This window comes from Impatiens glandulifera, chromosome 8, assembly GCF_907164915.1.
Source record: "Impatiens glandulifera chromosome 8, dImpGla2.1, whole genome shotgun sequence".
Taxonomy (NCBI): Eukaryota; Viridiplantae; Streptophyta; class Magnoliopsida; order Ericales; family Balsaminaceae; genus Impatiens; species Impatiens glandulifera.
Genome location: NC_061869.1, coordinates 15982254 through 16054342, shown reverse-complemented (window position 1 = coordinate 16054342; position 72089 = coordinate 15982254). Strand labels below are relative to the sequence as shown.

The following is a 72089-nucleotide window of genomic DNA, read 5'->3' as shown; positions in this document are numbered from 1 at the left end:
GGAGACTGAAAAACTGATGATGGTGGTGTTAGTTCTTTTGTCTCAAGTTCATGTCGTGGTGTGAATGTACCCCGAAACGCTACATATGAAGAATTAGCTGGAATTATCTATAATGTTATTGGTGTGGACAAATTAAGATATGACTTAGTGTTCAAAGTGAAGTATAATATGTTAATGATGAATTCTCCTCCTGCAACAATCATTGGAGATAGCGATGTGGCGTTCTATTTACAAGAACTCTCGTCTTCACTGCCCAATCATCGCGCCCCACTATGCGTCTCTTTAGTAGAGAAGTCAATACCTTCAACTCAACAAAGTGAAAGACAAGAAAATGACATATTTGAGCAGCAAGATATATTCCCAAGGCAGCGAGATGTATGTGAGCAGCGAGATGTATGTGAGAAGCAAGATGTCTTCCGAAGGCAACAAGATATATCTAAGCAGCAAGATGTTTTTGAGCAGCGAGATGTATGTGAACAGCAAGATGTCTTCCGAAGGCAACAAGATATATCTGAGCAGCAAGATGTTTTTGAGCAGCGAGATGTATGTGAGCAGCAAGATGTTTTTGAGCAGCAAGATGTTTTAAAGCAGCGAGATGTTTTTGAGCAGCAAGATGTCTTCCCAAGTCAACCAAGCACTTCCCATGCTAGGAAAACATTCAGCCATACTGAGGGAACCAATCACTACTTCTCATATGAACCACTCGAGATCAAAACACCTGCTCCATTAATTGAAAACGGACTGGAAGTGGGTACGTTTTTTGATAACAAAAAAGAAATACAATTGAGGTTGCATAGACATGCGATGTCTAATCATTTTATCCTTAAAGTGGTGAAGTCAACAAAAAATCTTTGGTTTGTAAAATGTATGGCTGAGAACTGCAAGTGGAAATTGCGTGCTAAGAAAGGAAAATTCTCGGAGATGTTTGAGATCAGAAAATTTGTAAAAGAACACACATGCTCAATTTTGACGAGACAAGACAATATGAGGCAAACACCATCATGGGTAATTGCGGAGTGTATCAAACGTAAATACATAGACCATCACCATGACAACATGCCTAAGAAAATAATGGAAGAAATGCATACAAACTATGGGTTAACTATGACATTTAATAAGGCTTGGAGGTCAAGGGAAAATGCCTTAATGGCGGTGCGAGGAACTGTGGAGGATTCCTATGGTGAATTGCCATCGTACATGTTCATGTTGCAGAAGAAGAACCCAGGTACCATAACTGACATCCAGACGGATGAGGAAGGACACTTCAGGTATATGTTCATGTCCCTAGGGGTTTCATAGGATGTTGTCGTCCTGTATTGTGCGTCGATGCCAACTTCCATAAGCACAAGGTTGGAGGTCAACTACTGGTTGCGATAGAATTGGATGCGAATGAGCAACTATATCCCGTTGCTTTTGGTGTCGTTGATTTGGAGAATAATAACTCTTGGACATATTTCATGCAACAACTAAGGTTGGCAATTGGATTAGTCCCGGATCTCGTCTTCATATCTGATAGACACTCAAGTATTGTCAACGCCTTGTCCGCGGTTTTTCCAGAAGCACATCACGGTGCATGAACATACCACATCAAAATGAATATAATGGCCAAATTTAAAACTGATAACTACCATGTTGAGTTTGATTTGGCTTCTCGCGCATACACCGAGTCCATGTTTCAGAAGCATTTTGACAGGATCAGAACTAAAGACCCTAGGATTGCTGAATATTTGGAACAAATTGGAGTGGAGAGATGAAGTCGTACTTTTTTCCCCAGTTCGCGATACAATCAAATGACAAGCAATTACGCGGAGAGTTTTAATAGTTAGTGCAGGGAAGCTAGGAAATATCCCATAACAACATTAGCTGACTATTTAAGATTCACAATACAAGATTGGTTTGATCATAGAAGAGAAATATCAACCAACCACAACGAACATTTATCTCCATATTATGAAAAGTTATTACGTGAGGAAGACGAAAATGCTAGATTCTACAGCGTTTATCCACTTAATCGATTCCAATTACATGTGCATGACGGTGAATTTGATTTTCAAGTTGACTTCAAGGGCCGAACTTGTACTTGTAGGGTATTTGATGTATCCGGTCTTCCTTGTACGCATGCCCTGGTGGCTGCCCGTTTCCGGAAATCGATTCTATATGAGTTGTGCGCAATGTTAGAGAATTTATGTTTTATATGTTATTTTCAATCTATGTTATGTTCAATTTATGTTGTGTTCAATGTATAATTTTTCAGGTTTTACTCAACTGAATCGTGGTGCATGACATATGCGGAGACATGTTATCTAGTTTTTCATCATAATGAAGCTTGGGACATTCCCGAACATATCAAGAAACGAGTCTGCCTAAAACTCCCTATGAAGATTAAGAAAGGACGACCAATAACAAAGCGTAGATCAACACAAGGTGAGCTTTGTAAGGAACGGAGACGGTGCGGCTCATGTGGCGATCTAGGTCATAACATCTTCAACTCAGCCTCATTCTTTCCTAACTCAGCCTCGTCAACAACAACATCATCATCAGCTAATTTGTTGTTTTCATTCTCAACATTAACAACATCTTTGTTTTCAGCCTCATCAACAACAACATCATCATCAGCTAATTTCTTGTTTTCATTCTCAACAACAACATCATCTTTGTTTTCAGCCTCATCAACAACAACATCATCATCAGTTAATTTGTTGTTTTCATTCTCAACAACAACAGCATCTTTGTTTTCAGCCTCAAAAGCAATATCTTCTTTCTCATTCAGCCCATCAACACCATCAGCATCTTTGTTTTCAGCCTCATAAGCAATATCTTTTTTATTCTCATCAGCTTCTTTGATCATCTCCAATCCAACATCATCATTCAACCCATCATCAACAACAACATTCTCATCCAGCCCATTATCAACATCATCATCAGCTTCTTTGTTCATCAACAACATCATGACCATCTTTGTTCATCTCCAACCCATCATCAACAACGACAACATCTTCTTTCTCATTTAGCCCATCATCAACAACATCATGAGCATCTTTGTTCATCAACAAATCCTTCTCCACTAAATCAACAGCAACATCTTTCTTCTGTTGTTTTATTTCACCCAATAATTTGATTATGTGATTGAACATAACACGTTGATCCTCTTTGATGACCTTCATTTCAGTTTTAAGCTCATTCACATCCCTTGTCAGCTCCTTCATATCCTTTCTCAGCTCATCAAACTTGACATCATGTTGGGCTTGAGTCACCCGATTGTCTTGGCTAGTTGGAGCATTGTCTTCTTTATTTTGAGGACTCGTTGCTGAAGGGACATGGCTAGATTCACGAGTAGTAGACCGAGAGGTGTCTTGGTTAGTATCATCACTAAATGACTTATCGGTCCTCTTGGCTAGTGTGATTTTAATTGGTCTTCTCCTCTTGGGAGCTGGTTTGGGAGTACTGTCATCTTCATTCTTTCTCTTTCTACCATCCACTTCAAATAATTCATCATAAATGTAGCCTCTCATTTCTTCAAAGTCCTCCCCACAGTAGTTCTTCTTCTCCTCCTCAGACTCATCAATAGATTGTTAAACACATTGCATTTCAGGAGGGCAGTGGATACCTCTTGGACAGTGTTGGTGTTGCTTCTGGAGGCTATAAAGAGTAATATCCTTGGGCATATAGGTTATTCCTCGGCCATATCCGCAAATTTGGAGACAAATGTCTTCATAACCAAATATGTCAAAACTTGGAAGGCTATTGCGAACCCACTAATAGTATAAGCGACATCATAGTTCCCCTTGCAGGTTTCCTTCTTCTCCAGATATAGTTGCCGAAGATGTTTCATGTCTTTGTCAATACCCTTCAAGATTGAATTGAATGACACATTTCCCCATGGAAATTGAAGGAACATCTCCATGTCCTCCACCATACTGAAGATTTTCAAACATACCCTCTTCCTATTATCAGATCCAAAAAGACACTAGTAAATAAGGTTGATGAGCCCAAGCTTCCATGCATCCTCCTTCTCAAAGCATCGGAGGAAAACTGTTTGAACCTCTATCACTCTAACAACTGTTTTGCCACCAAAATATTTATGGACTAGGGGTGAACATTCTTCAACGTGCCAGTTTTTTATCAAAGGAAATCTTCCAAAATTTAGGCCTGTCACCAAAACATATTCCTTAATGCCCCAGTACAGCTGCTGACCATTGATTAGGAAAGTTATTCCCTTCGAATTGGAGTTGCTTTTCCTCATCAACATCTGATGAATTATTGTTCCTAAGAAAATTACAGTCGGAGTTTTTAATAGATACTGAAATTGAGTCTTCATAGCCCTTTCCATAAGACCAAAGTGATTAAACTTGTCCTTCGTCTTTAACAAGCAGGTGCAAATGGATTTCCATGAAACACGGCCATGAAAGTTCTCAATAACCGTTTTGGTTTTGCATTTGGTTGGTGCCATCTGCAAAAAAACATTATGTCAGACTAATGAAAGCAAATACCACTTCTTTAAAGCAAATAAGATATTTGTCGCAGGCGAATAGTATTTTTCGCCTGCGACAGATGCATCGTCGCCTGCGACAGATGCATTGTCGCCTTCGACAGCCTACAACAGCCTTCGACGGATGCATTTTAAACCCAAAACGATTTAGTCAGCCAATAAACCTAAACCTAAACCTAAACAATAAACCCTAAATTATTCTTCCATTTCAGCATGCATGGAAGATAAACGATAGAAAACGGGAAAACTCGGATAGAAACCGGGAAAACATGGAAGATAAAACCCTAAACTCACCTTCAATGTTACGGGCTTGGATAGTCGTTCTACTTGGATAGTAGTTCTGCTTCGATCGTCGTCAGGGGCTCGTATATGTCGTCGGGGGCTCGGATAGTTGTTGTGGGTCGGGGGAGAGGTGGGGTTTCGTGGGCTTGGATCGTCGTCGGGGAGAGGTGGGGTTTCGGGGGCTTTTCGTCGTCGGGGAGAGGTGGGGCTTGGATCGGTCGTCTTCGAGGAGAGTTAAAAAGAGGGAGAAGGAGGGAAAATTGAAGGGGAGAAGGAAAGGAGAAAAGAAACTGTTTTTTTTTTAATTTAAGGGCAATAAAATATTTTTGCATAGAGAAAATGTTATATTTGAAAAAATTATTTAGCATATGCTAAATTTGGAAATAAGCCTCCTACGAGGGTTATTTCATCAAATTTCCCTATTAATGAAACTTAATTTAGAAGAAAGAATAAAAAATTTATTAATGAAAGTATGTTTTTTTTATTGAACGTTAAAGGCTTAATTCACTAAAGTGAACTTTTAAAATAAATTAAGAAGAAATAATAAAATGTTTTTTCTTATTTTTTTTTAATGAAGGCAGTTGAAACTGATGCTCATGAACATCTTACTTTCACTTTACATTTAATTAATTACTACTTTTATTCTAAACTTAAAAATATATTTTGCTTTCTCCTATTTTTTTTATGCGTTTAATAAAAAAGTATGATGATGAAAATAATTATTTATATTATTTAATAAAAATAAAATACGCAAAAGTATAAATATAATAAAAATTATTGTATTGTCAACAAAGTTACAATATGTGGACTACATTATATATATATTATATGAGAAATAATTTATACATCACTTACCTGATTTGGCAATAAAAAAAATATATCTTAAAAAAATACAAGAGATAGAAAAATATTTTCTCTTTCTTACTAAATTAAATATGTAATTATTAAATTAAGTATGTAATGTATAAAGGTGATGTATAAATCATTTCTCATATTATATATACATATATTTTAACATAATTATTTATTCATTATAAAAAAAGGAGAATTATTTAACTATAAAGAAACTAAATTTAACAAAAATAAATTAATAAATACAATTAAAATCTACAAAAGATAATGAAGAGAGAAAAATAAAGACTAATTGAAAGATTAAAGAGTAAAAATGTTTTTAAAAATTATAAAGAGCTCTTATACCAGCTTCGCGTACTTTTAGAATGAATATTAGAAAATGTTATCCTAACATATAAAAATACATTGATCATTTGATAAATAGTTCATAAATAAAAATAGTATAGTAACCCAATTATTTAGGCATGATATATCTCTCATCTCAATTCAAACGTTTAAACAGCTGCGGAGAGACTCGAACATCACTTAGTAAATCTTAATCATATTTTTAAAAAGACGACAATTCAACCTTGACACAACCGACAATGAGTAATAATACATCATTTTCATGAATATGTCAGTTCGTCAAAATCCACCATGAATAACACTCAAACCAAAAAACGTAATTATTGAAAAAATCTTAGACTCCCGCAACCTTTCTAATAAAAATAATACAGAGACAACTCGACAAACATTTTATAACAACTCCCAATATCAAAACAATCAATGCATTGGCACCACATAATATCATTCTTAGATGGTGTTACCTCATTAAACTCCACCAAGATCAAAACCCTAATAGAGAAGAGTTATTTTTAGTTTCGGTAACAAAATTGTTAATCCGATAATAAAACATGTCTTTAATCGTACATTTCTACATGTGACAATGTAAACAAGCTCATGAAATGCCACAACTATTTAACCACACACCACCCATCATTCTAGAAACTAATTGATGCCCCACCCCCTGGTGAATTTAAAGTGTTCGGTAAAATATCTTCCATAAAGAACACATTTCTCTCAAAATGCTACATCTCGATGAGATGATTATAATTTTAAAGAATTGTCATCAGCCTACTTACATCTGATCATTGAAACTCAAAGACTATTTGGCTCCGATGTAAATCTATTACACTATTTCAAAAGAATAGTTTTGTTAAAAGAAATAAGATCTCGGATACTCAGACCCTCTAATCCTTGTATCACTTAACATTATCCCAACTAACCAAATGGCCGAACGAAGAATTAGACGATCCAAAAAATAATTTACACAATATTCTTATAAACACTCATTTTTTACATCCTAATTTTATATCTTTTAAAAATTCTAAGTCTGTAAAAATACTTTCCAAAATTAATATACAAACTTATTGCATATGATAAAAATAAATAATTAGTTCGAGAAATGATGTTGTATCAATCAAATCCCGAATTAATTAAATACAGACAATTGAAATAAAACCAAAACAAATAAATAACTATAATAAATGTTATTAAAAATATAGTACTCATTTTGTGTTTATGTATTTTTCCAGGAAGAAAAAAAGGGAGCCAATTCACATAGTCAACCAGGTTAAAAGCTGCATAATCATGAAAAAAATCAAATAAGACGTTATAGTGAAGTCAAACAATGCTGACTAAAAATCCATGAGACAAGATGAGTGAAGGAGGTAATAAGGTTCGGGATCGAATCTCATGCCAAGCAATATATTTTTTTCAACAAAAGGAAGAGGAACATAGCCTTTCATGGAAAAAGCACCCCCAAATCAATGAAGGTTAATGGATCTCCTGACGACCTTTTAGGGACCGAAGCGACCTCTAACGCGAGGCTCGTCCTTCATTAGGGGTGAGAAAATGGGTAAACCCAACCCATATTCAACCCAAACTAAATTTACTCAACCCATAATTCAACCCATATTATTTACTAATATGGGTTGGGTATGGATTGTGTAACCCAAATTATTTTATTTTTATTTTTTCATTTAACATGTATTTGACTCTTTTAACACATTTTTATTCGTTTAACACATTTTTGACATATTTAACATGTTTTCCACAATTTTCATGTTTTTAACACGTTTTGACATGTTTAACACATTTTTCACATTTTTGATATCTTTAATACGTTTTTGACACGTTTAATACATTTTTGGCACGTTTAACATATTTTTGACACGTTAAACACGTTTTTCATGTTTTTGGCATGTTTAACATGTTTTTAACACGTTTTTCACGATTATGACACATTTGACACATTTTGACATGTTTTTCACGTTTTTGGCACGTTTTGACACGTTTAACATGTTTTTCACATTTTTGACACGTTTTTGGCACGTTTTGACATGTTTTCCACGTTTTTGACACGTTTAACACATTTTCACGTTTACGACATGTTTAATACATTTTTCACACGTTTAAAACGTTTTTGACACGTTTTCATGTTTTCGACATGTTTCATACGTTTTTCACACGTTTAACACGTTTTTGGCACGTTTAACACATTTTGACACGTTGGACATTGTTTTCATGTTTTGACATGTTTAACACATTTAACACGTTTTTCACGATTATGACACATTTAACACATTTTGACACGTTTTTCACATTTTTGGCATGTTTAAGACGCTTTGACACGTTTTGACATGTTTAACATATTTTTCACGTTTTTCATATTCTTGACACGTTGAACATGTTTTTAATATGTTTAACACATTTTCACATATTTTTCACATTTTGGCATGTTTTGACACGTTTTCCACGTTTTTGGTATATTTTAACACGTTTTGACACGTTTAACATGTTTCTTACATTTTTGTCACGTTCACACGTTTGATGTGCCCAAACGTGGAAAACGTGTTAAACGTTCCAAAACGTGAAAACGTGTTAAACATGCCAAAAACGTGTTAAACGTAACAAAAACGTGTTGAAATTTATCAAAACACGTTAACGTGCAAAAAACATGGTAAACATGTAAAATATGTTAAATATGCAAAAACATGTTAAAATATCAAAAACATGTTAAACGTGCCAAAAACGTGAAAACGTGCTAAAAACGTGAAAACGTAACAAAACGTGTTAAATGTACTAATGTGTTAAATGAGCCAAAAATGTGTTAAACGTGTTCAATATTTCAAAAATGTGTTAAACGTGCCAAAAATGTGAAAATTGTGTTAACGTGTGAAAAACGTGTCAAATATGTCAAAAACGTGTTAAACATGCTAAAAATGTGAAAAACATGTTAAACGTGTGAAATACATGTTAAACATGTAAAAACCGTGTTAAACATATAAAAAACGTGTTAAACATGTTAAAATGTCAAAAACGTGTTAAACGTGCCAAAAACATGAAAACCGTGTTAAACTTATCAAAAACGTATTAACGTGTTAAATATTTTTTAAATGTGTTAAACGTGCCAAAAACGTGTTAAACTTGTCAAAAACACATTAAATGTATTAAACATGTCAAAAACATGTTAAACATGACAAAATATGAAAAACGTGTTTTTAGTGTGAAAACGTGTTAAACGTGCCAAAAATATGAAAACGTGTTAGACATGTGAAAAACGTGTTATAAGTGTGAAAACGCGTTAAAAATATTAAAAACTTGTTAGATGTGTGAAAAACGTGTTAAACGTGTGAAAAACGTGTGAAAACGTGTGAAAAACGTGTGAAAACGTGTTAAACATGTTAAAAACGTGTTCGACTTAAAGTTGGAAGATGATTAGTTTATATTGGATTAATAATAGAGAATTAAATTAAATTTATATAATTTGGGTAACCCTAACCCAATCCAAATTAAACCCAACTCATACTCAACCCAACATATATTAACCAACCCAAATTAATATTTTGGGTTTGGGTTTGGGTAAACCTAAATTATGCTCACCCCTACCCTTCATCCCGTGAACCGGCAAGCTGAAGAATAACCGAGAAACCTTCAAAATAAAAATTCCAACTTCTTATACACAAGAGCATTTCCCAATTGGGAATTTGCTACGTGTTTTTTAAGAGATGAGAATTATTGCACAATTCACTAGAACCTTCAAGAAAGATCTATGAGCGTCAATTTTGAAAAAGAAGAAACGGGAAGAAATTTTTAAAAAAAATTTGAAAGATAGAGTATAAATTGGGTTGAATGGTTGTCGGGTATAATGTTAGAGACTCAAATTGAAAAGAATTAGAGAGCAAGATAGACTACAGAGAATTCTACCATTAGGAAGCTTTTTTTTATTTTTATTTTTTCTTCGAGTGGTCGTCTATTTACGAATTCTGTTTAAATTTTAAAATAACTCTATTAATTAAATAAAAATGAGAATTTAGGTAAATAAATTAAATATAATTTAATTCAAATAAATATAAATTCACACCAAATTCAAATATGAATTTGTTATATGTTTTTTCAAATGAATAAAATCAAATACCAATGGATGAATGCAAAAAAGTCTAGAAATGACAACCGTTGGATAAATTATTAGTCGTTGAATTGATAAATGAATTTATTGTGATGGTTTAATTTCTAGCTATATATACCCCTGTGTTGGAACTAATTCTCATATCATTTCTTCAATTATCTTATTAACTCTCTAAGATTCGAAGAGACTTTTCTTTATTTGTTGTGAGTGTTCTTCGAGATCTTCGCTCAACTTAGTGTTCTTCGAGATCTTCGCTTAACTAAGTGTTTTTTGAGATCTTTTCTTAACTAAGTGTTCTTCGAGATCTTTGCTCAATTGAGTGTTTTTTCGAGTTCTTCACTTAATTGAGTGTTCTTCGAGTTTTTTACTCGAAATATTTTTGTTGAAACTCGGTGATTGATTTAGGTACTTTGTCAAGTTCATTGCGTAGTAATTCTAGTGCTGAATCATTATTAGATTTGATGTATCATATGAGACAATCATCTGCGATAAACTCCAACACAAAGGGAGACGATATAATTGTTTTAAGGGAAATGTGTTTGACACGTGACTTTGATCAACTTCTCAAATTGGTGATTTTGTATATTTATATTTTATATTTTCTTTGATTTATTTGTAACATCGTTCTCTTTTATATATATATATATTTTTTTAATTTAAAGACAAAAATACTAATAATCTTGAGAGATAGTTAAATAATGAAATAAGATATATATAAGATTGAGTTCTAACATAGGAAATATATATTTTTATATTTTTTTTAGTTTAAAGACAAAAATACAAACAATCTTGAGAGATAATTAAATAATGAAATAAGATATATATAAGATTGAGTTCCAACATAGGAAATATATAACTAGAAATTAAACTATCATAATAAATGTATTTATTAATCTAACTACTGATAATTCATTCAGGCTGTGTATTTATTAATCTAACTACTGATAATTCATTCAGGCCAACTACTGTCATTTCTAGACTCTTAATATTTTTAGACTTTTAGCATTCAATCTTATCCATTAATATTTGATTTTATCCATTGGAAAAAATATTAAGTAAATTCATATTTAAATTTTGTGTGAATTTATATTTATTTAATTTAATTATATTTAATTTATTGATCCAAATTCTCATTTTCATTTAATTAATATAATTAATTTAAAATTTTAACAAATTCCAATATAGCCATAGTTACTATAAATCATTAGGATCATTCTTAAAATCGGTTTCAATTCATTGTATAAATACAAGCTCTCCTCTACAATGTTCTGCTAGTTCACATTTTTGTTAATTATGTGTAATTCTTGATATAATTGTGTAGACATACTCCAAATACTCCAAATGGGATTCTCTAACTATTTGCAAAACTAGATTTTGATAATTCATAAAATTTTAGTTAGCCCAATTTAAAATAAAAATCCAATAAAACAGGAATTGTTGCTGAAAGTAACGATCCCAAAATGATCTATACATGAATTATGATTGATCTAGATTAACTTAATCGACCTATAATCGAGTTTGTATGATTTTCCAAAGTTTTGTCCAAAATGGTGTCAATCAATTTTTCAAAAAAGCAGAGGTCAAAACCTGATGTTTTTAATATGATCATGGAACGATTGGATAAAAACTAAAATTGATTTTTATCCTTATTTTGCTAATTGACATTTTTTCATTGATAATTTGTTTTTATGATATTCTTCAACAATACTTATTCTCGTTGATTGTGTTTGAATTAAACTAATTTCATTAATTAAATGTAAATGCGTATTTGGGTAAATAAATTTAATGAAATTTATTTCAAATAAATATAAATTCATACCGAATTCAAACTTCAATTTTTGGTAAATTTTATACCAATGAATAAGATCGAATGACAATTGATAAAATTGAATGCCAAGAATCTAGATATGTCAATAGTCTATGAATGACAGTCGTTGAATGAACTATCTATCGTTGGATTGATATATAAATTTATTATGATAGTTCAATTTCCAGCTATATATACCACCTCCAACTCTTTACATTATCCCTTCTTCATTCATCTCATCATCTCTCGAGAATTTGCAAAGCCTTTTCTTTGTTTGTCGTGAGTGTTCTTCGAGTTATTCACTCAACTGAGTGTTCTTCGATTTTTTTTTCTCAACTGAGTGTTCTTCGTGTGAAAGTGTAATTGAGATTGGTGGTTGATGGTTGGTTTTTCGAGAGATAAGATGCATGTGAAAGTGTGATGTCATGAGATGGAAAGGTTCATTGGAATTGGTGGTTATTTGACAAGATATAAGAGGTGTATAGAAAAAACGAGGTCACGAGATTAGAGGCCAATTGTGATTGGTAGTTGGTTTGTCGATGGATTATAAGCATGTGAAAGTATGAGGTCACGAGATTAAAGGTCAATAGGATTAGTTATTGGTTTGCTAAGGGGATAATATGCCGATAAAATTGAGATTGATGATTGGTTTGCTGAAGAATAAGAGACTGATAACAAATGATCACGAGATTAGATGTCGATTGTGATTGGTAGTTAAAAATATATGTGAAAGAGATGTTGATTGACCGAAGTGTGAGGTCAATTGGATTTAGTGGTTGGTTTGACAAGAGTTAAGAGACGTGTGAAAGTGTGTGATGTCACAATATTAGTAATGAGAGTTATTCATTGAGAAAAAGAATATTGGTGGTTATAACAAAGTGTAAAAGTGAGTTCATGAGATGAGATGTCAATATGATTGATGGTTGGTTTGCTGAAGTGAGGGTAAAGATGTCGCAATAATGATATGAGATGGTTGATATACAAAATACTCGAAGTAAGGTCACGAGATTAGTAGTGAGATGTTCATTGGAGAACACAAAATATTTGTTGTTAAATATATGAATGAATTTGTTGGTTTACCGAATAAGTGAGGGTAAAGAGGTTAGTGATATGAGATGGTTGACCGAAGTGTAAAAGTGAGTTCACGAGATGAGAGGTCAATATGATTGGTGGTTGGTTTGCTGAAGTGATGATAAAGAGGTCGCAGTAATGATATGAGATGGTTGAAGTATAAAATACTCGAAGTAAAGTCACAAGATTAGTAGTGAGATGTTAATTGAAGAACAAAAAATATTTGTCGTTAAATATATGAATGAATTTGTTGGTTTACAGAAGAAGTGAGGGTAATGATGTTAGTGATATGATGAGATAATTAATTTGTCAAAAATGATGGCAAAAAATGTTGCTACTATTGAGATGGTTGAGTGCAAAAGTGAGATCACGAAATAAATAATATGAGAGGTTTATTAGGTGAGAAAAAATATTGTTGATTAAATGAGAAATGAGAGTAAAAAGTCGAAAAGAAAAAAGTCAGTGTAGATGAAAAAAGAAGTTAAATAAATGTCTTTTTATTAAATTTGTTATATTCTTTATATGAATAACGAAAACAATGATAAATGACAAGAGAAAAACAATCATTAGATTGTCTCAACCATTGAAGCACCATCATATTCAGACCATAAATATTGATGACGAATAGAATAATGAAGACGATAAAAACGAAAACGTTGACGACCACAAAGAGATAAATATTTTTTATTTCAACTTTATAAATCTGATTTTTATTTATTTATTTTTATAACGTAAGGACATTATGAAAGTTTAATTAAGAAATTATATTCCTTAGTTTATTAAAAAAATATCTAATAATAATGTCAAAACTAATTATGCTCAATAACTAGGCAGGATTATTTTTAATATATATTTTTTTAATATAAAATATTAAAAGTTTTTTTAAAAAAATTTGATTGAGAAATTAATTGATGATTAGATAAAAAAATAATTGTGTTCATTTCCCCATATATAACCATTTTCTCAAACATGATCATTTTATTTTATTTTATTACTATATATTTTTAGGCATAATTTAGTTGTCTAAATATTCTCATATCCAAATGGTTTAAATCAATAAGCGAATTATTTCCGACCCGACCCGACCCGACCCGATTCGTTTAGCGATGTACAGAGTATAGACTATAGAGAGTTCAGTGGTCATCACTGTAAAAACAAGTAGTGAGTCTCTCTTGGCAACGACGAAGCTGAAGCTGAAGCTACTGATTTAATGGAGAAAGTCGTGAAAGCAGCCGAAGATCTCTACAAGATTCGTGACACTTACTTTCCGCTGAATCCACAAGACAAAATCACCAAGCTGCAAGACGAATCGGATCTCGTTTTGAAGCTTCTCGATTCTATTCCTTCTGGTAACTATTCTCTCTTTCGTAACTTTGATGTTTTCATATTACTTGATTGTCTATTAATAAGAGATATGATGTGGAATTTGTATGAGTCTATGATGTGGAATTTGTATTAAGGCAGACTTGGTTCATGATTCCTATGATTTTACAGCTTGACAAATCTTTGCTTGCTTGCAGAAGAAAGGAAGTTGCCCATGCAAAGGGCAACATATGAGTTTTTGAGGGGGAAGATATTGGATGTATTTCCAGAATTTAGGAAAGAAGCAGAGGATCATCTCTCAAAAGCTGTAACAAAATTACAGTCTTCTTGTTCATCATTTGTAGCTTAAAAGAGGTTCCATATGTTCATAAACTGATGTCTTAATTTTCAGGTGAAACTGAATCCATCTCTGGCTGAAGCTTGGCTATGCCTTGGTAATTGCATTTGGAAAAAAGGTGATCTGACTGCTGCAAAGAACTGTTTTACACTCGCAATAAGCAAGGTTATTGTTCTCAGATTACAAGTGAATATATGTTTGTATGATTTGTACTTATCTTAAGCTCTTCGCTGGCTAAAAACATTTATACCTTGTACAGGGTCCAAACAAGAGGATACTCTGTCAGCTGTCAATGCTTGAAAGACAGATAGCCCAAGGTGAGTATTTCCGCTTTAGCATTCTCTTACTTATATGTATTGAATTCTTTTGGAAATAATATGTAGACGAACATTATTTAGTGACCTAACAATATGATAGATAAAGAAGTAGGGTAATATAACTTTTGGGTAGTTAATCCTAACTAATAAAGGATTCCAGAATAAGGTGGTTGTGAAGAGGTTGGGTTGAAGCTATATAAGCCACCCAAATTCTTTGTTTCTTCCTTATTGAATTCAAGGCAATACCCCACCGTTCTTCTTCTTCTCTCCCTATCCTATCTTAATCTATTTTCTTCTTTCTTCAATTTCTTTTGCTTCTTCCTCAACCTCCCGCTAATTCTGTTTACTCAAGAGATCTATGCCTTGTTGTCTTAGGTCGGGACACAATACATTACTTAATAGAAATGACTTGTATATTATTGTCCCAATGACATGTTTATATGTATTAATTCATGTTATCAGGTTTTCTATAAACAGTTACAATTATTTCATGATATCGTTGATGCCAATTTTTATTTGCCTTGATTTATTTTGTGGTATGCCAAGGATGAGGTTTGTACGTGCATGCACTTCCTTAATGTGTTATATTTTTTGTCACATTTTTTTAATGTATTATATTCTTCGTAGATGCTGAGAATCAAGCAGAAATTGTTGAAGGAAGCATCAAACTTGCAAAGGAAGCTGTAGCTCTTGATGTAAAGGATGGGAACTCCTGGTGTAAGCCTATATATATATATATTTGTATTCATATATTGAGAAATTTTTAATAATGTTTAACTTGTTTTAGTTTGCATGTATTGAGAATTCTTGATTAGTGGCTGAAATTCACCCTCAGATGTGATGTAGATATCCTCTTGAAGATAGGTTCAATATAACTTATTAACTTACACATTGTAGTTCAAGTAGTAAGAGTCTTGAACAAGAGGTTGATGTCTCAGAGTTTGATTCTCTCTGAAAGCATCTTATTGAAGTGGTGGGGGTGGGGATGGTGGAGAGATGCTGTGTAGCACCCCCCTCCAGGGAAAAATAACCCTAGTCTAAAAAAAAGAGAAAATGACTTAGTTTATATTTACTAATTCTCTTACTCAGTTCAATTTCCCTACTTTGGATGAAGTGGTCTGTGTTAAATATAAGTGTCATTGAAGAGCTATCCTTATCTGAACCAGTAGAATGTTATGTGCTATCCTCCTCCAATATAAAACTCATTGTCTAATAAAACGGCTTCTTAGTTATATTCATTAATGCTCTTACTCGATTAAAGTTGACTGCTTTTTTTTTTTGGGAAAAAAGTTGACTGCTTTGGATGAAGAGGTTTGTGTTAATATAAGTGTCATTGAAGAGCTATCCTTTTCTGAACTGGTTCAAGCAAAGAGCGAGTATTTAAAATTGATCAATGCTGCTCTAGTTAGGTTTGCACAACTTAACATAGATCCCATAAATATAGATGCACAAGGTATTGTATTGACCGATCCATGCTTGAACTTGATCAGTTCAAAGTGGCAGTTTATAATTCTGTTAATGCTCCAATATTGATAAATGCTTACAACATCTAAGCATCATGATCAGTTCAGGTGGTATAACCAATAAGAAAAAATAAAAGTTTTTGCCTATCCCTAACTATTGCAAAGAGGTTCCTACTTTCTAGGAAGATTTATCCTAGAATTATGTGACTTGTATTTAAACACATAGATGTGAATAAAATATAACTGTTTCCTCTCAATTTACTTTTCCGCAAAATGATAGAATACGCCAGGTCTGTTATCATTGATATCTTTGTAACTAGAATATAAGTGGATTGTTGAGCCAATGAGCCAATTACAGTACTATGTTTTAGTAAAGATTCTTTTTTAGAAGGGTATCATCTTCTATGTTCTAACCAAGGATGCCATTCAAAATTCACCACTGAACAACTACTTCCTTCCTCACTCTCAGACAACTTAGGAAACGCATGTCTCACTTGTTTCTTTGTAACTGGAGCATGGGATCACAGCAAGCTTTTGCAAGCCTTGAAAGCATATCAAAATGCCGTAAGTCTAGTTTTTTATTGGTTAAAACTGAGGCTATTTGGAAACTTGTATTGTGTCTCTATCTATTCACAATCACAAATTAACAATCCCATTGGCAAATTTCCAAAGTTAAAATTGGAAGTGATTTTTTTGTTTGGTTTATTTTCTACATTTTTTTTACATCATATTCCAAATTATAGCGTAATTTTGTTCCTTCATTTGGTATACAAATTATTTTTTACGACGTTGATCCAAATTATAGTGTAACTTTTGTGTCAATTGGTATAGAGTTTTTTTTTCTCATCACAATCCGGTTAATTTTCAGACTATTCTGACTTTTTTTGCAAACATAACGAATTTAGAGTTTTCATCGAAAAATGGTATACCAAAACATCCCAATTGTTTTCTACATTTCTTTAAAAGACAAAGTGTTTCATATTATATTGATTAGAATTTTTTGATCTTTTGTGATACATATCAGGAAAAAGACGAGTGCATGAAATCCAATCCTGACCTCTATTTTAACTGGGCTACAGTAAGTATCTCATGGTATATTTTTCAATTCCAACCATGATCTCTATATCTGTGCTCTTCTGAACTCCAGCTACTGATCCAGGTAGTATTATGTATAGGTGGACAAATATCTGGAGAACTATGAAAGGGCTTTAACTGGATTTGAGGCTGCTTCCTTGAAGGATCCTGGTCTTAATGCTACAGAGGAGGTCCAAAAGATTGTCAATCTCCTTCACAAGCTGGACTCTTTGTTCAAGGTAAAGCATTTTCTTATGAATGTAATTAGAATGTGGTCAATTAGGGTGATGATAAAATATTTGGAAACACTTTTTTCTGTTAGATATCTCATGTGCACGTGGATCCACATGAGATCATGTACGTTTGGAAAGACACCTATTCAAAACTTTATTGGTGTTTTCTCATCTGGGATCCAAATCCAAAAACAGAAAGTGTTTCCAAATGGGCCCATTAGATGGAATCAATCTTATCAAGAAACTGAACTTTTGGAGGGTTGCATAGGTATTCATTTATAGTTTTTTTATGCAACAATTTAAACAAATGGTTTGCAGGGACAAATTAATGCAAAACAACTTGATTTATCAGCCTCGTCATTATCTGCAGTTAGTTGTAAGCTATGCACAACTTTGATATCCATTGCATTCTCTAGTCATGTGGAAAATGTATGTTCTGATGAGTGACTTTTTTGCTACTAGTGGATGCTTCATACAGAAGAGCCAATATACACGAACTATCAGAGGGTCTCAACCAAAAAGTTGCTATTGTTGGGAAAGTCATTCTCTTTGTCAAGCATGATAATATTGCTCCTCTGTAAGTTCTTCTACCTTTTTCTTGTGATGATTGTACCTTCTCTAGTTTATTATGGATTCTGATAGGTGAGAAAGGGTTATGGGCCTTATGGCTAATGACCCTAAGAAAGGTTGAGCTAGCAAAAGAGGAATTAGGGCGTCTAGCGATTGAAGAGGGACTGTTAGGGTAGAATAATATAAATATAGGAATTGTTAGAATCCATTATGCTGAAAAATCAATTTGACGATTCTATTTTCCTTCCTAGGTTTTCTCTCTTCTAGTCTAAATGTATCTCACCCTAGAACTAGGGTTTTATCTTCCCATCTGAATCTGAAATTCACCCTAGCAGTTATGGTTCTCTCCTCATCTAAATCTCAATCTTATGTATCAAACTTTTATCATCTCTATTCAATACTACTATGCATCAAGGCTGAGCAAACTAAGGATTTACCCAATTCAATTCTAAATTTTAAAACGGTTTGGGTTCAGTTAAAATAAAAAATTAATGATTATGTTGAATTTTTAAAAAAAGGTTGGGATGAACATGAACCCATTCAGCCCAAAGTTTTAGAAAACAAGATAATGTGCCTTTAGTTTGACTTGCTTTCACTACTTGAGTTAGATAGGTTGTAATTTCTTTTATAAATTCAATTATTTAAAGCCTTAACGGAGTGTAATGACATCTGGAGCTTAAATTCAAATATTTGGGTTATTTTGCTCAACTTGAATATTAAACTAAGTTTAAATTGTGCAGAAATTGCAGTTTTTTTCCTGTTCCTTATTTATCTGATTGTGCAGGTACTACCTGACATGTGATTCAAATAAAAAATTCTGTGTTATCTCGATATATGGTGTACACAGTGAAACAGTAAGTTCCCAAGTTCATTGAGTCTCTTTAAAACTGATATGCTGTCAGAATCACGATCTTATTAGAAAATCCCCAAAGTTCAAATTGAAACTGAATTTTTCTTTTCTTGTTTGGTATAAGATTTATTTTGGATCATTGTCCAAATTATAGTTGATTTTTGTTGCTTCATATGGTATACAAATTATTTTTCATATCATTATCAAATTATATTTACTTCATTTGGTATAGAGAGATATTTTTTGGATCATGATCTAGATTATATTTTAACGACGATCCAGATGATTTTCTACATAATTGTGATTTTTTTCAAACATTACAAATGTAAATTTCGCGAATCATGATCCAAATGTAAAAAGTGTATAACAAAACAAGCATTGTCAGCTTGAGATTTTAACTCTTGCCACGTTTTTATATGCAATTATTTTCAATTCTACATGTTATGGTAGTTCTTAATTTAGCATAAGTCCTAATTGAAACACAACCTAACGAGGACCCTTGTGCAGATTAAAGAAGGCGATCAACTGACAGTTTTGGATCCGTACTACCATTATGTTGACATCTCTTGGAAGGGAAAGGTATGTTGCATTTGATTATTTGTGTTTAGCAGTATTCTAGGATGACACCTATTTTACTTTTATTAAATCCATGCTTGGATTTCTAGGGCTTATGTTCATACCATTCTATTTTCTTGTCCATCCCAGATTTATATATCGGTATATCCCCATCAACCACAATTTAATCATTTTACTCCATAAGCTCAACCAATTTTCTATCATACAAGTCATAAACCTCCATTTCATTTTACATTTTCTTGAAATAGATTGGAAAGAAATTTTCACACATTTCTTATTAGGAATGATAATGATGCGGATTAGGACACTATCACACACATATAGGTGGCATCGTAAATTGAGTTAAAATAAGTATTATTATTTTTTTTATAGTGTTTGGAGCTGAACCTACCACACTATCATAATTCTTGTTAACAATTATTATTCAACCTTTCGATTTTTTTTAACTTTACCCTCGAAAGCCAAGCCTTTTAAACAGTTGATTCTGAAGTCTGATAATTGATTTCTCGAGAGCTGATTTTAACAAACATGATGTTCATATGGGTCTCTCTCAATAGATTTGTACATAAACATATACATTTAGATAAACACACCAAACATCCTAAGATTTTGTATGTGTTCAGTTATACCAGTTCAAGTCAGTTAGAGTGGATTTCTTGGAGCAGTTGATTGTGAATGGAAAAATCGTATCCTCTCGTCAAGCAGTTCGAACCTCCATATACGCTCAACACAAACCCTGACGACTAGAAATCATTATTTTGTTCATACCCTTTTTGGCTTTTTGTGTGCAAAGTAAATGAATGAATGCCCTTGTGCAAGATCAAGACGATGAAGATTCGGAGGATTGATTGGTCTAGTCAGGCTATATAGATTTGGATTTTATATCATCATCTATTTTTGAATTTCATTTTCTGAACTAGATGTAGATTTGAATTGAGATGTTTGTGAAGATCTTCTTTTTCAGTTCTGTGTAATCTCATCGTTTAAAATGTCTGATGTCATCTTAGTCATATTTAGGCCTCTTTGTTGATTTTTTGAATTATTGTAATGGTATGAAATGTGTGTGATTCAAGACTTGTTTGTTTTTTAAAAGATAACTGTGATTTATGCACAAAAAGTTACAATCACAAGTATGTGAATTTATCAATTTAAGAAATAAAAAAGATTTTAAATTGAAATGTGATGTTATTAGTTAGCTTTTAAAATATAATAATAAAAATAAAAAATACTTATAATATGGATAGGAAATAGTACTGATTGGAATAATTGTCATGTGATTACTATTATTTAAAACAAATAAAAACAGTTGTATCTTTAAATTTTTCATAAATTGGAGCATCAATAAAAATATTAATGTTTTTACTTTTCTTCTTTGTTCGGATTATGAGTGACCATCGATTTGGTTTTCAAGTTGTTCAAGTTACTCCGTTCGAGTTATTTGAATTTTTTTTTAGTCAATTTGAAAACTAAACTAAATTTCAACAAATTCTATTAATACCGAACCAAATTTATTTTATTGTCAAATCAATTTTTAATTCGAAATATTCAAATTCAAACCAAATTAAAATTTGAATCAGAGAGATTTTATTTACTAAGTCTAAAATTATAAAAAAAAATCACCAAAATTATTCTTAGTCACTTACTAATATTTAATGTTTGATGTATAATTATTTAATTATAGGTAATAAATTATATATGATATATTTAAAATAAATAATAAAAAATAAATTCAGTTTTCAATTTAGTTTTCGAGTATTTAAATTTGAATTGGTTTAGAGTCGATTCAAAAACCGTATTTAAATTTGAATAAATTTAGAATTCGATTCGAAAACCAAAAATGAAATTCACGAATTCTGTCAAATATGGATAAAAATAATGAAAATATCTGAGTTATTTAAAAGATAATGAAGAGTGATTAATTTTATTATTATTATTATTTTATTTCAATGGATTAAATTATTATATAAAAAATCCTTCAAATTTAAATGAGTTTAATCAAATAAATTATAATTTTTGTTATATTAAATAAAAGTAGGTTTCTATTTTCCAACCAAATTAAAAAACGCGTACAAAGTCAAAGCGGAATTAACTCGAATCATATAAAGCCATTACCGAAGCTTGAAGGAAGTTTCTAGAGAGAAACAACGCGTACAGACTACAAAGGCACGGGTTTTCCATCGCCGGAGATCGTAAACCAAGATCGCTCCGTTCTCTCTCTCTCTCTCTCCAGCAGCAGCAGCAGCAGCCTCAAAGGTTAGTTCATCTCTTTCAATCACTTCCAAATCGTTTAGTTTCATGTTATTACGATTACTGTAGTGTTTAATGGATCGTCTTTTGGCTTTTTCTTATTTAAATTTCCATTTTTCACCAGATCTATTCGAATTATACATCTATAACCTTATTTTCCTGATCTATTGATATCGATAAGCTTCTTTTTAGGGTTTTGCTATTTGATTGTTTATTGTATCTCCTTAGGTTTCCAAATCTTGCTACAATTCTATATATTTCCCTCTCTCAAAATCTCAATTTTAGTTTAATTCACCGTAATCAGTATTATGTTACAGTAGCTAAAATTCTTGATAGTTATGGAAGTTATGTAACCATTAGGGTTTGGGTAAGATAAAATCCCCAAACCTCTTTATCAATGGACATGGAAAAACTTAGCTGTTAATCAATTGACAGATCTCTTCTTCTTCTTGAAAACCTTGCTTCCGCTGCCCTAAATCCATAAAACCATATAAATCAGTACTTTATCAAACCCTAACCTCTAACATATTAGAACTGAAGGGCATTAAACTAAATTATAACTTATTGATGATGATCTGTTCTGAATACATATATGACCTTATTTGACTGATCTATTTATATTGATAGGTTTCTTTTTAGGATTTTTCTATTTGATTGTTTACTGTATCCCGTTAGGTTTTCAAATCGTGCTACAATTCTTTATATTTTTCTCTCTCAGAATCTGAGTTTTAGTTTAATTCACCGTAATTAGTATTAGAACTCAAGGTCATTAAACTAAATTATAACTTATTGATGATGATCTGTTCTGAATATGTATATGACCTTATTTGCCTGTTCTATTGATATTGATAGGCTTCTTTTTAGGGTTTTTCTATTTGATGTTAGGTTTCCAAATCCTGCTACAATCCTATATAATTTTCTCTCAGAATCTGAATTTTAGTCTAATTCACTGTAATCAGTATTAGAACTCAAGGTCATTAAACTTAATTATAACTTATTGATGATGATCTGTTCTGAATTCATCGTCAGATTTCTTGTGGGATTCGTCTGATTCAAATCCCTTGCTATTACAATATCTAATCTGTTGGACACAGACAAATAAGGTATGAAAACCGGCTCCAAGTTCTACAGTCATATGAGCTATTTTGTGTGTGTATAATCTATACTGCATCTTACACTTAAATGTAATAATTGATGTTAAAAAATTAAGCATGTAGGAATGAGGAATCTATTTGAAAGAGTTCAAAAGATATGGTAATATTGAGATGAAATATATGACCTTTTCCATTATCAAAGAGATCTAGCTAATGCTGTGTTTGAGAACTGAAATTACCACACAATTGATTACTTAACTGATGAAGTACTTATATGAATTAAGTTTATCTGATACCTCTTACCTAAAGTCACTTAATTCTTTTGATTCAACTCAAATTAAGCTAAAATGGCTGGTTTAATTCGGTATTTTTGTAAGAGCATCTAAAAAGTTTAACCCCACAAAATGAATAAAGTTGCACCACTATTAGGGCAATCTTCCTGATATTAGTTCTACATTTGATGAAATCAAAATTTTATGAAAACTTAAAATTTAGTATTCAACATTTTAACATTCATGTCTTGTTTGATGAAGGGTTATTTGGATTTAATTCAAATACTTTATTTTTTAATAAATTATTATATATACAAAAGATATTTTAGTCATTTAACCCAAATAATCAACATTTTCATCAAACATGATTTTCAAATAACCCAAATTATTTCTGAATAACCTTGCATTTAGATATATGTTTTATGCAGCAATTACATTTACTAGATGTTTAATTCTATTCAAGTTTGTGATAATGGTAGAACTAACATCTTTTTCTCTTCATTGAGATGCACTTGCTGTTATCTCCATACCATACAAAAATGCAGGTTTTAAGTTGGAATTTATATTGGAATGGACTGCAAGAAGTTTATCCAAATGGTGGAGGAGAAAAAGAAGAGAGCTTTGGAGAAGAAAGCAACCCCATTATTATGGCAGCAAAAGCTTGAAGCTGCCAACAACACGAAAGCTGATACTGACACTGAAAGCAGTGATGACGACAAAAGGACATCAAGAAAGTCGCACAAAAATAACAGAAAACATAGACATCACGACTCTGCTGATTACGAAAGGAAAAAGGAAAAGAAATTAAAGAGAAGATCAAAGAAGCATTCCGATGATGACTATTACAGTGAGTCTGAAGAAGAAGAAGAGAGGCTGAGGAAGAAACATAGGGCACACAGGAAACATAAACATAAACATCACAATTCAAATTCAGATTCTGAATCTGAAGAAGGATCGGGTTTCTCTAGTTACGATGACAGGAAGAGGAATCATAAAAACCGACATAAGAGAAGTCGTCGCGGGTCCCATTCTAGCAGCTCAGATGATTCCGATGGTGGAGATGTTACCAGGAGATCTAGACGAAATGCAAAGGATCACAAACGTCATAGGGATTAATAGGGCTTGTTCATCGTTTCGAAACAATTATTTGAAATGGTGTAATTGATGAAAGAGATTAACATGGGTTATAATGTTATATGAGATTCCAAAACAGAACAATGACATAATTGAAAACTGATTATTTGTTGAAAAATTATGTTGTTTGTAAGTCTTCTTGTTTAGCTCCTAATATATGTATTGTTTGAAAAATTATATTGTTATGGGAGGATATCACTTATGAAAGATCAAATCCAAGATGGTGGTCGGATAAGAAAAAAATATTTTTAACTGTAATTTATTTTTTCTATAAAAAGAAAAGAGCAAATGGCCATTACTTTAGATTGTTTCCCTTTAAATTATTGTTTATTTGAAATGATGTTTAATTTTTAAAGTTTCCGGATTGTCGGGTTGAGAGATGTGGTTAATTTGGATATATATGTGAGAGTAAATGAATACTTGAGTCGGATTATGGGTTGACCCGCCATAAATATTTTTATCGTAATATTTTTTCAATGTTTTTTATATTATTACTCGTGCAATTGGCACATGATACATGCTAGTTTTATTTAATTAGATAATATATTAGAAATGGTTATTTTGCTAATAAGTTTGTATTTAATTTTGTTTAGTTAATTTTTTGAAACAAAAATAATTTCAGAAACACGTTGAATATGAATTTGTAGATAATAGTGGGATATGAAAAAAAAAATATCATACCGACCTAATATCATAGAGTTATATGATTAATTATATCTCATGTACAGGGTGCAATATAAATCTATATATATATATAATGATGCTTAATTTTTAAAGTGTCTGGATTGCCGGGTACGGTTAAAAATAAAATTAAAAATGCTATAGGTATGGTTCGAACTTGCAAACTAACAAAAACAAGTGCAAGTTTTTAACCAACTAAGCTAATAACACTTTATATTTTGAATTCAACCCAAAATTTAATAAACGCGTGACATTTTAACAATATAAGTTCAACTTTTTAAGTAACTAATATATATATATATATATATATATATATATATATATATATATATATATATATATATATATATATATATATATATATATATATATATATATATATATATATATAATATGATGCTTAATTTTTAAAGTGTTCGGATTGCCGGGTCGAGAGCTGTGGTTAATTTGGATATATGTGAGAGTAAATGAATACTTAGGTCGGATTGTGGGTTGACCCGCCCATAAAAATTTTACCGTAATATTTTTTTCACGATTTTTTATATTATTATTCGTTTAAAATGCACGAGATACATGCTAGTTTATAGAAAAACACAAGTCAAATCTCATCCCCAACAAACATTAATATGAAAAACTACTCTTTACAATATTTATGTAATATTTTTTTTCTAATTATATTAATATATATAGGCTATTAACTTATAATTAATTTATTTCAAAATAAATAAACATACAAGAAATAACAATATTTGATAGTCTCTTCTTAGTGAAAGAAAGTTTAAATATGGTTAAAAATATTATGTTTTAATCCTGGTTAAGGTGTTGAACCGATCGGTTAATCGGTTAACCGGTTAAACGATTCTACTAGTTCCGATCGGTTAATCGATTTAACCGTGAACCGATAATTCAATTATTTAAATTAAGTATTAAATTTATTAAATAATTTTTTTTTTCAAAACTTTTGCGCCAAATTATTATGCTATTCTTATTTTTTTTCTATGTTATAATATATTATATTATTGTTATAATATAATATATTATAATAATATTTCATAAATATATTTAGAAATATGTTATAATATATTATATTATTGTAACAATATAATATATTTTAAAAGTTGCCATTTTTAAACTAATATATGTATAAATAAGATTTGTTTTTTAAATAATTCTATATAAATTATATTTTAAAATTTTAAAATAATTAATATATATATATATATATATAAATTATTAAATATTATTTATAATATATCTATATTTAAAAAAATATAAAATATAAATTATAAAATATAAATATATAATTAAATTATTGCTGATTAAACCGTTAGAAAAATAGTTCAATAAAAAATCGAACCGTTTAATCGGTACAAACCGAAACCAATAGAACTAATTAACTAATAAACCGGTAAAATGAAACCGATAAACTATCAATTCGGTTATTGATTTTCGGATTTTTTTCACGGCCCTAATCATGGTACAAGGCAAGTTAACTGCTACTATATAAATAACATTATAATATTCATTTTTATAACATATGTGATAAATATGAGACATTTAGTTTTCTTATGAATTTCTTTCTTTTTAATATTCTAAAACTATCATGATATTAGAGTAGTTAGACATTCAACCACTCTGTTAATTGTCACGTTTAATCTTCCTGTAGTCAAATTCTCGGATCTGTTTGTCTACCTTTCGACAATCTAATTCCCGAAAGCCTTAATAGTCTTATGCCTCACCTGTTTCCTCTTTCAGATATTAACAATGACTAAGTCTAAAGCACGATCATCTTCATCTTCTCCACGTCCCGGTAGAATCTTCCCCAAATTCATGTAATTCACCTTTAGTAATATAAATTAGCTACTCTGAATCTATGGAAGGATCCTACCTCACCTCTTACAAATTAAATGGTAAGAATTATATGTCCTGGACTAATGCGTTACGAATATATATATTTTCATCACTGAAATTCTTCTAGTCCAACAATTACAAATTCAAACTATGAATCATGAAACAGAGAGAACCATCAAGCTATATCTTGGCTACTTAATTCGATGACTCCAAAATAAAAGATAACTACCTAAATTACTTAACAACAAAATCTATTTGAAATAATCGTTGGAAGGACATTTGCGTACGTGTCGTTCGTTCATTTAATACAATTAGCACAGAAGTGAGTGGAGCAGGAGTAGGAGACAACTAGTTGATCGTGGTTAGACATATGCTTTTTTCAAACGGCTGCTAAAGCAAGGCATTAAACATGCTCCATTAGACCAAGTCTAAGGGAGTTAGACGTCCTCGTCTAACTGTGCGTCCCATTAGACCAAGTCTAATGGAGTTAGACGTCCTCGTCTAACTACGCGTCCCAAGTCTAATGGAGTTAGACGTTCTCGTCTAACTACGTATCCCATTAGACCAAGTCTAATGGAGTTAGACGTCCTCGTCTAACTACGTATCCCATTAGACCAAGTCTAATGGAGTTAGACGTCCTCGTCTAACTACGTATCTCATTAGACTAAGTCTAATGGAGTTAGACGTCCCCGTCTAACTACGTATCCCATTAGACCAAGTCTAATGGAGTTAGACATCCTCGTCGTTCGTGTCAATCATGTCGATCGTGCCATCGATTGTGTTGTGCCAACCGTGCTGATCGTACCGCCGATTGTGTTGTTCCAACTGTGTCGATCATGTTTCAATCGACGAACGACGTTTCTTGCTTTTATGGTGATGCGATTGAGTTGACAAACGACGTTTCTTGCTTTTATGGTGATGCAATTGAGTTTCTGATTTGTTATTATTGCTGAGTAGAATGATGTGCACGTTATTGGAGAACAATTTCAAAATTTTGTTGCCGAAAAATTTCACCGAAAAATCCCACCTGAAATCTCCAGAGCTATTCTCTCCCGATTCAATATTAAATTACTCTTATATATATATTTATATTTTATAACTTATTATGCAATTTAGAGTTAGATGTTTGATTTATAGCCCAATTATTATTTATGGCTAGAACTTGAATCATTTTTTATTAATAGGGCTCGAACTTTTGCCCACGCTTAATATGCATGGACAATTATGTGTCACTAAATGCATGTTTTGTTGTAGTGTTTGACTCTGTTATATTATATGTGGTTCGAATTATAACTATTTAGTCATTTTTTTTAGAAACGAATAAACGCTCTCCACCTTCTTACTTTACCTTAATATTTTCATTTTTTTTAATTAATTTACCACATTTGTTTCAGTTATTTTCTATTTTTTCGATTTTTCCAATTAATTAAATATATTACACATTTTTTAAAGCATTCAAACCGTATTAGTTAGTTTTGAACTTGTATATCTGAAACAAATACTCAATTTAAACGCAAAGTTATGTTTTTATAAAATATTTTGAAAAAAAATTATATCTTATTCAAATTTTCTCAAACATTTTTTTTAAACACTCAAACAAACTTCGACAAATTAGAATACGTAAATTCCATAAATTACACTCAATTATTTAAAAATAAAACGTCTAAAACGTTTATAAATAGCATTTAATTAAAAAAGTGAAATTTACTAGAAAAAAATAAAACATAAAAATAATATTTTAGACGTTTTTCCCATTCAATTTTTTTTTTTTATTAATTATTAAAATTTTAATAATTCAAACCGCAACCCAATTTTCAGCCTCAAATAGCAATTGAGCCATTTATATTCGAATGTTTAAGTAGGAAATTAATACAATTAACTAGGAAAGTAATACAATTAAGATATAAGTCAATAGTAAATATTTGTTTACATAATGAAAGCTGTGAATAAATGATTATAATATTTATAAACACAACTTTTACATGTTTAAAAAATGTTCAGCTTTTATAGATTTACAAAATAAGTGTTTAATTTAGAATCTAAGTATATAAATTTATAAATTAACATTTCTATTGCTAATAATAGGAATATATTTTAAAGACAGATAATTGTATTGATTTAGTATTAAATTTAATTATTTTTATTATTTAAATAAGAGCACTATATCATGCATGCAAAGGTTTTGTAATTTTGTTAATCCATATATATATAATTTATAGATTAACAAAAATGTGTAAAATATTGGGTGTATTACTCTTATTTAAAGATGACAGGTAATTTTATTGATTTATTATTAAACTTAATTATCTTATTATTTAAATAAGAATAATACGGAACCAATGTTTTGCACACTTATTATTTAAATTAGAGTAATATGTTACACATGGAACTACTTATACATACATTTCGGTCGAAAAAGAATCAAGAAAAATAAAAGAATCAAAATTAATTGATATACAAAAGATAAATTATAAACCGCCCTTTTGGAGACTTGCTTAAGAATAAGAGAGACCAACTCATATAAATACTATGAAATAAAGTTTGATATTCATATCGATCCTTCCTTCATAACATGAGTCGGTACAACTTTAAAAAAAATAAATAATGTTAGACAATTTTATTTCACTGAATACTCTATTTGTATTACAATAACCTAAATTGTTCATTCAGTTTTCATGACAATTTGTTTACTGTTAATTTATGTGACATATTAAGTATTTCACGATTCGAATATAATAAATCTTAAAATTATTGTGAAATTAAAATTATTGTAAAGTTTTATTTTAAAATTATTTTATTATATATTTGTATGTGTGAATCGCAAATAATCCTTCTAGTTCCCATAATAACAATACAATAAGAATTCGCACTCACAATTCTCATATTTAGGCTTAAACATTATATGCAAATTTCAATGGAGTCGTTCGGGTGAATCAATTGATGAAATATCGCTAGCCTTGAGAGTCTTCTTTTCATTAAAGCATATGCACATTCTCATAAAACAAATTGCATAAGGGGTACGACAATAAGCAAAACATTGTTGATGAGTCTCACATATGTTGACAAGTTTTTTCTCAGATCCATATTCTGATCCTTTAGATGCCTTTGACAATGTGACCATTCCTAATATTTATGCAACATAAAGAAAATAGAGACATTCAGAATTATTGAAAAAAATAAAATAAATAATCAATAAATAAAAAAATGTAAAGAACATATAATAATTGGGTGAGAAGTTAATCTATCAATATAAGTATGATAATCAATTCTTCCTCTATGGGTGAACTCTTTGGTAATGAGTCTTTCTTTAGGTCTCTTAAAGATGTCTTGTAAATAATTGTTACATTAAAAAACTTTTAGATCACTAGACAATTCAACAAGATCCTAGAATCAATTTGATGGCATAATGTTCAACTCTTTTTTCGTAGCATTATTCCATAAATCTGATCATTTATCCCTTATAACTTATAACTTCATAAAATATCAAAGATTATTTTGAACTCCAATATTAATTTCTATTATTGTAAATACACAACATAATCACTATGTATAGTTGTTTTTCTTATTCTAATAGATTTTCTTAATATGCAATATTCATCCTATTGAAAACTTGTTGTTTAATCGGTTATACATTCAACATTTTCTTAATATTTCTCTAAAACAATTCATCTAAAAAATTAATATCATCCATATTAAATATTTTTAGGTTGAAAGATTTACCTAGCACAATAATAAAGAAAATAATCTTTGGAAAACCCATCTTTATGTTACTTCTTTTAGTGTTTGCACTTGCAAGCTTGAGTAATACAAAATTTTATTTGGATTCTATTTGCTCATTGTAATATATATATATATATTGAAATTTTCTTACCATTATTTAAAGATTTTCTACATTAAGTTTATCCACAGCAGGGTATCAATTTTTTTCATTTAATACCCTGCCACGTCAGCTTAACACCTATTTTAACACCCAGTTTTTAGCATATCCTACAACAGAGTGTTATTCAAAGTATCAAAATTACTTTTTCATATTCTCTCACTTTCACATCATTTATACATAATTTCATTTTTTTAACCATGGGTAATTCATCATGTTTTAGTTCGAATGTTGTATATTTGGGTTTTGAGCTTGATTGAGAAGTAATTTGGAAAGAAGTTGTAGTTTTGTGAAGGATCCCTGAAAGAGTTTGAAGATTTCAAAAGAAAGGTGATACAAACAAGGATAATAATATGGTGGAAAATTTCAGAAATTTTTTGGTGTCCAAATGACACAAACCAAGTCTCTATTTATAGATCTCGAAAAATAAAAAATAATGATATATATATATATATATATATATTGATCAATTATTATGTAAAAGTGTATTTAAAAAAGAAAACAAAAACAAAAAAGTAACCACCAGCGCTGCCACTTGGCACGCTGTGATTGAGCCACATCAAATTTGGTCCCGTATCAAAATTTGATACCCATATTTTAACACTTAATTTTGATACTATGCTGCACCATTTAATATTATTTTAACACCCATTTGATACATTTATAAATACAAACCCTAACCCTTCTTTTTTTCATTCGCCTCTCTTCTTTCTCTCTCTTCCGCGCCGCAACCGCCTCCGCCGCTTCTCTTTTTCGTCCTCTCGCGTTCCAGGTTAGATTTATTTGTTTTTTTTTGTTAATTATTAGATTTAGATTTGTTATCATTTAATTTAGTTTATATTATCTAGATTTAGGCTCGTTTAGATTATTTGTTTGGTAGTTTGATTTAGATTTGTTATTGTTTAGATTAGATTTAGGTTAGTTTGTTAAATATATATGATTTTGTTAGATTTTGTTAAATGAATGATATATTTTAGTTATTGTGTTTGATTTAAGTTATATTAGATTTGGAATACAGTTATTTTGTTTGATTAATATAAATATATATATATATATATGAAATGAATTTAGGATGGTGAGTCATGACAAAGTATTCGGCGTACACCAGAGAAACTATCCCGGCAATACTAGAATTTGCTAGTAGTATCAAAAACTGCGGCACGTGAGGAAGAGGTGAGAAAAATTACGTTGGAATTAGAGCAAATCTGATTGAGGGATGCGGAAAGAGGCCAATTGCTTACTGAAATTAAAGCAGACAGGGCTGAAATGACGCAAAAATTGGAGAATCTCGAACATCAAATTGAATTGTTGAAGAGGCAGAATCAACCACCCCCTCCCCCCCACATCTACTAATTTCTAGATTATATTGTTTGATTAATTATGTGTTATCTTTTCCGTACAAATGATGACATTTTGGTGTGTGTTTGCTTTCATAATTATGAATTATTATTATCCTTTGGTTTTGGTTTATTAATGTTGTTTATGAATTCTTTTCCTTTATTTATTAGATTGTCTTTATTTGAGAAAATTATAGAACATGATATATTTTTACCTTTGTCAAAAAAAAATAGGGTAATTGCGAAGGTTTATTTGAAAACCTTCGGTTTTGACCCTTATTTAAAAAAAGCAGAAAAAATTCTAAGTGTTGGGAAGGGTCAAAACCGAAGGTTTTCAAATAAACCTTCGGTTTTGACCCTTGTTTAAAAAAAGCATAAAAATTCTAAGTATTGGGAAGGGTCAAAACCGAAGGTTTTCAAATAAACCTTCGGTTTTGACCCTTGTCTAAAAAAAGCAGAAAAAATTCTAAGTTTTGGGAAGGGTCAAAACCGAAGATTTTCAAATAAACCTTTGGTTTTAACCCTTGTTTAAAAAAAGCAGAAAAATTCTAAGTGTTGGGAAGGGTCAAAATCGAAGGTTTTCAAATAAACCTTCGGTTTTGACCCTTGTTTAAAAAAAGTAGAAAAAATTCTAAGTGTTGGGAATGGTCAAAACCGAAAGTTTTCAAATAAACCTTCGGTTTTGACCCTTGTTTAAAAAAAAACAGAAAAAATTCTAAGTGTTGGGAAGGGTCAAAACCGAAGGTTTTCAAATAAACCTTCAGTTTTGACCCTTGTTTAAAAAAAGCAGAAAAAATATTAAGTGTTGGGAATGGTCAAAACCAAAGGTTTTTAAATAAACCTTCGGTTTTGACCCTTGTTTAAAAAAGCAGAAAAAATTCTAAGTGTTGGGAAGGGTCAAAACCGAAGGTTTTCAAATAAACCTTCGGTTTTGACCCTTCCCAAAAACATTCTGTTTAAGGTCAGGACCGAGAGGTTTATTCAAAACTTTCGCAAATACCCATCAAAACCGAAAGTTAATGGTATAACTTTCGGTTTTACTACTTCCTAATTTGTTAAATTATTTTGTTTTTAACATACTAATCTAGACTTCTAACTAATATAATCAAGTGTGTGTTATATTTTAAAAATTGAGATTGTGTTTAATGTTAAAATGTTTATGATTGTGTTTGATTATATAAAGAAGTGTATATGTATGTTTGTGTTTGATGATCATATGAATGTGTATAAAGTTTGATCATATGGATTTTGTAATGTTTTAAGGTTATCAAATGTGTTAAATTAATGTTGTTCAAAGTCATTAGAAGATTAAAAACCAATTAATTTAACAATTTGTGAAATAGTAATTCCGAAATTAATGGTATAACTTTCGAAAATAGCTATCAAAACCGAAAGTTATACCATTAACCTTCGGAATTACCATTTCACAAATTGTGAAAATAATTGGTTTTTTACTTTCCAATCTAGACTCCTAACTAATATAATCAAATGTGTGTTATATTTTAAAAATTGAGATTGTGTTTAATGTTAACATGTTCATGATTGTGTTTGATTATATAGAGGAGTGTATATGAATGTTTATGTTTGATTATCCTATGTATTTGTGTAATGTTTGATCATATGGATTGGGAAATGTTTTACGGATATCAAATGTGTTAAATTAATGTTGTTCAAGGTTATTAGAAAGTGAGAAACCAATTAATTTAACAATTTGTCAAGTTGTAAAACCGAAAGTTAATTATATAACTTTCAGAAATAATGATCAAAACCGAGAGATATACACAAATCTCTCGGTTTTATCTATTTACATTTAATTGTACATATGTCAAAACCGAGAGATTTAGACACATCTCTCGGAATTTAAATGATCAAAACCGAGAGATATATCCAAATCTCTCAGAAATATGAAAAATCAAAACCGAGAGTTATATGATTAACTCTCGAAATTAATCAATTGATCAAAACCGAAAGTTAATCAAATAACTTTCGGTAATTACCAATTAAAAAAACAAAACCGCGACTTTCTTTCTTTCTTTCCCCGATTACTCTTACCCTCTCTTTCTCCCCCGATTCATTTTCCGCCGCCTCTCACCCGACAACGCCGCCGCCCCACCCGACGACGACGCCTCCCACTCGACGACGACGCAATTTGAAGATCAGTCTACTGATTGAAGACGACGCCGATTGAAGATCAAGAGATCGCCGCGCCTCCAGCCGAGTGAAGACTCCGTTGCAGCGCCTCATCCTCCGCCTGCAGCCGTCGCTCCTCCACCTACAGTGCCCTCCGTTTGTTGAAGATCGTCGTGCTCCTCCTCCTACAACAGCTAAAGGTAAGTTTTTTAGGTTCTTATTATTATTAGAATTTTATTATTAATAATAGGAGTTACATAATTTTGGGTTAATATTAGGTTGAATTAGATTTTAGGTTTGATTTGGATTTGGTATGAATGAATTTGATTTTAGGTTTGATTTGGATTTGGTATGAATGAATTTGATTTTAGGTTTGATTTGGATTTGGTATGAATGAATTAGATTTTAGGTTTGATTTGGATTTGGTATGAATGAATTTGATTTTAGGTTTGATTTGGATTTGGTATGAATGAATTTGATTTTAGGTTTGATTTGGATTTGGTATGAATGAATTTGATTTTAGGTTTGATTTGGATTTGGTATGAATGAATTTGATTTTAGGTTTGATTTAAATTTTGTATGAATGATTTTGATTTTATGTTAGATTTGGATTTGGTATGAATGAATTTGATTTTAGGTTTGATTTTGTATGAATAAATTAGATTTTAGTTAGAATTGGATTTTATATTGATTTTGATTAGTTTAAGTTCTTGTGATTAGATTTATGGTTGAATTTGGTTATTTGGATTGATTTAGGTTAGATTAAGTTGGAATTATGTTTGATTTTGGTTAGTTTAGGTTTTGATTAGGTTATATTTTAATTTGATATATGTATGATTTGGATTTTAATTTGGTTATTTAGATTGATTTAGGTTAGATTAGGTTGGAACTATGTTTTATTTTGGTTAAATTAGGTTGGAATTAAGTTTGATATATGTATGATTTTGATTGATATTATTTTTGGATTAACATTATGGTTATTTGGATTGATTTAGGTTAGATTAGGTTGGAATTATGTTTGACATATGTATGATTTTGATTGATATTATTTTTAGATATATGATGATAATTTGAATTGTGTATGAATAGAATTATGTTGGATTAGAATTGTTTTGAAATGTGTATGAATGAAATAATGTTAGGAGTACATCCCGACAAACAGTGAAATGTCTTTGCGTGAAATGCTTGAACACGCCGTTTATGGAAATAGACGAAGTGAAGACTCACCTAATCATTTATGGAATAAATGTTCATTATGAGTACTGGTATTGTCATGGAGAAAAGAGACGTACTACTCAAGTTGTTAATGACGATGTCGATGAAGATGCCGATGACTTCGATGATGATGATGATGATCAGTCGGAGGATGCCGCACCGGAATTCAACGATGCGAGACCGGAGATGAATAATACAGTTAATGAAGAGGTCAATGAAGAACGTTATATGCACGATTTTATAAACGATATGTTCTCCAACATTAATGATGTCCCGAACAACTATGAACCAATCGAAGATTCGCATAGATTTTATAAATTGCTTGATGATTGCAAATGGCCATTGTATGAAGGTGTTCGAATAACGAAATTATCAGCACTACTGAAACTAATTCACATAAAGAATGTATGTCAATGGACAAATTCTACGTTCGATAAGTTGCTACGTCTGATTAAAGACTACATATTACCGATTGACGCTCAATTGCCAAACTCCTACTACGAAAGTAAAAATTCATTACTAATATCGGGCTTAAATATGACAAGATAGACGCATGTAACAAGATATGAATGCAAAATTAGACATTCCAATATATAATCTTTAATTGAGGTTTAAGAATAAAATATAAAATTGTACTTTAGGGCCAATGAAATATAAATTTTATATTTCATTTTAAACTAGCATGCTCGTTGAAATATTTATTTTGTTACATTATACAATTTAACTTAAATCAATATCATTTCAGTTTGATTTAATTTGTATCAATATCTTATAGTGTAGGTATAGATTACATAATATTCAAAATTTATATTTAATTTCTTACTTAAACTTAAATTTAAAGCCAAGTTATATTTAAAAAAATCTTAATGATCCATATTATGTAAAATTTAAGTATAGCATCATTAATTAATATAGTAGGTGAAATCTATAATTCTTACAAAATTGTATATAATAAATTTTATTTATATAGTTTTAAAAAATTAATATTATTAATTTATCAATAAAAGATTAAAAAATTAATCATAATTTTATGCCTAAAATATTATTATTATTATAATCTCATTCTTTTAAAATTATAATGTTTATTAACAATAAGCTACACACATTGCTATTGACCCAAAACATATAGATTCAAAACCCCTGTAACAACAAAAACACGGATTTATAGTTTTACAACTTCTTCGTACATTACAAGTGTAAGATCCGCCTCCTAATCCGTTAGGTTGTACATTTATGCATGTAACGTACATAAACAAAAATTGTTAAAACAAAATTAAATATATAAATCAATCATTTTAACGTGATTACATATTAAGTACAACTAATTTATACTTTTTAATAATATATAATAATTTTCGTAATTGATATAGAAACAAGTTTATTTCACTTTTATACAAATATATAATATTGTACAGTAATTTGTATATAATAAACTAAATATATTTTCTTCACAATATTATATCTTTATTACTTTTTATTCATTTATGGATATTTAAATATTCTATTATTTCATTATTAAAATTAAGATAAATAGAAATATAAATTTAAACCAATTTAAAATTTTGTTTGGATAATATTAAAAATTAACTATAATAAATTTAAAGTTTTTATTATACTCTACCTTGCAATTGCAATGTATTATTATTTGAATTTATAACAATCTCTTGGGCATGTGTAACCATGTAAATACCTGCCATATTTAAATATATGATAATTAAAAATAATATAATATTAAAAGATAAACTAACCAATCTTATATATTGTTCATATAATTTATTTTTAATCCTAATCAATATAAGTAAAAGAATAATTGAAATAATTTATTTTTTAAAATTAAAACAAAATAAATGTGTCATATTTTTATTTATTTAAAAGGTAACGACTAAAAGTTTAATTTATGCTTAGAAAACCAGTTCATAAATTAAATGATAAAAAAATTAAAAGTGTAGAAAATAAGATATTTAACCAAAATTTAAAGTTAAATCAAAATTAATAATTCGGGATAAAAAATATACACTATTAAAAAAACTATTATATTTTATTATTATATTTGAATAAATTTATATAGTAAATAATTAATTAATGATAGAGATATAATTAAAAACATACAAATAATTATCGAATTTATACTTATAAAATTTCATTAATATAAATAATTAGAAAGATTAAATCATATAAAAGGAAGAAGTGTATACATGAAATAAGTAAACAACATAATAGAAAACTGAATTGTTTTATTTTCCATAGTTATCAAATTATATTTTTTATAACTTATTATGCAATGTAGAGTTGTATGATTTATAGAGTACTTCTATTATATACACAAATAAATCCATTAGTAGAATGTTAGTATAATATTTTAAGGTAATTTTAATAAAAATGGTGATAATATCTTTATTAAATATATAATAGACAACAAAATATAATTATTTATAGAAAATATTATGACAAAATATTCTTAATAAATGTAATAACAAAACATAATTTTTTTATTTAAGAGATTATAACCTAAATAATAAAATAATATACATAATTATTTTAAGAAAAACATTATGATAATATGTTATTAATAAATTCAATAACAAAATATTATCCTTTATAAAAGTATTATTACATTATTATTAATATTGTTAAGGAAATTTGCTAATGTTTTAAAAATTAAATTTATTTTCATATTTAATTGTATAATTTAACAAATAAATAAATAAATTAGTAAAATATTAATATAATAATTAAAATGACAAAATATAATAAGAAGAAATTTTGATATTATTTTTTTAATGTATGAAATAACAATATATAATTATTTATAAATAAGATTTTAATTTAATAAAATTATCATTAGAAATTATGTTAATGTTTTATAAATAAATTTATCTATATAATTTGTTTTGTTTGGTTTATAAACAAATAATATGGAAAACAAATTCATGTCTTTACTTATACTATTATATTGATCCATTTAAATTATTTTTTATTAATTTAAATAATATTCAAATATTAATTAATTAAAATTTTTAAAAAATTGATTGATGAAAAGTAATAGTATAATCAAATTCACTTTGTACAAAGTTAAAAGAGAACTATTCCTCATTGAAAAAGACAAACATGTAGAAAAATTATTTAATTTTTGTTTGAAAGTTAGAGTAAAAAATAGTTATGACCAAATTCATAAAATCTATAAAGTTAATTGTATTTATACTTAATGTAGACTAAATTGAGTTTCAGATATACAATTTTCTCAAATCAATTATGTTATGTATTTATTTGTAAATAGGGTTATATATAAAAAAAACCAAAATATAGATTATAAAATTAAAGTATCATTTTAGGGTTTTTTTATTATGCACCAAAAGATTAATTAAAATAACTTAATAAATATTAAGGTAATGATTATTTTTAATTTTTTGAATAAATATTTTGTCATTTAAATAACTTAATTATTGAATCAACTAGAAGTTTAACTATAATCATAAATTTAATAAGAATTAAAATATAATTCTTATTAATAATAAACATATTCATTTCAAAGTGGAATGGAAGTCAACTTGTATTGGTTTAGTTGAGAAATAAAAATATTTGTCAAAATAATAACAATATATGAATGCAAAAATTAGACTTTCCAATATATAATCTATAATTGAGGTTTAAGAATAAAATATAAAATTGTACTTTAGTGCCAATGAAATAGAAATTTTATATTTCATTTTAAACTAGCTTACTCGTTGAAATATTTATTTTGTTACATTATACAATATAACTTAAATCAATATTATTTCAGTTTGATTTAATTTGTCTCAATATCTTATAGTGTATATATAGATTACATAATATTCAAAATTTATATTTAATTTCTTACCTAAACTTAAATTTAAGCCAAGTTATATCTAAAAAATCTTAATGATCCATATTATGTAAAATTTAAATATAGCATCATTAAATTAATATAGTAGGTGAAATCTATAATTCTTACAAAATTGTATATAATAAATTTTATTTATATAGATTTAAAAAATTAATATTATTAATTTATCAATAAAAGATTAAAAGATTAATCATAATTTTATGCATAAAATATTATTATTATTATAATCTCATTCTCTTAAAATTGTAAAGTTCTCACCTAAAAGTAGTTATTAACAATAAGCTACACACATTGCTATTGACCCAAAACATATAGATTCAAAACCCCTATAACAACAAAAACATGGATTTATAGTTTTACAACTTCTTCGTACATTGCAAGTGTAAGATCCGCCTCCTAATCCGTTAGGTTGTACATTTATGCCTGTAACGTACACAAACAAAAATTGTTAAAACAAAATTAAATATATAAATCAATCATTTTAACGTGATTATATATTAAGTACAACTAATTTATACTTTTTAATAATATATAATAATTTTCGTAATTGATATAGAAACAAATTTATTTCACTTTTATACAAATATATAATATTGTACATTTGTAATTTGTATATAATAAACTAAATATATTTTCTTCACAATATTATATCTTTATTACTTTTTATTCATTTATGGATATTTAAAAATCCTATTATTTCATTATTAAAATTAAGTTAATAGAAATATAAATTTAAACCAATTTAAAATTTTGTTTGGATAATATTAAAAATTAACCATAATAAATTTAAAGTTTTTATTATACTCTACCTTGCAATTGCAATGTATTATTATTTGAATTTATAGCAATCTCTTGGGCATGTGTAACCATGTAAATACCTGCCATATTTAAATATATGATAATTAAAAATAATATAATATTAAAAGATAAATTAACCAATCATATATATTGTTCATATAATTTATTTTTAATTATAATTAATATAAGTAAAAGAATCATTGAAATAATTTATTTTTTAAAATTAAAACAAAATAAATGTGTCATATTTTTATTTATTTAAATGGTAACCACTAAAAGTTTATTTAATGCTTAGAAAACCAGTTCAGAAATTAAATGATAAAAAAAAATTAAAAGTGTAGAAAATAAGATATTTAACCAAAATTTAAAGTTAAATCAAAATTAATAATTCGAGATAAAAAATATACACTATTAAAAAACTATTATATTTTGTTATTATATTTGATAAATTTATATATTAAATAATTAATTAATAATAGAGATATAGTTAAAAACATACAAAACATTATTGAATTTATAATTATAAAATTTCATAAATATAAATAATTAGAAAAATTAAATCATATAGAAGGAAAGAAGTGTATACATGAAATAAGTAAACAACATAATAGAAACTGAATTGTTTTCTTTTCCATAGTTATCAAATTATATTTTTTATAACTTATTATGTAATGTAGAGATGTATGATTTATAGAGTACTTCTAATATATACACAAATAAATCCATTAGTAGAATGTTAGTATAATATTTTAAGGTAATTGTAATAAAAATGGTGATAATCTCTTTATTAAATATATAATAGACAACAAAATATAATTCTTTATAGAAAATATTATGACAAAATATTCTTAATAAATGTAATAACAAAAACATAATTTTTTTATTTAAGAGATTATAACCTGAATATTAAAATAATATATATAATTATTTTAAGAAAAACTTTATGATAATATGTTATTAATAAATTCAATAACAAAATATTATCCTTTATAAAGTATTATTACATTATTATTAATATTGTTATCTTAAGGAAATTTGCTAATGTTTTAAAAATTAAATTTATTTTCATATTTAATTGTATAATTTAACAAACAAATAAATAAATTAGTAAAATATTAATATAATAATTAAAATGAAAAAATTTAATAAGAAGAAATTATGATATTATTTTTTTAATGTATGAAATAACAATATATAATTATTTATAAATAAGATTTAATTTATTAAAATTATCATAAGAAATTATGTTAATGTTTTATAAATACATTTATCTATATAATTTGTTTTTTTTGTTTATAAACAAATAATATGGAAAACAAATTCATTTCTTTACTTATACTATTATATTGATCCATTTAAATTATTTTTTATATTAATTTTAATAATATTCAAATATTAATTAATTAAACAATTTTTAAAAAATTGATTGATGAAAAGTAATAGTATAATCAAATTCACTTTGTACAAAGTTAAAAGAGAACTATTTCTCATTGAAAAAGACAAACATGAATAAAAATATTTAATTTTTGTTTGAAAGTTATAGTAAAAAATAGTTATGTCCAAATTCATAAAATCTATAAAGTTAATGGTATTTATACTTAATTTAGACTAAATTGAGATTTGGATATACAATTTTCTCAAATCAATTATGTTATGTATTTATTTGTAAATAGGGTTATATATTATCAAACCAAAATATAGATTATAAAATTAAAGTATCATTTTCGGGTTTTTTTATTATGCACCAAAATTTTAATTAAGATAACTTAATAAATATTAAGGTAATGATTATTTTTTAATTTTTTGAATAAATATTTTGTCATTTAAATAACTTAATTATTGAATCAATTAGAAGTTTAACTATAAACATAAATTTAGTAAGAATTAAAATATAATTCTTATTAATAATAAACATATTCATTTCAAAGTGGAATTGAAGTCAACTTGTATTGGTTTAGTTGGGAAATAAAAATATTTATCAAAATAATATCAAGATATGAATGCAAAATTAGACTTTCCAATATATAATCTATAATTGAGGTTTAAGAATAAAATATAAAATTGTACTTTAGGGCCAATGAAATAGAAATTTTATATTTTATTTTAAACTAGTTTACTCGTTAAAATATTTATTTTGTTATATTATACAATATAACTTAAATCAATATTATTTCAGTTTGATTTAATTTGTCTCAATATCTTATAGTGTATATATAGATTACATAATATTCAAAATTTTATTTAATTTCTTCCCTAAACTTAAATTTAAGCCAAGTTATATCTAAAAAATCATAATGATCCATATTATGTAAAATTTAAATATAGCATCATTAAATTAATATAGTAGGTGAAATCTATAATTCTTACAAAATTGTATATAATAAATTTTATTTATATAGTTTTTAAAAATTAATATTATTAATTAATAAATAAAAGATTAAAAAATTAATCATAATTTTATGCATAAAATATTATTATTATTATAATCTCATTCTCTTAAAATTGTAAAGTTCTCACCTAAAAGTAGTTATTAACAATAAGCTACACACATTGCTATTGACCCAAAACATATAGATTCAAAACCCCTATAACAACAAAAACATGGATTTATAGTTTTACAACTTCTTCGTACATTGCAAGTGTAAGATCCGCCTCCTAATCCGTTAGGTTGTACATTTATGTCTGTAACGTACACAAACAAAAATTGTTAAAACAAAATTAAATATATAAATCAATCATTTTAACGTGATTATATATTAAGTACAACTAATTTATACTTTTTAATAATATATAATAATTTTCGTAATTGATATAGAAACAAGTTTATTTCACTTTTATACAAATATATAATATTGTACAGTTTGTAATTTGTATATAATAACTAAATATATTTTCTTCACAATATTATATCTTTATTACTTTTTATTCATTTATGGATATTTAAATATTCTATTATTTCATTATTAAATCTAAGTTAATAGAAATATAAATTTAAACCAATTAAAAGTTTGTTTGGATAATATTAAAAATTAACCATAATAAATTTAAAGTTTTTATTATACTCTACCTTGCAATTGCAATGTATTATTATTTGAATTTATAGCAATCTCTTGGGCATGTGTAACCATGTAAATACCTGCCATATTTAAATATATGATAATTAAAAATAATATACTAATAAAAGATAAATTGACCAATCCTATATATTTTTCATATAATTTATTTTTAATCCTAATTACTATAAGTAAAAGAATCATTGAAATAATTTATTTTTTAAAATTAAAACAAAATAAATGTGTCATATTTTTATTTATTTGAAGGGTAACCACTTAAAAGTTTAATTAATGCTTAGAAAACCAGTTCAGAAATTAAATTATAAAAAAAATTAAAAGTGTAGAAAATAAGATATTTAACCAAAATTTAAAGTTAAATCAAAATTAATAATTCGAGATAAAAAATATACACTATTAAAAAACTATTATATTTTGTTATTATATTTGATAAATTTATATATTAAATAATTAATTAATAATAGAGATATAGTTAAAAACATACAAAACATTATTGAATTTATAATTATAAAATTTCATAAATATAAATAATTAGAAAAATTAAATCATATAGAAGGAAAGAAGTGTATACATGAAATAAGTAAACAACATAATAGAAACTGAATTGTTTTCTTTTCCATAGTTATCAAATTATATTTTTTATAACTTATTATGCAATGTAGAGATGTATGATTTATAGAGTACTTCTAATATATACACAAATAAATCCATTAGTAGAATGTTAGTATAATATTTTAAGGTAATTGTAATAAAAATGGTGATAATCTCTTTATTAAATATATAATAGGCAACAAAATATAATTCTTTATAGAAAATATTATGACAAAATATTCTTAATAATTGTAATAACAAAAACATAATTTTTTTATTTAAGAGATTATAACCTAAATAATAAAATAATATACATAATTATTTTAAGAAAAACTTTATGATAATATGTTATTAATAAATTCAATAACAAAATATTATCCTTTATAAAAGCATTATTACATTATTATTAATATTGTTATCTTAAGGAAATTTGCTAATGTTTTAAAAATTAAATTTATTTTCATATTTAATTGTATAATTTAACAAACAAATAAATAAATTAGTAAAATATTAATATAATAATTAAAATGAAAAAATTTAATAAGAAGAAATTGTGATATTATTTTTTTAATGTATGAAATAACAATATATAATTATTTATAAATAAGATTTTAATTTATTAAAATTATCATAAGAAATTATGTTAATGTTTTATAAATAAATTTATCTATATAATTTGTTTTGTTTTGTTTATAAACAAATAATATGGAAAACAAATTCATTTCTTTACTTATACTATTATATTGATCCATTTAAATTATTTTTTATATTAATTTGAATAATATTCAAATATTAATTAATTAAACAATTTTTAAAAAAATTATTGATGAAAAGTAATAGTATAATCAAATTCACTTTGTACAAAGTTAAAAGAGAACTATTTCTCATTGAAAAAGACAAACATGAATAAAAATATTTAATTTTTGTTTGAAAGTTATAGTAAAAAATAGTTATGTCCAAATTCATAAAATCTATAAAGTTAATGGTATTTATACTTAATGTAGACTAAATTGAGATTTGGATATACAATTTTCTCAAATCAATTATGTTATGTATTTATTTGTAAATAGGGTTATATATTATCAAACCAAAATATAGATTATAAAATTAAAGTATCATTTTCGGGTTTTTTTATTATGCACCAAAATTTTAATTAAGATAACTTAATAAATATTAAGCTAATGATTAATTTTTAATTTTTTGAATAAATATTTTGTCATTTAAATAACTTAATTATTTAATCAATTAGAAGTTTAACTATAAACATAAATTTAGTAAGAATTAAAATATAATTCTTATTAATAATAAACATATTCATTTCAAAGTGGAATTGAAGTCAACTTGTATTGGTTTAGTTGGGAAATAAAAATATTTGTCAAAATAATATCAAGATATGAATGCAAAATTAGACTTTCCAATATATAATCTATAATTGAGGTTTAAGAATAAAATATAAAATTGTACTTTAGGGCCAATGAAATAGAAATTTTATATTTTATTTTAAACTAGTTTACTCGTTAAAATATTTATTTTGTTATATTATACAATATAACTTAAATCAATATTATTTCAGTTTGATTTAATTTGTCTCAATATCTTATAGTGTATATATAGATTACATAATATTCAAAATTTATATTTAATTTCTTCCCTAAACTTAAATTTAAGCCAAGTTATATCTAAAAAAATCTTAATGATCCATATTATGTAAAATTTAAATATAGCATCATTAAATTAATATAGTAGGTGAAATCTATAATTCTTACAAAATTGTATATAATAAATTTTATTTATATAGTTTTTAAAAATTAATATTATTAATTAATCAATAAAAAATTAAAAAATTAATCATAATTTTATGCATAAAATATTATTATTATTATAATCTCATTCTCTTAAAATTGTAAAGTTCTCACCTAAAAGTAGTTATTAACAATAAGCTACACACATTGCTATTGACCCAAAACATATAGATTCAAAACCCCTATAACAACAAAAACATGGATTTATAGTTTTACAACTTCTTCGTACATTGCAAGTGTAAGATCCGCCTCCTAATCCGTTAGGTTGTACATTTATGTCTGTAACGTACACAAACAAAAATTGTTAAAACAAAATTAAATATATAAATCAATCATTTTAACGTGATTATATATTAAGTACAACTAATTTATACTTTTTAATAATATATAATAATTTTCGTAATTGATATAGAAACAAGTTTATTTCACTTTTATACAAATATATAATATTGTACGTTTGTAATTTGTATATAATTAACTAAATATATTTTCTTCACAATATTATATCTTTATTACTTTTTATTCATTTATGGATATTTAAATATTCTATTATTTCATTATTAAATCTAAGTTAATAGAAATATAAATTTAAACCAATTAAAAGTTTTATTTGGATAATATTAAAAATTAACCATAATAAATTTAAAGTTTTTATTATACTCTACCTTGCAATTGCAATGTATTATTATTTGAATTTATAGCAATCTCTTGGGCATGTGTAACCATGTAAATACCTGCCATATTTAAATATATGATAATTAAAAATAATATACTAATAAAAGATAAATTGACCAATCCTATATATTTTTCATATAATTTATTTTTAATCCTAATTACTATAAGTAAAAGAATCATTGAAATAATTTATTTTTTAAAATTAAAACAAAATAAATGTGTCATATTTTTATTTATTTGAAGGGTAACCACTTAAAAGTTTAATTAATGCTTAGAAAACCAGTTCAGAAATTAAATTATAAAAAAAATTAAAAGTGTAGAAAATAAGATATTTAACCAAAATTTAAAGTTAAATCAAAATTAATAATTCGAGATAAAAAATATACACTATTAAAAAACTATTATATTTTGTTATTATATTTGATAAATTTATATATTAAATAATTAATTAATAATAGAGATATAGTTAAAAACATACAAAACATTATTGAATTTATAATTATAAAATTTCATAAATATAAATAATTAGAAAAATTAAATCATATAGAAGGAAAGAAGTGTATACATGAAATAAGTAAACAACATAATAGAAACTGAATTGTTTTCTTTTCCATAGTTATCAAATTATATTTTTTATAACTTATTATGCAACGTAGAGATGTATGATTTATAGAGTACTTCTAATATATACACAAATAAATCCATTAGTAGAATGTTAGTATAATATTTTAAGGTAATTGTAATAAAAATGGTGATAATCTCTTTATTAAATATATAATAGGCAACAAAATATAATTCTTTATAGAAAATATTATGACAAAATATTCTTAATAATTGTAATAACAAAAACATAATTTTTTTATTTAAGAGATTATAACCTAAATAATAAAATAATATACATAATTATTTTAAGAAAAACTTTATGATAATATGTTATTAATAAATTCAATAACAAAATATTATCCTTTATAAAAGCATTATTACATTATTATTTATATTGTTATCTTAAGGAAATTTGCTAATGTTGTAAAAATTAAATTTATTTTCATATTTAATTGTATAATTTAACAAACAAATAAATAAATTAGTAAAATATTAATATAATAATTAAAATGAAAAAATTTAATAAGAAGAAATTGTGATATTATTTTTTTAATGTATGAAATAACAATATATAATTATTTATAAATAAGATTTTAATTTATTAAAATTATCATAAGAAATTATGTTAATGTTTTATAAATAAATTTATCTATATAATTTGTTTTGTTTTGTTTATAAACAAATAATATGGAAAACAAATTCATTTCTTTACTTATACTATTATATTGATCCATTTAAATTATTTTTTATATTAATTTGAATAATATTCAAATATTAATTAATTAAACAATTTTTAAAAAAATTATTGATGAAAAGTAATAGTATAATCAAATTCACTTTGTACAAAGTTAAAAGAGAACTATTTCTCATTGAAAAAGACAAACATGAATAAAAATATTTAATTTTTGTTTGAAAGTTATAGTAAAAAATAGTTATGTCCAAATTCATAAAATCTATAAAGTTAATGGTATTTATACTTAATGTAGACTAAATTGAGTTTTGGATATACAATTTTCTCAAATCAATTATGTTATGTATTTATTTGTAAATAGGGTTATATATTATCAAACCAAAATATAGATTATAAAATTAAAGTATCATTTTCGGGTTTTTTTTATTATGCACCAAAATTTTAATTAAGATAACTTAATAAATATTAAGGTAATGATTAATTTTTAATTTTTTCAATAAATATTTTGTCATTTAAATAACTTAATTATTTAATCAATTAGAAGTTTAACTATAAACATAAATTTAGTAAGAATTAAAATATAATTCTTATTAATAATAAACATATTCATTTCAAAGTGGAATTGAAGTCAACTTGTATTGGTTTAGTTGGGAAATAAAAATATTTGTCAAAATAATATCAAGATATGAATGCAAAATTAGACTTTCCAATATATAATCTATAATTGAGGTTTAAGAATAAAATATAAAATTGTACTTTAGGGCCAATGAAATAGAAATTTTATATTTATTTTAAACTAGTTTACTCGTTAAAATATTTATTTTGTTATATTATACAATATAACTTAAATCAATATTATTTCAGTTTGATTTAATTTGTCTCAATATCTTATAGTGTATATATAGATTACATAATATTCAAAATTTATATTTAATTTCTTCCCTAAACTTAAATTTAAGCCAAGTTATATCTAAAAAAATCTTAATGATCCATATTATGTAAAATTTAAATATAGCATCATTAAATTAATATAGTAGGTGAAATCTATAATTCTTACAAAATTGTATATAATAAATTTTATTTATATAGTTTTTAAAAATTAATATTATTAATTAATCAATAAAAAATTAAAAAATTAATCATAATTTTATGCATAAAATATTATTATTATTATAATCTCATTCTCTTAAAATTGTAAAGTTCTCACCTAAAAGTAGTTATTAACAATAAGCTACACACATTGCTATTGACCCAAAACATATAGATTCAAAACCCCTATAACAACAAAAACATGGATTTATAGTTTTACAACTTCTTCGTACATTGCAAGTGTAAGATCCGCCTCCTAATCCGTTAGGTTGTACATTTATGTCTGTAACGTACACAAACAAAAATTGTTAAAACAAAATTAAATATATAAATCAATCATTTTAACGTGATTATATATTAAGTACAACTAATTTATACTTTTTAATAATATATAATAATTTTCGTAATTGATATAGAAACAAGTTTATTTCACTTTTATACAAATATATAATATTGTACGTTTGTAATTTGTATATAATTAACTAAATATATTTTCTTCACAATATTATATCTTTATTACTTTTTATTCATTTATGGATATTTAAATATTCTATTATTTCATTATTAAATCTAAGTTAATAGAAATATAAATTTAAACCAATTAAAAGTTTTATTTGGATAATATTAAAAATTAACCATAATAAATTTAAAGTTTTTATTATACTCTACCTTGCAATTGCAATGTATTATTATTTGAATTTATAGCAATCTCTTGGGCATGTGTAACCATGTAAATACCTGCCATATTTAAATATATGATAATTAAAAATAATATACTAATAAAAGATAAATTGACCAATCCTATATATTTTTCATATAATTTATTTTTAATCCTAATTACTATAAGTAAAAGAATCATTGAAATAATTTATTTTTTAAAATTAAAACAAAATAAATGTGTCATATTTTTATTTATTTGAAGGGTAACCACTTAAAAGTTTAATTAATGCTTAGAAAACCAGTTCAGAAATTAAATTATAAAAAAAATTAAAAGTGTAGAAAATAAGATATTTAACCAAAATTTAAAGTTAAATCAAAATTAATAATTCGAGATAAAAAATATACACTATTAAAAAACTATTATATTTTGTTATTATATTTGATAAATTTATATATTAAATAATTAATTAATAATAGAGATATAGTTAAAAACATACAAAACATTATTGAATTTATAATTATAAAATTTCATAAATATAAATAATTAGAAAAATTAAATCATATAGAAGGAAAGAAGTGTATACATGAAATAAGTAAACAACATAATAGAAACTGAATTGTTTTCTTTTCCATAGTTATCAAATTATATTTTTTATAACTTATTATGCAACGTAGAGATGTATGATTTATAGAGTACTTCTAATATATACACAAATAAATCCATTAGTAGAATGTTAGTATAATATTTTAAGGTAATTGTAATAAAAATGGTGATAATCTCTTTATTAAATATATAATAGGCAACAAAATATAATTCTTTATAGAAAATATTATGACAAAATATTCTTAATAATTGTAATAACAAAAACATAATTTTTTTATTTAAGAGATTATAACCTAAATAATAAAATAATATACATAATTATTTTAAGAAAAACTTTATGATAATATGTTATTAATAAATTCAATAACAAAATATTATCCTTTATAAAAGCATTATTACATTATTATTTATATTGTTATCTTAAGGAAATTTGCTAATGTTGTAAAAATTAAATTTATTTTCATATTTAATTGTATAATTTAACAAACAAATAAATAAATTAGTAAAATATTAATATAATAATTAAAATGAAAAAATTTAATAAGAAGAAATTGTGATATTATTTTTTTAATGTATGAAATAACAATATATAATTATTTATAAATAAGATTTTAATTTATTAAAATTATCATAAGAAATTATGTTAATGTTTTATAAATAAATTTATCTATATAATTTGTTTTGTTTTGTTTATAAACAAATAATATGGAAAACAAATTCATTTCTTTACTTATACTATTATATTGATCCATTTAAATTATTTTTTATATTAATTTGAATAATATTCAAATATTAATTAATTAAACAATTTTTAAAAAAATTATTGATGAAAAGTAATAGTATAATCAAATTCACTTTGTACAAAGTTAAAAGAGAACTATTTCTCATTGAAAAAGACAAACATGAATAAAAATATTTAATTTTTGTTTGAAAGTTATAGTAAAAAATAGTTATGTCCAAATTCATAAAATCTATAAAGTTAATGGTATTTATACTTAATGTAGACTAAATTGAGATTTGGATATACAATTTTCTCAAATCAATTATGTTATGTATTTATTTGTAAATAGGGTTATATATTATCAAACCAAAATATAGATTATAAAATTAAAGTATCATTTTCGGGTTTTTTTATTATGCACCAAAATTTTAATTAAGATAACTTAATAAATATTAAGCTAATGATTAATTTTTAATTTTTTGAATAAATATTTTGTCATTTAAATAACTTAATTATTTAATCAATTAGAAGTTTAACTATAAACATAAATTTAGTAAGAATTAAAATATAATTCTTATTAATAATAAACATATTCATTTCAAAGTGGAATTGAAGTCAACTTGTATTGGTTTAGTTGGGAAATAAAAATATTTGTCAAAATAATATCAAGATATGAATGCAAAATTAGACTTTCCAATATATAATCTATAATTGAGGTTTAAGAATAAAATATAAAATTGTACTTTAGGGCCAATGAAATAGAAATTTTATATTTATTTTAAACTAGTTTACTCGTTAAATATTTATTTTGTTATATTATACAATATAACTTAAATCAATATTATTTCAGTTTGATTTAATTTGTCTCAATATCTTATAGTGTATATATAGATTACATAATATTCAAAATTTATATTTAATTTCTTCCCTAAACTTAAATTTAAGCCAAGTTATATCTAAAAAATCTTAATGATCCATATTATGTAAAATTTAAATATAGCATCATTAAATTAATATAGTAGGTGAAATCTATAATTCTTACAAAATTGTATATAATAAATTTTATTTATATAGTTTTTAAAAATTAATATTATTAATTAATCAATAAAAATTAAAAATTAATCATAATTTTATGCATAAAATATTATTATTATTATAATCTCATTCTCTTAAAATTGTAAAGTTCTCACCTAAAAGTAGTTATTAACAATAAGCTACACACATTGCTATTGACCCAAAACATATAGATTCAAAACCCCTATAACAACAAAAACATGGATTTATAGTTTTACAACTTCTTCGTACATTGCAAGTGTAAGATCCGCCTCCTAATCCGTTAGGTTGTACATTTATGTCTGTAACGTACACAAACAAAAATTGTTAAAACAAAATTAAATATATAAATCAATCATTTTAACGTGATTATATATTAAGTACAACTAATTTATACTTTTTAATAATATATAATAATTTTCGTAATTGATATAGAAACAAGTTTATTTCACTTTTATACAAATATATAATATTGTACGTTTGTAATTTGTATATAATTAACTAAATATATTTTCTTCACAATATTATATCTTTATTACTTTTTATTCATTTATGGATATTTAAATATTCTATTATTTCATTATTAAATCTAAGTTAATAGAAATATAAATTTAAACCAATTAAAAGTTTTATTTGGATAATATTAAAAATTAACCATAATAAATTTAAAGTTTTTATTATACTCTACCTTGCAATTGCAATGTATTATTATTTGAATTTATAGCAATCTCTTGGGCATGTGTAACCATGTAAATACCTGCCATATTTAAATATATGATAATTAAAAATAATATACTAATAAAAGATAAATTGACCAATCCTATATATTTTTCATATAATTTATTTTTAATCCTAATTACTATAAGTAAAAGAATCATTGAAATAATTTATTTTTTAAAATTAAAACAAAATAAATGTGTCATATTTTTATTTATTTGAAGGGTAACCACTTAAAAGTTTAATTAATGCTTAGAAAACCAGTTCAGAAATTAAATTATAAAAAAAATTAAAAGTGTAGAAAATAAGATATTTAACCAAAATTTAAAGTTAAATCAAAATTAATAATTCGAGATAAAAAATATACACTATTAAAAAACTATTATATTTTGTTATTATATTTGATAAATTTATATATTAAATAATTAATTAATAATAGAGATATAGTTAAAAACATACAAAACATTATTGAATTTATAATTATAAAATTTCATAAATATAAATAATTAGAAAAATTAAATCATATAGAAGGAAAGAAGTGTATACATGAAATAAGTAAACAACATAATAGAAACTGAATTGTTTTCTTTTCCATAGTTATCAAATTATATTTTTTATAACTTATTATGCAACGTAGAGATGTATGATTTATAGAGTACTTCTAATATATACACAAATAAATCCATTAGTAGAATGTTAGTATAATATTTTAAGGTAATTGTAATAAAAATGGTGATAATCTCTTTATTAAATATATAATAGGCAACAAAATATAATTCTTTATAGAAAATATTATGACAAAATATTCTTAATAATTGTAATAACAAAAACATAATTTTTTTATTTAAGAGATTATAACCTAAATAATAAAATAATATACATAATTATTTTAAGAAAAACTTTATGATAATATGTTATTAATAAATTCAATAACAAAATATTATCCTTTATAAAAGCATTATTACATTATTATTTATATTGTTATCTTAAGGAAATTTGCTAATGTTGTAAAAATTAAATTTATTTTCATATTTAATTGTATAATTTAACAAACAAATAAATAAATTAGTAAAATATTAATATAATAATTAAAATGAAAAAATTTAATAAGAAGAAATTGTGATATTATTTTTTTAATGTATGAAATAACAATATATAATTATTTATAAATAAGATTTTAATTTATTAAAATTATCATAAGAAATTATGTTAATGTTTTATAAATAAATTTATCTATATAATTTGTTTTGTTTTGTTTATAAACAAATAATATGGAAAACAAATTCATTTCTTTACTTATACTATTATATTGATCCATTTAAATTATTTTTTATATTAATTTTAATAATATTCAAATATTAATTAATTAAACAATTTTTAAAAAAATTATTGATGAAAAGTAATAGTATAATCAAATTCACTTTGTACAAAGTTAAAAGAGAACTATTTCTCATTGAAAAAGACAAACATGAATTAAAATATTTAATTTTTGTTTGAAAGTTATAGTAAAAAATAGTTATGTCCAAATTCATAAAATCTATAAAGTTAATGGTATTTATACTTAATGTAGACTAAATTGAGATTTGGATATACAATTTTCTCAAATCAATTATGTTATGTATTTATTTGTAAATAGGGTTATATATTATCAAACCAAAATATAGATTATAAAATTAAAGTATCATTTTCGGGTTTTTTTATTATGCACCAAAATTTTAATTAAGATAACTTAATAAATATTAAGGTAATGATTATTTTTTAATTTTTTGAATAAATATTTTGTCATTTAAATAACTTAATTATTGAATCAATTAGAAGTTTAACTATAAACATAAATTTAGTAAGAATTAAAATATAATTCTTATTAATAATAAACATATTCATTTCAAAGTGGAATTGAAGTCAACTTGTATTGGTTTAGTTGGGAAATAAAAATATTTGTCAAAATAATATCAAGATATGAATGCAAAATTAGACTTTCCAATATATAATCTATAATTGAGGTTTAAGAATAAAATATAAAATTGTACTTTAGGGCCAATGAAATAGAAATTTTATATTTTATTTTAAACTAGTTTACTCATTAAAATATTTATTTTGTTATATTATACAATATAACTTAAATCAATATTATTTCAGTTTGATTTAATTTGTCTCAATATCTTATAGTGTATATATAGATTACATAATATTCAAAATTTATATTTAATTTCTTCCCTAAACTTAAATTTAAGCCAAGTTATATCTAAAAAATCTTAATGATCCATATTATGTAAAATTTAAATATAGCATCATTAAATTAATATAGTAGGTGAAATCTATAATTCTTACAAAATTGTATATAATAAATTTTATTTATATAGTTTTTAAAAATTAATATTATTAATTAATCAATAAAAGATTAAAAAATTAATCATAATTTTATGCATAAAATATTATTATTATTATAATCTCATTCTCTTAAAATTGTAAAGTTCTCACCTAAAAGTAGTTATTAACAATAAGCTACACACATTGCTATTGACCCAAAACATATAGATTCAAAACCCCTATAACAGCAAAAACATGGATTTATAGTTTTACAACTTCTTCGTACATTGCAAGTGTAAGATCCGCCTCCTAATCCGTTAGGTTGTACATTTATGTCTGTAACGTACACAAACAAAAATTGTTAAGACAAAATTAAATATATAAATCAATCATTTTAACGTGATTATATATTAAGTACAACTAATTTATACTTTTTAATAATATATAATAATTTTCGTAATTGATATAGAAACAAGTTTATTTCACTTTTATACAAATATATAATATTGTACGTTTGTAATTTGTATATAATTAACTAAATATATTTTCTTCACAATATTATATCTTTATTACTTTTTATTCATTTATGGATATTTAAATATTCTATTATTTCATTATTAAATCTAAGTTAATAGAAATATAAATTTAAACCAATTAAAAGTTTTATTTGGATAATATTAAAAATTAACCATAATAAATTTAAAGTTTTTATTATACTCTACCTTGCAATTGCAATGTATTATTATTTGAATTTATAGCAATCTCTTGGGCATGTGTAACCATGTAAATACCTGCCATATTTAAATATATGATAATTAAAAATAATATACTAATAAAAGATAAATTGACCAATCCTATATATTTTTCATATAATTTATTTTTAATCCTAATTACTATAAGTAAAAGAATCATTGAAATAATTTATTTTTTAAAATTAAAACAAAATAAATGTGACATATTTTTATTTATTTGAAGGGTAACCACTTAAAAGTTTAATTAATGCTTAGAAAACCAGTTCAGAAATTAAATTATAAAAAAAATTAAAAGTGTAGAAAATAAGATATTTAACTAAAATTTAAAGTTAAATCAAAATTAATAATTCGAGATAAAAAATATACACTATTAAAAAACTATTATATTTTGTTATTATATTTGATAAATTTATATATTAAATAATTAATTAATAATAGAGATATTGTTAAAAACATACAAAACATTATTGAATTTATAATTATAAAATTTCATAAATATAAATAATTAGAAAAATTAAATCATATAGAAGGAAAGAAGTGTATACATGAAATAAGTAAACAACATAATAGAAACTGAATTGTTTTCTTTTCCATAGTTATCAAATTATATTTTTTATAACTTATTATGCAATGTAGAGATGTATGATTTATAGAGTACTTCTAATATATACACAAATAAATCCATTAGTAGAATGTTAGTATAATATTTTAAGGTAATTGTAATAAAAATGGTGATAATCTCTTTATTAAATATATAATAGGCAACAAAATATAATTCTTTATAGAAAATATTATGACAAAATATTCTTAATAATTGTAATAACAAAAACATAATTTTTTTATTTAAGAGATTATAACCTAAATAATAAAATAATATACATAATTATTTTAAGAAAAACTTTATGATAATATGTTATTAATAAATTCAATAACAAAATATTATCCTTTATAAAAGCATTATTACATTATTATTAATATTGTTATCTTAAGGAAATTTGCTAATGTTTTAAAAATTAAATTTATTTTCATATTTAATTGTATAATTTAACAAACAAATAAATAAATTAGTAAAATATTAATATAATAATTAAAATGAAAAAATTTAATAAGAAGAAATTGTGATATTATTTTTGTAATGTATGAAATAACAATATATAATTATTTATAAATAAGATTTTAATTTATTAAAATTATCATAAGAAATTATGTTAATGTTTTATAAATAAATTTATCTATATAATTTGTTTTGTTTTGTTTATAAACAAATAATATGGAAAACAAATTCATTTCTTTACTTATACTATTATATTGATCCATTTAAATTATTTTTTATATTAATTTTAATAATATTCAAATATTAATTAATTAAACAATTTTTAAAAAAATTATTGATGAAAAGTAATAGTATAATCAAATTCACTTTGTACAAAGTTAAAAGAGAACTATTTCTCATTGAAAAAGACAAACATGAATAAAAATATTTAATTTTTGTTTGAAAGTTATAGTAAAAAATAGTTATTTCCAAATTCATAAAATCTATAAAGTTAATGGTATTTATACTTAATGTAGACTAAATTGAGATTTGGATATACAATTTTCTCAAATCAATTATGTTATGTATTTATTTGTAAATAGGGTTATATATTATCAAACCAAAATATAGATTATAAAATTAAAGTATTATTTTCGAGTTTTTTTATTATGCACCAAAATTTTAATTAAGATAACTTAATAAATATTAAGGTAATGATTAATTTTTAATTTTTTCAATAAATATTTTGTCATTTAAATAACTTAATTATTTAATCAATTAGAAGTTTAACTATAATCATAAATTTAGTAAGAATTAAAATACAATTCTTATTAATAATAAACATATTCATTTCAAAGTGGAATTGAAGTCAACTTGTATTGGTTTAGTTGAGAAATAAAAATATTCGATTGTGTTGTGCCAACCGTGCTGATCGTGTCGTCGATTGTGTTGTTCCAACTGTGCGGATCATGTTTCAATCGACGAACGACGTTTCTTGCTTTTATGGTGATGCGATTGAGTTGACGAACGACGTTTCTTGTTTTTATGGTGATGCGATTGAGTTTTTGATTTGTTATTATTGCTGAGTAGAATGATGTGCACGTTATTGGAGAACAATTTCAAAAATTTGTTGCCGGGAAATTTCACCGAAAAATCCCACATGAAATCTCTAGAGCTATTCTCTCCCGACTCAATATTAAATTACTCTTTTATATATATATATATTTATATATATATTTATAATTTACAACTTATTATGCAATTTAGAGTTAGATGTTTGATTTATAGCCCAATTATTATTTATGCTCGAACATGAATCCTTTTTTATCAATAGGGCTTGAACTTTGACTCTGTTATATGTGGTTCAAATTATATCTGTTTAGTCATTTTTTTTTAACAAACGCTCTCCACCTTCTTACTTTAACTTAATATTTTCATTTTTTTTTAATTAATTTACCACATTTGTAAAAACAAAATAGATATTTTCTATTTTTTCGATTTTTCCAATTAATTAAATATATTACACATTTTTGAAAGCATTCAACCCGTATTCGTTAGTATTGAACTTGTATATCTGAAACAAATACTCAATTTAAACACAAAGTTATGTTGTTATAAATTATTTTTTTTTTTAAAATTATATCTTATTCAAATTTTTTCAAATTTTTTTTTAAACACTCAAACAAACTTCGACAAATTAGAATACGTAAATCCCATAAATTATATTCAATTTTTTAAAAACAAAACGTCTAAAACGTTTATAAATAGCATTTAATTAAAAAAGTGAAATTTACTAGAAAAAAATAAAACGTAAAAACAATATTTTAGACGTTTTTTCCATTAATTTTTTTTTATTAATTATTAAAATTTTAATAATTCAAACCGCAACCCAATTTTCAGTCTCAAATAGCAATTGAACCATTTATATTAGAATTTTTAACTAGGAAATTAATACAATTAACTAGGAAAGTAATACAATTAGATATAAGTCAATAGTAAATATTTGTTTACATAATGAAAGCTGTGAATAAATGATTATAATATTTATAAACACAACTTTTACATGTTTAAAAAATGTTCAGCTTTTGTAGATTTACAAAATAAGTGTTTAATTTAGAATCTAAGTATATAAATTTATAAATTAACATTTCTATGCTAATAATAGGAATATATTTTAAAGACAGATAATTGTATTGATTTAGTATTAAATTTAATTATTTTTATTATTTAAATAAGAGCACTATGTCATGCATGCAAAGGTTTTGTAATTTTGTTAATCCATATATATATAATTTATAGATTAACAAAAATGTGTAAAATATTGGGTGTATTACTCTTATTTAAAGATGACAGTTAATTTTATTGATTTATTATTAAACTTAATTATTTTATTATTTAAATAAGAGTAATACGGAACCAATGTTTTGCACACTTATTATTTAAATTAGAGTAATATGTTACACATGGAACTACTTATACATACATTTCGGTCGAAAAAGAATAAAGAAAAATAAAAGAATCAAAATTAATTGATATACAAAAGATAAATTATAAATCGCCCTTTTGAAGACTTGCTTAAGAATAAGAGAGACCAACTCATATAAATACTATGAAATAAAGTTTGATATTCATATCGATCCTTCCTTCACAACATGAGTCGGTACAACTTAAAAATAAATAAATAATATTAGACAATTTTATTTCACTGAATACTCTATTTGTATTACAATAACCTAAATTGTTCATTCAATTTTCATGACAATTTGTTTACTGTTAATTTTTGTGACATATTAAGTATTTCACGTTTCGAATATAATAGATCTTAAAATTATTGTAAAGTTTTATTTCAAAATTATTTTATTATATATTTGTATGTGTGCATCGCAAATAATCCTTCGAGTTCCCATAATAACAATACAATAAGAATTCGCACTCACAATTCTCATATTTAGGCCTAAACATTATATGCAAATTTCAATGGAGTCGTTCGGGTGAATCAATTGATGAGATATCACTAGCCTTGAGAGTCTTCTTTTCATTAAAGCATATGCACATTCTCATAAAACAAATTGCAAAAGGGGTACGACAATAAGCATAACATTGTTGATGAGTCTCACATATGTTGACAAGTTTTTTCTCAGATCCATATTCTGATCCTTTAGATGCCTTTGACAATGTGACCATTCCTAATATTTATGCAACATAAAGAAAATAGAGACATTCAGAATTATTGAAAAAAATAAAATAAATAATCAATAAATAAAAAAATGTAAAGAACATATAATAATTGGGTGAGAAGTTAATCTATCAATATAAGTATGATAATCAATTCTTCCTCTATGGGTGAACTCTTTGGTTATGAGTCTTTCTTTAGGTCTCTTAAATATGTCTTGTAAATAAATGTTACATTAAAAAACTTTTATATCACTAGACAATTCAACAAGATCCTCGAATCAATTTGATGGCATAATGTTCAACTCTTTTTACGTAGCATTATTCCATAAATCTGATCATTTATCCTTTATAACTTATAACTTCATAAAATATCAAAGATTATTTTGAACTCCAATATTAATTTCTATTATTGTAAATACACAACATAATCACTATGTATAGTTGTTTTTCTTATTCTAATAGATTTTCTTAATATGCAATATTCATCCTATTGAAAACTTGTTGTTTAATCGGTTATACATTCAACATTTTCTTAATATTTCTCTAAAACAATTCATCTAAAAAATTAATATCATCCATATTAAATATTTTTAGGTTGAAAGATTTACCTAGCACAATAATAAAGAAAATAATCTTTGGAAAACCCATCTTTATGTTACTTCTTTTAGTGTTTGCACTTGCAAGCTTGAGATATACAAAATTTTATTTGGATTCTATTTGCTCATTGTAATATATATATATATATATATTGAAATTTTCTTACCATTATTTAAAGATTTTCTACATTAAGTTTATCCACAACAGGGTATCAAATATTTTCATATAATACCCTGCCACGTCAGCTTAACACCTATTTTAACACCCAGTTTTTAGCATATCCTACAACAGAGTGTTATTCAAGGTATCAAAATTACTTTTTCATATTCTCTCACTTTCACATCATTTATACATAATTTCATTTTTTTTAACCATGGGTAATTCATCATGTTTTAGTTCGAATGTTGTATATTTGGGTTTTGAGCTTGATTGAGAAGTAATTTGGAAAGAAGTTGTAGTTTTGTGAAGGATCCCTGAAAGAGTTTGAAGATTTCAAAAGAAAGGTGATACAAACAAGGATGATAATATGGTGGAAAATTTCAGAAATTTTTTGGTGTCCAAATGACACAAACCAAGTCTCTATTTATAGATCTCGAAAAATAAAAAATAATGATATATATATATATATATATATATATATATATATATTGATCAATTATTATGTAAAAGTGTATTTAAAAAAGAAAACAAAAACAAAAAAGTAACCACCAGCGCTGCCACTTGGCACGCTGTGATTGAGCCACATCAAATTTGGTCCCGTATCAAAATTTGATACCCATATTTTAACACTTAATTTTGATACTCTGCTGCACCATTTAATATTATTTTAACACCCATTTGATACATTTATAAATACAAAACATAACCCTTCTCTTTTTCATTCGCCTCTCTTCTTTCTCTCTCTTCCGCGCCGCAACCGCCTCCACCGCTTCTCTTTTTCGTCCTCTCGCGTTCCAGGTTAGATTTATTTGTTTTTTTTTGTTAATTATTAGATTTAGATTTGTTATCATTTAATTTAGTTTATATTATCTAGATTTAGGCTCGTTTAGATTATTTGTTTGGCAGTTTGATTTAGATTTGTTATTGTTTAGATTAGATTTAGGTTAGTTTGTTAAATATATATGATTTTGTTAGATTTTGTTAAATGAATGATATATTTTAGTTATTGTGTTTGATTTAAGTTATATTAGATTTGGAATACAGTTATTTTGTTTGATTAATATATATATATATATATATATATGAAATGAATTTAGGATGGTGAGTCATGACAAAGTATTCGGCGTACACCAGAGAAACTATCCCGACAATACTAGAATTTGCTAGTAGTATCAAAAACTGCGGCACGTGAGGAAGAGGTGAGAAAAATTACGTTGGAATTAGAGCAAATCCGATTGAGGGATGCGGAAAGAGGCCAATTGCTTACTGAAATTAAAGCAGACAGGGCTGAAATGACGCAAAAATTGGAGAATCTCGAACATCAAATTGAATTGTTGAAGAGGCAGAATCAACCACCCCCTCCTCCCCCCACATCTACTAATTTCTAGATTATATTGTTTGATTAATTATGTGTTATCTTTTCCGTACAAATGATGACATTTTGGTGTGTGTTTGCTTTCATAATTATGAATTATTATTATCCTTTGGTTTTGGTTTATTAATGTTGTTTATGAATTCTTTTCCTTTATTTATTAGATTGTCTTTATTTGAGAAAATTATAGAACATGATATATTTTTACCTTTGTCAAAAAAAATAAGGTAATTGCGAAGGTTTATTTGAAAACCTTCGGTTTTGACCCTTATTTAAAAAAAGCAGAAAAAATTCTAAGTGTTGGGAAGGGTCAAAACCGAAGGTTTTCAAATAAACCTTCGGTTTTGACCCTTGTTTAAAAAAAGCATAAAAATTCTAAGTATTGGGAAGGGTCAAAACCGAAGGTTTTCAAATAAACCTTCGGTTTTGACCCTTGTCTAAAAAAAGCAGAAAAAATTTTAAGTTTTGGGAAGGGTCAAAACCGAAGGTTTTCAAATAAACCTTTGGTTTTAACCCTTGTTTAAAAAAAGCAGAAAAATTCTAAGTGTTGGGAAGGGTCAAAATCGAAGGTTTTCAAATAAACCTTCGGTTTTGACCCTTGTTTAAAAAAAGTAGAAAAAATTCTAAGTGTTGGGAATGGTCAAAACCGAAAGTTTTCAAATAAACCTTCGGTTTTGACCCTTGTTTAAAAAAAAACAGAAAAAATTCTAAGTGTTGGGAAGGGTCAAAACCGAAGGTTTTCAAATAAACCTTCAGTTTTGACCCTTGTTTAAAAAAAGCAGAAAAAATATTAAGTGTTGGGAATGGTCAAAACCAAAGGTTTTTAAATAAACCTTCGGTTTTGACCCTTGTTCAAAAAAAGCAGAAAAAATTCTAAGTATTGGGAAGGGTCAAAACCGAAGGTTTTAAATAAACCTTCGGTTTTGACCCTTCCCAAAAACATTCTGTTTAAGGTCAGGACCGAGAGGTTTATTCAAAACTTTCGCAAATACCCATCAAAACCGAAAGTTAATGGTATAACTTTCGGTTTTACTACTTCCTAATTTGTTAAATTATTTTGTTTTTAACATACTAATCTAGACTTCTAACTAATATAATCAAGTGTGTGTTATATTTTAAAAATTGAGATTGTGTTTAATGTTAAAATGTTTATGATTGTGTTTGATTATATACAGAAGTGTATATGTATGTTTGTGTTTGATGATCATATGAATGTGTATAAAGTTTGATCATATGGATTTTGTAATGTTTTAAGGTTATCAAATGTGTTAAATTAATGTTGTTCAAAGTCATTAGAAGATTAAAAACCAATTAATTTAACAATTTGTGAAATAGTAATTCCGAAATTAATGGTATAACTTTCGAAAATAGCTATCAAAACCGAAAGTTATACCATTAACCTTCGGAATTACCATTTCACAAATTGTGAAAATAATTGGTTTTTTACTTTCCAATCTAGACTCCTAACTAATATAATCAAATGTGTGTTATATTTTAAAAATTGAGATTGTGTGTAATGTTAACATGTTCATGATTGTGTTTGATTATATAGAGAAGTGTATATGAATGTTTATGTTTGATTATCCTATGTATTTGTGTAATGTTTGATCATATGGATTGGGAAATGTTTTACGGATATCAAATGTGTTAAATTAATGTTGTTCAAGTTTATTAGAAAGTGAGAAACCAATTAATTTAACAATTTGTCAAGTTGTAAAACCGAAAGTTAATTATATAACTTTCAGAAATAATGATCAAAACCGAGAGATATACACAAATCTCTCGGTTTTATCTATTTACATTTAATTGTACATATGTCAAAACCGAGAGATTTAGACACATCTCTCGGAATTTAAATGATCAAAACCGAGAGATATATCCAAATCTCTCAGAAATATGAAAAATCAAAACCGAGAGTTATATGATTAACTCTCGAAATTAATCAATTGATCAAAACCGAAAGTTAATCAAATAACTTTCGGTAATTACCAATTAAAAAAACAAAACCGCGACTTTCTTTCTTTCTTTCCCCGATTACTCTTACCCTCTCTTTCTCCCCCGATTCATTTTCCGCCGCCTCTCACCCGACAACGCCACCGCCCCACCCGACGACGACGCCTCCCACTCGACGACGACGCAATTTGAAGATCCGTCTACTGCTTGAAGACGACGCCGATTGAAGATCAAGAGATCGCCGCGCCTCCAGCCGAGTGAAGACTCCGTTGCAGCGCCTCATCCTCCGCCTGCAGCCGTCGCTCCTCCACCTACAGTGCCCTCCGTTTGTTGAAGATCGTCGTGCTCCTCCTACAACAGCTAAAGGTAAGTTTTTTAGGTTCTTATTATTATTAGAATTTTATTATTAATAATAGGAGTTACATAATTTTGGGTTAATATTAGGTTGAATTAGATTTTAGGTTTGATTTGGATTTGGTATGAATGAATTTGATTTTAGGTTTGATTTGAATTTGGTATGAATGAATTTGATTTTAGGTTTGATTTGGATTTGGTATGAATGAATTAGATTTTAGGTTTGATTTGGATTTGGTATGAATGAATTTGATTTTAGGTTTGATTTGGATTTGGTATGAATGAATTTGATTTTAGGTTTGATTTGGATTTGGTATGAATGAATTTGATTTTAGGTTTGATTTGGATTTGGTATGAATGAATTTGATTTTAGGTTTGATTTAAATTTTGTATGAATGATTTTGATTTTATGTTAGATTTGGATTTGGTATGAATGAATTTGATTTTAGGTTTGATTTTGTATGAATAAATTAGATTTTAGTTAGAATTGGATTTTATATTGATTTTGATTAGTTTAAGTTCTTGTGATTAGATTTATGGTTGAATTTGGTTATTTGGATTGATTTAGGTTAGATTAAGTTGGAATTATGTTTGATTTTGGTTAGTTTAGGTTTTGATTAGGTTATATTTTAATTTGATATATGTATGATTTGGATTTTAATTTGGTTATTTAGATTGATTTAGGTTAGATTAGGTTGGAACTATGTTTTATTTTGGTTAAATTAGGTTGGAATTAAGTTTGATATATGTATGATTTTGATTGATATTATTTTTGGATTAACATTATGGTTATTTGGATTGATTTAGGTTAGATTAGGTTGGAATTATGTTTGACATATGTATGATTTTGATTGATATTATTTTTGGATATATGATGATAATTTGAATTGTGTATGAATAGAATTATGTTGGATTAGAATTGTTTTGAAATGTGTATGAATGAAATAATGTTAGGAGTACATCCCGACAAACAGTGAAATGTCTTTGCGTGAAATGCTTGAACACGCCGTTTATGGAAATAGACGAAGTGAAGACTCACCTAATCATTTATGGAATAAATGTTCAATATGAGTACTGGTATTGTCATGGAGAAAAGAGACGTACTACTCAAGTTGTTAATGACGATGTCGATGAAGATGCCGATGACTTCGATGATGATGATGATGATGATGATCAGTCGGAGGATGCCACACCGGAATTCAACGATGCGAGACCGGAGATGAATAATACAGTTAATGAAGAGGTCAATGAAGAACGTTATATGCACGATTTTATAAACAATATGTTCTCCAACATTAATGATGTCCCGAACAACTATGAACCAATCGAAGATTCGCATAGATTTTATAAATTGCTTGATGATTGCAAATGGCCATTGTATGAAGGTGTTCGAATAACGAAATTATCAGCACTACTGAAACTAATTCACATAAAGAATGTATGTCAATGGACAAATTCTACGTTCGATAAGTTGCTACGTCTGATTAAAGACTACATATTACCGATTGACGCTCAATTGCCAAACTCCTACTACGAAAGTAAAAATTCATTACTGATATCGGGCTTAAATATGACAAGATAGACGCATGTAACAAGATATGAATGCAAAATTAGACATTCCAATATATAATCTTTAATTGAGGTTTAAGAATAAAATATAAAATTGTACTTTAGGGCCAATGAAATATAAATTTTATATTTCATTTTAAACTAGCATGCTCGTTGAAATATTTATTTTGTTACATTATACAATTTAACTTAAATCAATATCATTTCAGTTTGATTTAATTTGTATCAATATCTTATAGTGTAGGTATAGATTACATAATATTCAAAATTTATATTTAATTTCTTACTTAAACTTAAATTTAAAGCCAAGTTATATTTAAAAAAATCTTAATGATCCATATTATGTAAAATTTAAGTATAACATCATTAAATTAATATAGTAGGTGAAATCTATAATTCTTACAAAATTGTATATAATAAATTTTATTTATATAGTTTTAAAAAATTAATATTATTAATTTATCAATAAAAGATTAAAAAATTAATCATAATTTTATGCCTAAAATATTATTATTATTATAATCTCATTCTTTTAAAATTATAATGTTTATTAACAATAAGCTACACACATTGCTATTGACCCAAAACATATAGATTCAAAACCCCTATAACAACAAAAACATGGATTTATAGTTTTACAACTTCTTCGTACATTGCAAGTGTAAGATCCGTCTCCTAATCCGTTAGGTTGTACATTTATGCCTGTAACGTACACAAACAAAAATTGTTAAAACAAAATTAAATATATAAATCAATCATTTTAACGTGATTATATATTAAGTACAACTAATTTATACTTTTTAATAATATATAATAATTTTCGTAATTGATATAGAAACAAATTTATTTCACTTTTATACAAATATATAATATTGTACATTTGTAATTTGTATATAATAAACTAAATATATTTTCTTCACAATATTATATCTTTATTACTTTTTATTCATTTATGGATATTTAAAAATTCTATTATTTCATTATTAAAATTAAGTTAATAGAAATATAAATTTAAACCAATTTAAAATTTTGTTTGGATAATATTAAAAATTAACCATAATAAATTTAAAGTTTTTATTATACTCTACCTTGCAATTGCAATGTATTATTATTTGAATTTATAGAAATCTCTTGGGCATGTGTAACCATGTAAATACCTGCCATATTTAAATATATGATAATTAAAAATAATATAATATTAAAAGATAAATTAACCAATCCTATATATTGTTCATATAATTTATTTTTAATTATAATTAATATAAGTAAAAGAATCATTGAAATAATTTATTTTTTAAAATTAAAACAAAATAAATGTGTCATATTTTTATTTATTTAAATGGTAACCACTAAAAGTTTATTTAATGCTTAGAAAACCAGTTCAGAAATTAAATGATAAAAAAAAATTAAAAGTGTAGAAAATAAGATATTTAACCAAAATTTAAAGTTAAATCAAAATTAATAATTCGGGATAAAAAATATACACTATTAAAAAACTATTATATTTTATTATTATATTTGAATAAATTTATATATTAAACAATTAATTAATAATAGAGATATAATTAAAAACATACAAAACATTATTGAATTTATACTTATAAAATTTCATAAATATAAATAATTAGAAAAATTAAATCATATAGAAGGAAAGAAGTGTATACATGAAATAAGTAAACAACATAATAGAAATTGAATTGTTTTCTTTTCCATAGTTATCAAATTATAATTTTTATAACTTATTATGTAATGTAGAGATGTATGATTTATAGAGTACTTCTAATATATACACAAATAAATCCATTAGTAGAATGTTAGTATAATATTTTAAGGTAATTGTAATAAAAATGGTGATAATCTCTTTATTAAATATATAATAGACAACAAAATATAATTCTTTATAGAAAATATTATGACAAAATATTCTTAATAAATGTAATAACAAAAACATAATTTTTTTATTTAAGAGATTATAACCTAAATATTAAAATAATATACATAATTATTTTAAGAAAAACTTTATGATAATATGTTATTAATAAATTCAATAACAAAATATTATCCTTTATAAAGTATTATTACATTATTATTAATATTGTTATCTTAAGGAAATTTGCTAATGTTTTAAAAATTAAATTTATTTTCATATTTAATTGTATAATTTAACAAACAAATAAATAAATTAGTAAAATATTAATATAATAATTAAAATGAAAAAATTTAATAAGAAGAAATTATGATATTATTTTTTTAATGTATGAAATAACAATATATAATTATTTATAAATAAGATTTAATTTATTAAAATTATCATAAGAAATTATGTTAATGTTTTATAAATAAATTTATCTATATAATTTGTTTTTTTTTGTTTATAAACAAATAATATGGAAAACAAATTCATTTCTTTACTTATACTATTATATTGATCCATTTAAATTATTTTTTTATATTAATTTTAATAATATTCAAATATTAATTAATTAAACAATTTTTAAAAAATTGATTGATGAAAAGTAATAGTATAATCAAATTCACTTTGTACAAAGTTAAAAGAGAACTATTTCTCATTGAAAAAGACAAACATGAATAAAAATATTTAATTTTTGTTTGAAAGTTATAGTAAAAAATAGTTATGTCCAAATTCATAAAATCTATAAAGTTAATGGTATTTATACTTAATGTAGACTAAATTGAGATTTGGATATACAATTTTCTCAAATCAATTATGTTATGTATTTATTTGTAAATAGGGTTATATATTATCAAACCAAAATATAGATTATAAAATTAAAGTATCATTTTCGGGTTTTTTTATTATGCACCAAAATTTTAATTAAGATAACTTAATAAATATTAAGGTAATGATTATTTTTTAATTTTTTGAATAAATATTTTGTCATTTAAATAACTTAATTATTGAATCAATTAGAAGTTTAACTATAAACATAAATTTAGTAAGAATTAAAATATAATTCTTATTAATAATAAACATATTCATTTCAAAGTGGAATTGAAGTCAACTTGTATTTGTTTAGTTGGGAAATAAAAATATTTGTCAAAATAATATCAAGATATGAATGCAAAATTAGACTTTCCAATATATAATCTATAATTGAGGTTTAAGAATAAAATATAAAATTGTACTTTAGGGCCAATGAAATAGAAATTTTATATTTTATTTTAAACTAGTTTACTCGTTAAAATATTTATTTTGTTATATTATACAATATAACTTAAATCAATATTATTTCAGTTTGATTTAATTTGTCTCAATATCTTATAGTGTATATATAGATTACATAATATTCAAAATTTATATTTAATTTCTTCCCTAAACTTAAATTTAAGCCAAGTTATATCTAAAAAATCTTAATGATCCATATTATGTAAAATTTAAATATAGCATCATTAAATTAATATAGTAGGTGAAATCTATAATTCTTACAAAATTGTATATAATAAATTTTATTTATATAGTTTTTAAAAATTAATATTATTAATTAATCAATAAAAGATTAAAAAATTAATCATAATTTTATGCATAAAATATTATTATTATTATAATCTCATTCTCTTAAAATTGTAAAGTTCTCACCTAAAAGTAGTTATTAACAATAAGCTACACACATTGCTATTGACCCAAAACATATAGATTCAAAACCCCTATAACAACAAAAACATGGATTTATAGTTTTACAACTTCTTCGTACATTGCAAGTGTAAGATCCGCCTCCTAATCCGTTAGGTTGTACATTTATGTCTGTAACGTACACAAACAAAAATTGTTAAAACAAAATTAAATATATAAATCAATCATTTTAACGTGATTATATATTAAGTACAACTAATTTATACTTTTTAATAATATATAATAATTTTCGTAATTGATATAGAAACAAGTTTATTTCACTTTTATACAAATATATAATATTGTACGTTTGTAATTTGTATATAATAAACTAAATATATTTTCTTCACAATATTATATCTTTATTACTTTTTATTCATTTATTGATATTTAAATATTCTATTATTTCATTATTAAATCTAAGTTAATAGAAATATAAATTTAAACCAATTAAAAATTTTATTTGGATAATATTAAAAATTAACCATAATAAATTTAAAGTTTTTATTATACTCTACCTTGCAATTGCAATGTATTATTATTTGAATTTATAGCAATCTCTTGGGCATGTGTAACCATGTAAATACCTGCCATATTTAAATATATGATAATTAAAAATAATATACTAATAAAAGATAAATTGACCAATCCTATATATTTTTCATATAATTTATTTTTAATCCTAATTACTATAAGTAAAAGAATCATTGAAATAATTTATTTTTTAAAATTAAAACAAAATAAATGTGTCATATTTTTATTTATTTGAAGGGTAACCACTTAAAAGTTTAATTAATGCTTAGAAAACCAGTTCAGAAATTAAATTATAAAAAAAATTAAAAGTGTAGAAAATAAGATATTTAACCAAAATTTAAAGTTAAATCAAAATTAATAATTCGAGATAAAAAATATACACTATTAAAAAACTATTATATTTTGTTATTATATTTGATAAATTTATATATTAAATAATTAATTAATAATAGAGATATAGTTAAAAACATACAAAACATTATTGAATTTATGCTTATAAAATTTCATAAATATAAATAATTAGAAAAATTAAATCATATAGAAGGAAAGAAGTGTATACATGAAATAAGTAAACAACATAATAGAAACTGAATTGTTTTCTTTTCCATAGTTATCAAATTATATTTTTTATAACTTATTATGCAATGTAGAGATGTATGATTTATAGAGTACTTCTAATATATACACAAATAAATCCATTAGTAGAATGTTAGTATAATATTTTAAGGTAATTGTAATAAAAATGGTGATAATCTCTTTATTAAATATATAATAGACAACAAAATATAATTCTTTATAGAAAATATTATGACAAAATATTCTTAATAATTGTAATAACAAAAACATAATTTTTTTATTTAAGAGATTATAACCTAAATAATAAAATAATATACATAATTATTATAAGAAAAACTTTATGATAATATGTTATTAATAAATTCAATAACAAAATATTATCCTTTATAAAAGCATTATTACATTATTATTAATATTGTTATCTTAAGGAAATTTGCTAATGTTTTAAAAATTAAATTTATTTTCATATTTAATTGTATAATTTAACAAACAAATAAATAAATTAGTAAAATATTAATATAATAATTAAAATGAAAAATTTTAATAAGAAGAAATTGTGATATTATTTTTTTAATGTATGAAATAACAATATATAATTATTTATAAATAAGATTTTAATTTATTAAAATTATCATAAGAAATTATGTTAATGTTTTATAAATAAATTTATCTATATAATTTGTTTTGTTTTGTTTATAAACAAATAATATGGAAAACAAATTCATTTCTTTACTTATACTATTATATTGATCCATTTAAATTATTTTTTTTATATTAATTTTAATAATATTCAAATATTAATTAATTAAACAATTTTTAAAAAAATTATTGATGAAAAGTAATAGTATAATCAAATTCACTTTGTACAAAGTTAAAAGAGAACTATTTCTCATTGAAAAAGACAAACATGAATAAAAATATTTAATTTTTGTTTGAAAGTTATAGTAAAAAATAGTTATGTCCAAATTCATAAAATCTATAAAGTTAATGGTATTTATACTTAATGTAGACTAAATTGAGTTTTGGATATACAATTTTCTCAAATCAATTATGTTATGTATTTATTTGTAAATAGGGTTATATATTATCAAACCAAAATATAGATTATAAAATTAAAGTATTATTTTCGGGTTTTTTTATTATGCACCAAAATTTTAATTAAGATAACTTAATAAATATTAAGGTAATGATTAATTTTTAATTTTTTCAATAAATATTTTGTCATTGAAATAACTTAATTATTTAATCAATTAGAAGTTTAACTATAATCATAAATTTAGTAAGAATTAAAATATAATTCTTATTAATAATAAACATATTCATTTCAAAGTGGAATTGAAGTCAACTTGTATTGGTTTAGTTGAGAAATAAAAATATTCGATTGTGTTGTGCCAACCGTGCTGATCATGTCGTCGATTGTGTTGTTCCAACTGTGCGGATCATGTTTCAATCGACGAACGACGTTTCTTGCTTTTATGGTGATGCGATTGAGTTGACGAACGATGTTTCTTGTTTTTATGGTGATGCGATTGAGTTTCTGATTTGTTATTATTGCTGAGTAGAATGATGTGCACGTTATTGAAGAACAATTTCAAAAATTTGT

General features: G+C 25.1%; 2 protein-coding genes across 5 annotated transcripts; both read left to right on the top strand.

Annotated features, from left to right (window-relative positions):
* The first annotated feature begins 14109 nt into the window (after positions 1-14109).
* LOC124911482 (tetratricopeptide repeat protein 5-like) lies at positions 14110-20824 on the top strand. Its single transcript, XM_047451977.1, has 13 exons — positions 14110-14300; positions 14472-14581; positions 14666-14776; positions 14871-14928; positions 15556-15645; positions 16861-16955; positions 17416-17469; positions 17567-17704; positions 18017-18074; positions 18161-18275; positions 19053-19122; positions 19626-19697; positions 20318-20824. Exons 1-13 carry the CDS (start codon positions 14162-14164, stop codon positions 20432-20434), a joined length of 1227 nt encoding a protein of 408 aa, XP_047307933.1. The 5' UTR covers positions 14110-14161; the 3' UTR covers positions 20435-20824.
* Positions 20825-21795: 971 nt separating this feature from the next.
* LOC124913423 (sarcoplasmic reticulum histidine-rich calcium-binding protein) lies at positions 21796-24571 on the top strand. 4 transcript variants are annotated; one of them, XM_047454003.1, is made up of 3 exons: positions 21796-21947; positions 22971-23044; positions 23853-24571. In XM_047454003.1, the coding sequence occupies exon 3, from the start codon at positions 23878-23880 to the stop codon at positions 24421-24423; it is 546 nt and encodes a 181-aa protein (XP_047309959.1). In that variant the 5' UTR covers positions 21796-21947; positions 22971-23044; positions 23853-23877; the 3' UTR covers positions 24424-24571. The 4 variants fall into 4 exon arrangements, with proteins under 4 accessions (XP_047309959.1, XP_047309956.1, XP_047309960.1 ...); XM_047454000.1 differs by having other exon boundaries at positions 21797-21947; positions 23814-24571; XM_047454004.1 differs by lacking the exon at positions 22971-23044 and having other exon boundaries at positions 21829-21947.
* The last annotated feature ends 47518 nt before the right edge of the window (positions 24572-72089 follow it).

Bases quoted from the DNA above. Each gene is read 5' to 3' on its own strand.
- LOC124911482 (XM_047451977.1), top strand. From the start codon at position 14,162: ATGGAGAAAGTCGTGAAAGCAGCCGAAGATCTCTACAAGATTCGTGAC. The intron at 14,777-14,870 runs GTTATTGTTCTC...TACCTTGTACAG, and splicing joins TTACACTCGCAATAAGCAAG to GGTCCAAACAAGAGGATACT. The intron at 18,075-18,160 runs GTAAGCTATGCA...TTTTGCTACTAG, and splicing joins GTCATTATCTGCAGTTAGTT to TGGATGCTTCATACAGAAGA.
- LOC124913423 (XM_047454003.1), top strand. From the start codon at position 23,878: ATGGACTGCAAGAAGTTTATCCAAATGGTGGAGGAGAAAAAGAAGAGA.